Below are 72,089 nucleotides of genomic sequence, written 5' to 3'. Positions count from 1 at the left end.
TTAAGTGAACTAGCCACCTTCGTTACAGATCTAGACATACTTGAATAAAGTACTGTTATAACAGTACAAACTACTACTAAATTATCAATGCACTGCCTCTGTTACTCCTATGAAAGTATACTTATTTCAACGTGCTCGTACATAATGGGATGATATTTGATTATGTTTGTTTCCCTAAAGATTTCTATTGAAGGGAAGTAGTAGCAGAACAAATAAGAATGGAACCAAAGTCCTATTAATAGTAAAGTAAACTCCAATCACGCTAAAGAAAACGGTCGGAAGAACCTATGATGTACCGATCATCCATGGTGGCTTGCGGTACTGCAAAATGTTCGAAGAAAAGTAGTATTTATTGCTCTTTAACAAAAATGCGTAGATGAGTGCAACAACTTTAACAACAAGCATGATCTTTGAGAAGACCGAATCACTGAACAAGGAACAAGTGATTTCCAGAAACAGAAACTCTTTTGTGTCAGCTAACCAGTGTTACACACAAATATAGTTAAGCTGTGAAACAGTGTGAGAGACTAACTAATCCACTGTATTTATATATATGTACATCGTCGTGAGTAAACACATAGAATAAAAGCCTTTTGAAAGCATTTCAGATATGTGCAGGACTGTGTTATTAAAGATTGTCCACAAAGCTCTTAACAATTGTGTGTATGTTGTTAATTGTCATTAGTTCATCGAAATTTGGGCATCAATAATATTATAATTATTAATCTTACAAATAATAATCTTTTGAAGTGACAGTCCGTGAAATGTAAATTTTCGGATAGTTTTTACAGAGAAACTTATTTTCTGTAAGGCAGTGGCAGACACCCATTCAGGTGTCAATGGAGTGAAGACAATAAACTTACCATGTATAGTGTACACATATATAGTGTACATCTGTATTGGCTCTGAATCATCTGCTGTGGAACTAACACTCGTTCATAACTGAAGTGATGTTTTTTCAGTCAAACTTGAGATTATGATTGCTTTTCCCTTTCGTGCTGAATGAGGTCTACTTCCCACATTTTGCTATAGGTGTAGTATAAGCAGAGATTTAAACTTTTGGAAATAAACAGTGATATACCAATGATTCAGTACATGTAATAAGATTTTCAAGGTGTACATGTCTGTAAATTCAGACCAGAATGTCACATTGTTATAAATGTAAATAATCAAAGTAATCACTGTGGATTACAGTTCTTATTACTTGTGAAAGGTATGAATATTTTGAAAACATTTTGGTAATACTTTGTATCTTGAAAAATTGGGGCCCGTAGCGACAATACTGAAACGTCTCTTCACATTCAATGAAAAATGAAAGACACCACCACTACTAACTCCGTGTAGATGAGCCTGTGTCTAAATTTCACAAAGTCAGCAGTTAAAGACGCTCCACTGATCTATTAGTGATACTAGCAAATGTTGAAATTGACAGCAAGTCTAATTCATAGATTAAAAACAGGTTTCTCATTCACCATATTCAAGTTTGCAGAAATATTGGCAAACATCAGTGATCCAATGAGAGAACTCAACGCCAGACGAATCTGATCCACTGTTTTATGTAAGCATGCGCATGCAAGGTCACTGTGAGTGAACAGTAAATGGCCAGTGTACCTGCACTTGCTGTACCTGATTTACGAAGTGAAATACTGAGTTCATAACCATTACTGACCTAATATGTGAAGAGCAATTTTTTTTAAATTTAGCCCTACAAAGTCACTCATCAGCTGCATGTGGTGGACATTCACATTTTTAAGACTTTCCTTTGAAATATACTACAGGACATGAATAACAGACAGTAATCTGAATCAATATACAAAACATTTAGGGGTCAATGAACGATAATTAGACCTACAAGCCTAAAAGAAACGAATAACAGATCCCAAATAAAGCCATAAAATTTTTTACTGTATTCAAGTAATTAACAATTTGTTTATGTACATTCAGCATGTGATAATGAGACTTTTTATTTGAAAACAACATAATGGAACTTTTATGTTAAGCGTTATTAATACAAATACAACAATTTCATGTAAACTATATCTGATGAGCTGCCTTATGTCTCTTTGAAATGAAACCAATTATCCTGAGGCCTGTACCCACCTAAAACTACATTGGCCTGCCAGTCTGGATATCTGCATCCCACTGATGTTACATTATACTTTGTTCTTCAATGACTGTAATTGTTCTATCTACAGTGGGACCTGTCGCCAGCGATCTACCCATCTTTACTGTATGGGGTCCAGTTCATCTTATTTCAACACAGAAGACCATATTTCGACAGCGTCCTTTCCAATTATTCAAACTCGTCAAAACAATTTCTCCAACATACTACATGGTTTCTTTTTCCCCATACATTACCAAATGATACTTGTAGAACCTGAAATTATCTCTTCTACAAACAGTCTCTTTCCTTCTACATTATGGTTAGGCAAGCTGTTTTTGTAATGACTATGATGTTCTAGTGAAACCCATAGAAGTCAATTATTGGTTCTCAGACACAATTGAACGTTCATTGCTCATTGTCCAAATTTAAATGTTGATGGATGCTGTGTTGGCCGAAATCTAAACTGAAACTTTACCTAAAAGCCATACTTTCATATCAGTTTTCAAGAAGCTCAAATTCATTATCTCTTGTGTATAACATGAATCTCAAACTTTATGTGGCATCCACCTGGTGATCGTTACTACTTATAATCGTAAATGATGTTGAAGTCTGAAGGCCCTGTTCCTGTTTTCAGCTCTGGAGTCGCATAAAAAGAGGGGGCAATCATGTTAAATATGATCCTGAATATTTCTAAAGTAATCCAGACTTTAACAATACATAATCTTTATTTGCCTAGTGTAGACTTGACCAGATTTGTAGCTAATTAATGAGGTGAATACTGTGTCGTGAAAAGACTGTAATGATAATATGGGTACAGGAGTACAATCTTCACAAACTCAAGTTCCAGTGACAACAAACTTTGTTCACTTACGTAATTTCCTTTTCATGAACACTATGTAATCAACTGTAGTAGCTATGTAACTAATATTTACTATAGTTTCCCCAAAATTTGGTACCAGCTGAAGTGAACAACATGCAGTCAATTGGTAGAAGCCAAGTTACACTAATGAATTGTGCCTTTTCCATTCAAGGGGGCTGTATAACATATATTTTGAGAAAGATGAAAGAGTGAACACATGTGGCTAATTGAAAGACCTTCAAGGAACAAGAGAACAACAATATCAAGTAATAATCCAACTTGTGGATTGTTACATAACAAATACTAAAATTATTTCAACTGAAACGCTTGAGAAATTATGGCAGTTACATTGAAAGAACAATGAAAAACTACAAGTAATTCTTCTGGATATACTTGCACGTTTAGATTTTAAGTGTAGTTGATGTATCATTTTGACATTAATATCTGATCTGTTATATTTCTAATTTGTTTTCCATTTGAAAAAAGACAACCTCTAAGATACTCTGTTTCAATAATGTAATGCAAATTAATTTATGGCCCTTTGAATTTAGTTGAAAGTGACTTGTTTGGTCAAACAATGTTTGAGCGCCATAAGTGCTGTATTGTTAGTGCTTTATTGTTAGTTTATTATTTAAATGAAGGCCCAGCATCTTCATTAGAAGTGTGATTAACATTTCACAAAACACCTTCTGTGAACATTCGTCCGCAAGCACACCACTATTCAATAATGACTTTTGGCATGAAGCTCACTTTTATCCATTCTATTGAACTCAATGAATGCAATTTTATTTACAGTAAAAATGATCAGCATTTACAACAATTTCAGTAGCAAATGAAAAGCATTTCCTCTCTTTTATTGCTTTTCGAACCAATTCTTTTGTTCGAGAGTTTGCGATATTTACAACCAGGAAAATTAATCAATTTACACAAAAGAAACCACTTCAACGCACAGTACAGTTAGCCGAAGGCAGGGACTGCATCGATGGCTATTTTTGCAATAACAGTTATCACAGATAATTTTAAAATAGTTGTTTTTTCTTGTCTGTTATTGAAAGCTACCTATCTGTGTAGTGTTTGACTGATGTCAGACTGACTGACCAAGCATCATATTTAAACTTCTTATACAGAAGATGATGTGCTGTATTTGGCAGTTTGTTTGTACTGTAACTTGAAGAAAACAACGAACACAAACCAAAATTCTGATGACATTTCAGAACGCTATTAGAAGCATGTAGCTTTGTGTTTTATTTTTTTATACAACATTGTGAAATATGCAACATTGCATTATAAAAAAAACGTTACCTCAATATTTTTGCGCTTATTATTTGGTGGCTGTAGTTCCTATTAAATATCTGGAAACGTTTTATGGTTTATTGCAATCGTTGGATGCATAAATATACAGAAGGAAATTGTAAGTAACTAAATGGGATGTAAATACTCTCTGCAGAATCTGAACATAGAGAGAAAGTGATGGTTGAACGGGAGTCGGTGAAACACGTTAATGAGGGGAGAGATTTGAACGGACTCCATTACGTGCAGACTGCTCTGAAATAGCACTAATTTTGAGTAGAGAAAAGACAACCAGTTTGTTCTTATGTGGGTCAAGGGGAATTTGCGTCACTACGAGTAGCAGTTATCTTTGACGAAGATCGTAATTTTGTGAAGCTCAGAGTGTAGATGTTTGAAAGTTGGGTATCGAAAAGTTTATCAGTTACACAGTGAAATGAAAGGATGTGATTTTATATTACGAACGCTAACGTGGAACTAGAGGAGTCGGATTACAGTTTTCATAAGTCGTGATATTACTTGCGAACATGAAAACAAATATACATGCGTTTCGCTTCCTAGCTGCTGTGTGTTTCAGCGCCGAAAGTAACAACCCATTCTACAGCATATGAGTATGTATAGAGTGATTTTTTAGTGCTTCTGGAAAGTGACGATTTGCCTTATATTTCGACCTTATTCGACCTTAAATCGTATCACAGTTTTAAAAAAGAAATATCATCTTAATATTTGGCACATTAGAGCAAACTACTGCTGGAAGCAACGTGTCACCGGATAAGGTACAAGATTTATTGAAATATCGAAGCACCGAAAATTGCCACTCCTGCTCCACTATCGTGGAACAGCAAGAAAACAAATTGCACCAGCAAGAGAACCTGCTCACACTAAGAAGTGTACGTTGTCTCTTGAGGTGCCAGCAAGCGTATCTTGTTGACAACGGACGTGATATTTGCAGTGCGCCAATTCGAGAACGAAACAAGGACGAGGCCCTACGGTATTATCGTTGTTTCTATAGACTTATATACTTGATGCGCGTTACAGGTGGCATTAAGTCGCTAAACGAACAAAAGGGTAACAGAATCGCTAAACATTAAATTGTTACCACTAGTTAATATAAGAACTGATTCTGGGAAGAGAATGTTCCTGCTTGGAAACTCCTCTAACTCATCTCCAGATTTATCTTTGTCCTAGACCAAGAAATGAAAAAACATGGTCGGATATACTAAAATTGAAACGGTTCCGTAGGAAAAATTTCAATACGTCCTTTGTCTTTTTTACTGTCGAGTCAAACTGATGTACGTAATATGACTGATAATAGCTAATACACATAACTGAGATATTTATTTTTACGTTGAAGGTGGTATAATGTCTTTTTTTTAATATGCTTGTGTGATGTGAAGTGGTTCTTAATTTCATAATATTTGTGATTTTTTATCTACCTTTTTTGTAGCAAACAATAAAACCATTAAATTGTATACGTTAGTGAGTGCAATTAAAGTTTCAATACACATCTACCTTATACATAATTACAGATTCGATATTTTGTATGTCAGGGCAATATCTCCACTTATTGTAGATAACGTAATGTTAAAGCCATTGTTTCTGAAACTGTTCTCGCACATCAGTATTTTAATAGTTCCAGAATGAGATTTTCACTCTGCAGCAAAGTGTGCATTGATATGAAACTTCCTGGCATATTAAAAATGTGAGCCGGACCGAGACCAGAACTCGGGACCTTTGCATTTCGCGTGCAACTACTCTGGCAGGAAGTTTCATATCAGCGCACACTCCTCTGCAGAATGAAAATCTCACTCTGGAAACACCACCAGGGGGTGGTAACGCCATGTCTCAACAATATCCTTTCTTCCACAAGTGCTAGTTCTGCTAGTTTCGCAGGAGAGCTTCCGTGACGTTTGGAATGTGGGAGACGAGGTACTGGCGGAAGTAAATCTGTGAGGATGGGGCGTCGGTCCTGCTTGGGTAGCGCAGTTGGTAGAGCACTTGCCCGTCAAAAGGGAAAGGTTCCGAGTACGGGTCCCGGTCCGGTAAACAGTTTCAATCTGCCAGGAAGTTTCATTTTAATATTTGTTGGCAAGGGAATCTTCATTTTTTGAGATTTTCCCCACAGTTTATTTTGATATGAAGCGTACTTTTAACATCGCAAAGTGATATGATAAAGATCTCCGACAGTCTTCTGGTTGTTCACAGTTTTGCAGGAGTTCATCACTTCAGTCCTGTTAGGGTATGCCGGGAAACATTCATGTTCTGACCTTATTCTAATAACTGATGTCACGTACCTTCTTGGGAGAGTTTTGCGACACTACGACGATTTTGTTGGTATATTGCACTAAACTGAACGAAACGTAAAACTTTTTTCCTGCTGCGATAGTTTCCGCCATTGTTCCCACCTCTGTTCTTGAAGTATAGAGAATGTCCGAACATCGAACTGTGTAATTAGCGTGTCCCCCTTCTTTGCTGTTTTCTTTTGCAAGTCCATCTACTGCTACGTTTAACCGAATACCTTTGATTGCTCTTTTACCCGCATTAGATGATCGGATTTATTTCCATTGTCGGCTTTCAATATTAAATTTACGGCGTCGTAGATACAGCTTTTATCAGCTTTCCACTTTCGATGCACCAATTGCTCCAAAGCACTTTCAGAGTCAGTCAGAATTAACGTTTTGTTCCCTTTTTCAGTTTCGAACTTAATCGCTTTCTTAACTGCTGTTACCTCTGCAGTGTAAATACTACTTACTGGTGGTACTAAAAACTTTTTAGCTATTTGCAACCTAGGAAAATAATATGCGCAACCAACTCCCTCAAGAGCTTTTAGATCTATCAGTGTAGATATTCAAAACATCTGGCCATTCGTATTTCGGGTAATTTGCTACTTCCCTACTAGCTCTAAGCTCTTGACTCATTCTGTCTGACAGACGTTTCATACTCTTTGCTGAACAATGGTAACATTCGACCCTTCTGGGTCAACGGGAATGTAAATATAAGACATTAAAAGCCTGTTATTAACAGTGGTTCCCGTGTGTATTCTCCTGCGTACTCTAGTTGGCAAACCGTTAGCTTTAACAGTGATGGAATGATTAATTAACACGGATCATAGAAGCAGAATCTTTTTAGAAAGTAGTTCTCTAAGAAGGTCAAGAGCAATTGCTTTGGCTTCTGTTAAAAAGGCACTATTTGGTGACGACTTCACTGCTTCTAGGCACTGCCATATAGCAAAAATAGCAGCACATTTAGTTTTTCTAGTATATATTTCCAAACAGGAAACTTAGGTAGTCCACTGTAGAGTTTATTAGTCCATAGTTCAACATGTCTGGTTGGGCTCTCCACTACACATCACTTATGAGACATTCAAAGTATTTTCTGTTTCCGTAACAACACGATTAACATTAAAGTTAAAATCTTCTGGGCTGTTACGCCGCGTCATATTTCCACTAAAATAATCGACGTTTCGACCCCTCTGCTGGGATCTTTTTCAGGATCTTCCGGTGCCCACTATAGCCAGAATACTGTCAGAGACGAGTTTCACGTTCTCTTATAAAGGGAAGTTTTCCCACGTTTATGCTGGAGAAGTGGGAGTATTGGTTAAAATTCTCGTGGCTACCATTGGTGGGCCATCGTCGTAGGATAATATTCCCGTGCTGATGCAGAAGAAGGGACATTATTGGCTCAAGTCTTGTGGATGCTATTGGTGGTCCATCGTCATTAGACAGAAAAGCGTTATTCTAGTCTTACGCTGGAGAAAGGAAGGGTGAGAATCTCCGCAACTCATGTGCGTCACATCAGTACACTGCTGCAGCCAGTTGAATCAAATGTTGTCAAAAAAAATGGCTCTGAGCACTATGGGTCTTAACTACTGTGGTCATCAGCCCCCTAGAACTTAGAACTACTTAAACCTAACTAACCTAAGGACATCACACACATCCATGCCCGAGGCAGGATTCGAACCTGCGACCGTAGCAGTCGCGCGGTTCCGGACTGCGCGCCTAGAACCGCTAGACCACCGCGGCCGGCAAATGTTGTCAGACAGAAATAGATTCCCCGCAGCATCGAATATTGCCGTTTTTAAGACTGGCGGGTGTTTTAAAACAAAAATTGGTCATTTTTATATTTCCTTCGAGTATAGGATGCAACGGAATTTTAAAAGCGACTTTTCGAAGAAAAAAATGCGTCTTATAGTCCTTAAGATACGGTATAGATATCCCCATGTTCATGAGACTGCCACACACTCATGTGGAATAAATTCACTGGGATTCATAGGTCGCGATTGTCTTTTACATGTCGCAACATTTCTACACCTACCACCACATAACGATGATGCAGACAGTCATCAGAAGCTTGAAATTTCATTTGAGGCCTATATTCCTGACAGTTCAGGCCTATTAAAAGCAAGCAAACGTCTAGTTTTTGTTTCACTGTTAAGCAGATTAGAAACTGTAGAAAGAAGAATATTGATAACGGGTTACTTATATCGCACATGTTAGTTACAAGTAATCGATGTCATTGAATATCCAAAAAACTTTACATAAAAATTCTACTCCGTGAGTATGACTGGCTGATTCCTCTCAACAGCAAGGGATGGCTCTATATAGGCCGTCAAACTGCCGCGCTGTCGCAGAGTCATCTGTACATGTTAGCGGTAGAATCTAGGGGCTTTCTCATCTAAGCTTCGCTACAGTACATAATGATACAGATTTTTGGCCATTGCACTTTGCCGAGCGTTCTGTGCAGCATAAACGCTGATTCCGCTATGTAGGAGATACATTTGGTATTTGGAAATACGGAAAGCATGAACTTCTCAGACTTAAGCAGGGCTTTAAGGAACCGCTTTGCAACGTAACGTTCAAGACGAATTCCTGAAAGATCGGTATGATATCATTCATGCACTACAACCATTGGTTTTATTTTTAATCGATGATAAACTTTATCTGCAAGAAATGTTTGAGTTTAAGTGCAAATTTATGTGCGTGACGGGACGTCTTGTAAGCAAGAACCTAGAAGCCAAAGAACGTTCCATAGCGCTTAGACAGGCCGATAGAGACAGCTGTTCAAATATATCATTTGTGTAGCCAACTACTAATCATCTAGTGGAGCCTCATAGACCATGAGGAATTAGCAGAATGGTGTCACAATATGAACAAATACAATTACAGATCTTCCACATCCTAATTGACAGACCTCAAGCCAAGAGTAGGGGGAAATGGCCAATCGCTTGATGTACACTACGATCAAAAGCATCCGGACATCCTTATGTAACGCAGAAATGACCGCTAAATGTCACAAGAGGAGATCCACCAATATAAAAGGAGAAGGGAAATCTGTGATGTTGCGATGTCAGTAGAGAAGCAGTAACAGCAAAATGGACCGGTGAGGAGTGGTCAGTGACTTCGAACATAAGCAGTCATAGCTAGTCGCCCGAATAGCAAATCAAGCAGGGACATTTCAAAGCTGTCCAAGTCGACCGTTGGTTACGTGACTGTGAAGTCACCAAGATCAGGTTGACTTCATGTATTGACGGACAGGGACCGTCGAGTGGTAGTAAAAAATTACATGATTTCAGCAGGAGGAATCACTCCAGAGTTCCAAAGTGCTACCAGAAGACCAACTGGAACAACGACTGCACGTAGGAAGTTTAAAAAAATCGGGTACATCCGTCGAGCAGCTCCTGATTACGTATACTTTTCTACACGAGAAGACAAAAGTCATGGGATAGCGATATGCACGTATACGGATTGTGGTAGTATCGTGTACAAGAGGTATAAAAGAACAGTTGCACTGGTGGAGCTGTGTTTTGTGTTCAGCGATTCATGTGAAAAAGTTTCCTATGTGATTATGGCTGCACGACGGGAATTAAAATAGCAATACCAAGAAGAAATGCATATGATAAACGGGTATTCATTAGACAAATATATTACACTAGAACTGAGATGTGATTACATTTTCACGCAATTTGGGTGCATAGATCCTGAGAAATCAGTACCCAGAACAACCACCTCTGGCCGTAATAACGGCCTTGATACGCCTGGGCATTGAGTCAAACAGAGCTTGGATGGCGTGTACAGGTACAGCTGCCCATGCAGCTTCAACACCATACCACAGTTCATCTAGAGTAGTGACGAGCCAGTTGCTCGGCCACCATTGATCAGGCGTTTTCAGTTGGTGAGAGATCTGGAGAATGTGCTGGCCAGGGCAGCAGTCGAACATTTTCTGTATCGAGAAAGGCCCGTACAGGACCTGCAACATGCGGTCGTGCATTATCCTGCTGAAATGTAGGGTTTCGCAGGATCGAATGAAGGGTAGAGCCACGGGTCGTAACACATCTGAAATGTACCGTGCACTGTTCACAGTGCCGTCAATGCAAACAAGAGGTGACCGAGACGTGTAACCAATGGCACCTCATACCATCACGCCGGGTGATACGCCAGTGTGGCGATGACGAATACACGCTGCCAATTTGCGTTCATCGCGACGTCACCAAACACGGATGCGACCATCATGATGCTGTAAACAGAACCTGAATTCATTCGAAAAAATGACGTTTTGCCATTCGTGCATCCAGGTTCGTCGTTGAGTACACCATCGCAGGTGCTCCTGTCAGTGATGCAGCGTCAAGGGTAACCGCAGCCACGGTCTCCGAGCTGAAAGTCCATGTTGCTGCAAACGTCGTCGAACTGTTCGTGCAGATGGTTATTGTCTTGCAAACATCCCCATCTGTTGACTCAGGGACCGAGACATGGCTGCCCGATCCGTTGCAGCCATGCGGATAAGATGCCTGTCATCTCGACTGCTAGTGATACGAGGCCCGGGATCCAGCACGGTGTTCCATATTACCCTTCTGAATCCACCAATTCCATATTCTGCTAATAGTCATTGGATCTCGACTAACGCGAGCAGCAAAGTCACGATACGATAAACCGCAATCGCGATAGGCTACAATCCGACCTTTATCAAAGTCGGAAACGTGATGGTATGCATTTCTCCTCCTTACACGAGGCATCACAATAACGTTTCACTGGGCAACGTCGGTCATCTGCTGTTTGTGTATGAGAAATCGGTTGGAAACTTTCCTCATGTCAGCACGTTGTAGGTGTCGCCACCGGCACCAACCTTGTGTGAACGCTCTGAAAAGATAATCATTTGCATATCACAGCATCTTCTTCCTGTCGGTTAAATTTCGTGTCCGTAGCACGTCATCTTCGTGGTGTAGCAATTTTACTGGCCAGTAGTGTAACAGAGGTTGAACGCGGGTTGGTAGATCGAGCTAGACGCCTGGGACATTCCATTTCGGAAATCGTTAGGGAATTCAATATTATGGAATCGATAGCGTCAAGAGATTGTCGAGAATACCACATTCCAGGCACTACCTTTCCCTACAGACAACGCAGTAACCTTCACTTAACAACGTAGAGCAGCGGCGTTTGGGTAGAGTTGTCAGTTTTAAAGTACAAACAACACTGAGTGAAATAACCGTAGAAATCAACGTGGGACGTACGACGAATGTATCCGTTAGACAGTGTGCCGAAATCTGGCGTTAACGGAATATGGAAGTACACGATCGACGCGAGAGCCATTGCTACCAACACGACATCCCTACACCGTCTCTCCAGGGTTAGTGACCATATTGTTTGGACAAAAGACGACTGGTAAACTGTAGCCAGGGCAGATGAATCCCGATTTCAGTTGGTAAGAGCTGACTGTAGGGTTTGAGTATACCACAGACCCGACATCTCATGGAACCTAGTTGTTAACAATGCATTGTGAAAGCTGATGCTTCAAAATGGTGTGTGTTGTGTTCATATGGAATAGACTGCGTCCTCTGGGTGTTCGTATACTTTAAGACCATTTGCAGCCATTCATGAATGTCATATTCGTTCCCAAACAACGACGCAAGTATTGAGGCTGACGATGTATGTCACCAAGACCAGTTTTCTGCGATTGGTTTGAAGAACATTCTGCGATATTCGTGCTAGTGGTCTACTAAGTGCTAAGCTAAGCTTGAGGCTGTATAAATAGTGGCGCCACTGGACAGCGGATGACAACAAAAGAGTGATTTCAACTCCTGTTACCCCGCTACGGTCCGATAGACGGGCGTGGTGGTGACTAATGCCAGGAGAACGTTACTGGCGTTCTAGCGTAGTACCAACAGTGATGTAATGAGGAGTCGGTGTACGATATGAGGGTGTTTACCTTGGTTCGAATGTGGTCCCCTGATTCCACTTAGGAAAAACCTAAATGCGAAACTATATTGTAACGAGGATTGTCTCCATTGTATAATTAGTGCATCATCTCTTGGCCATAATTTAAAATTATAATGCAATTCCAAATGTAGTGTTTGTATTAAATTTTTTTTAGTAATCAAATACAATGGTAAATGTACCCCTTTTCTACGTCAAGTAAGAAAAAATCGCTTGTGCAACTTTATTGAGACGGAAGAGATAGTCGGTAGGGGAAAGTTTGACAGGCAGGAAATGATGATAATTAGTGGAAAAATAAGTTTTCATTTTTGGAAAACGAGTTGCTTCCTTTGTGGAAGTGGTTGTATAGAAGGGGGTCGAAGTATAGAGACAGAGGCAGCATTTCTCGAAGTTAGCGATGAGTAGAATGAAGAAGTTGCCAGATATGAGTTATAATATCATTGAGGTAATCATTCATTAAATTTTATGAGAAACATTGAGATTTTGAAGTTTTCGACCGAAGAAAGGGCGTGAAGAGGGAGGAGACGGAAGAGGAAGGGAGAATAGAAGGCAGGCACTTTATCGACAGAGAGTCGACGTAGACGATCATCATCAGGCACGAAGGATTCAAGATATGAGGTGAACAAGAACTGTCTGATTTTCGTCAAAGATGCATGAATGTACGGAACGAGAGCAGTGACCGTGTGAGGAAGTAAATAGAGAATTGTTTTGACGAAGAGAACGAGTCAGCTATACCGACAGCGGAAGGAAAGTGACTGTTTAACGGTCTTTTGTATTCTAGGAAGACTATTTTGGTGCTGTGTAATTAATTATCAGATTCATTTATTGTGAGGGCCAAACATTGACTTAGTTTAGAAGTGGAAGTTTATATAAATTACTGCCACCTCACACAAATTAATTAATACATAGCAATTTCAACGTCCTTTTTAACGGAGTTTTAACAGCAGGACAGGGTGGCAAAGCAACAGTTTGAGTCATTAGCTTTTTCCACTAATTTATTTGTTTATGAAATTGATCATCGCCCTATTGGTAGGTTCCCGCATCAAGAAAATCATCTGCCGAGCCAGAAGGCAGTGATTTTCAGCCATCACCACCACTGTACTCACAGACGATGGAGAAAATCAAACTGTGTATCTGTTGCGAAGCCAGTTACATACCAAAGAGTTGAATCACAATCTTGAACATGGGTATTAACAGCAATTGTAAGAGTCTATTAGTAAAGCAAACAGCTGCAGGAAGTTAATTTATTTAAACATGACCTAAGCTTCGGTTGTACTAAGACTGTCACCTTCAGAAGCACAAGATGTTACCTAACTCTTTGTACTTATAAAAAAGATACTCTTTGTAGTATAGAAACGTAGTTCAAGATAAAATACACAAACTTCCGACAACTGATTACCTTACTAACCGAAAGAGACAAGTGTTTAGTTACGTGAATTTGATAAAATAGCGTTGACAGTAGTCTGATAGAGTTAACACCCAAGTTTCAACTTAGTACAGTGTCTTCACTCTTTGTTGGGTACTTTTCATTATTGTATATCTCTACTAGGAGAATCATGATAAGAAACCACTCGACATACGTGATAACGTACACAGCAACGGAAACCTTGTTATAGCTATTTCACATTACAGTTACAGTTCAGCTGCAGGTAATTGCGCTCAGAGTCTTTAACTGTGTTTCCATAAATTCACAAAACACTCATATAACATCGTGCAGAGAAAAATTGGAACTAGCAGCATTAACACTCAGGATCTTTGCTTTTGTACTACTAAAGTACTGAAAACTATTTAAATCTTATAATTCTTTCTTTCTACATATGAGCGGATTGTGTGTGTGTGTGTGTGTGTGTGTGTGTGTGTGTGTGTGTGTGTGGTTGGTAACTTAGATTTGTGTGACGCTGCCACTTATCAGTTCAGTCTTGGCACTTGAACAATTCTGATTTATTTCGATGGAACGGTAGTGAATGCGAATATGATCGTTATAGTTGATAGTTAGACCGTCATATCCACATACAAGTATAATAGGCTATTTTAACCATTGTAATATGAACATATTTCACAGTATTGTGTACTCTGTGCAATAAATGAACTGTTCCGAGACGATGACTGTATTAGCATGTCAATGGACCCTGTTATAAAAAAGCATCTGTGGGGCAATGGTTTGAGCAAATAAGTTCCAGAAGTATACAAGGAAACAGTCTCAATTGTAAAGATATTTTTACTACAGATAATGCGTTTCGTCTGGTTAAGGCTTCGTGGGATTTTATCCAAAAGGAAAAGGAAAGCAAGAGTATAGTCGTACAGGAGGATAGAACTACGGAATGATTCTAAGATGTGCTGAAAGCCTATTTAATTATTATTTTTTTTCAAAAACCAGAGAACAAATAAAGTCACGAAAAGCTGTCAGCAGCAGTTCATATCACTGGCTGGAAAGGCGGTTGGTCAGAACTGAGGGTGAAGAAGTCATCTGAAAGATATTTCTGTCAGACTATTTCCACTGAAACATCATCACACGTAAGGTGGCAATAGGAATAAACCGGGGACAAATGTGTGAAAGTGGAAGAAATCTCTTTACAAAACAATTTAGGCACGGAGCATTACCTTGGAACGCGAAGCGCATCATAGAGCTAAGAGTACGCCATATAAACCTGAAAACCAGGTAAGTAAACCGTTTACAACGAGGCCACTTTAGAACTATAGTGCGAAGTAAACTTACGTGGGTTGCGATAGCAGAGCAGAACAGCCACAGATGGTGCAGGTGTCGAAAAACCTTCGACTATGCTAGGCGTAAAACTACAGAATAAAGTGACTAAAAGTAAGGAGTAACATTCATTAAAAATGTAATAACATAATTCCTGAACTGATGTGACCAAACCAGAGTCCAGGCCTGAACCCAAAGGACCACCTTTGTGGTGATTTGGAACGTCGACTTCGCTCGAGTCTCAAGCATACAAACCTCTCTGGTTTGGGCTCTTGAGGAAGAACGGGCTGTCGTTCCTCCGTAGATATAAAGTGACTTAATTTAATGAGCACCCAGCAGAGTTGAAGCCTATGAATGGTGGGCTCCATGTGGTTCCCAAGTCGTGCAGCGACCGTAAACCATAAAATTACCAAATGTACAGCAACCAGTCGACTGGTTGCTGCATATTTGGTAATTTTAGAGTTGAAGCCGTCATAAAGGCGAAGAGTGGACACACACACACACACACACACACACACACACACATACACACACACACAACATTTGTGTTCTCTATTAGGTACCTGACTACTTACAATCGAGTAGTGTATGCGTTCTCGTCTGTAATTCTCGACGTGCTCGACGCTCATATATCGCTACAGTTTTAGAATACCAGGATATTTTAAAACTTTTTCAAGTTCTTATTCTCCTATCTTTCTGAAACCTTTTCGCGGTCGCACTGATATCTATTGAGTTTCGGAATGAGTTATAGCACGTGTCTCCACCTCTTCAAAATGAGACTTGGTTTACTTGGATCGGATAATTAGTCTCTGAGATACAACCGCCTCGACTGGAACATTTTAAAGCAAATCTGTTGAGTTCACTTCATGTGTGACATTTTCCAACAGATATAGATGTAGGAATTATTGTGGCACGAATATTTTCTTCCTCTTTAAATCTAGTTCCACCTGGCAGGGCTAATTACATTTAAGCCTAGTTATTGCACGTAATTGTGTTAAATGAAACGTTTGCTGTTTCCCTCGCCACATTCTTCTAGAATTCTAAGGTCATTTTCATGTAAGACATAATAGAATTGTTAGCACATTTTTGCGCTGGATCATGGTTAATACAACAACCTCTAATAGTAGTAATTTGTGCTGCATGGACTTTCATAAGGCATCATTTATTTATAACAATTGAATTTTACAATGTAAACAGTAGTTCTGTAGCTGCTGAATAACAGTCTAATAGAGCTCAGAGGACACGGCACACACTTTATTAGGCCTCCACAGGAGCCACGAAGAGGCTCTTATTGGCCATATTATGTCGTAGGGAGGAAGCCTCCCCCAATTGCCATCTCCTGCCGGGCTTCCTCGGGCTCGCAAGGCATTGGCATCCATTCAATAACTAATTCGCGAGAATTGCTTTTTTCCTCCCCTCACTCAATAGGCGCTCCATTGATGGCTCTGGTTCAGGCCGGATATTTATTACTTCATAACTATTCATTGCTTCCCAGCCTATCTGCCGCAACCGTGCGTGCTTTTTATGAATATTTTAATCGGAGGTCGATTTCGCAGCGAAGCTGCTCTCTTCCTTTTATACTCTGCTGCACCCTTTTCCGGATTGCTTTTCGGATGAGAGTCAGCGCTTTTAATTAACGTCCGGCCGCGGTCTGCAAGAACGCCATAGGTGCTGTCATAAAACTGAACAAAGCAACGTTACTCTTTATCCGAAAAACCGGATTGGCCATTCGTTAAATGAGCAGTCAACCGAAAGAGAAGCGTAACGCTTACTAGCTGCGAAAGAATTTCCGGGCCTCCTTTATTTTGACCTCCGTTGTGCCGCTGTTCCTGCATGGAAATTGACTGGCGGCAGGCCTACGCAGAACCCAAAAGGAAGCGGAGAGAGCGAGGTATATCAGAGAATCCTGAGCAAGTGGCAACAGATAATGCTGTGAGGTACAGTTAGAATAATGGACAAAAGTGAATAAATAATGCATCGTTTAACATTAGAGTAGCTGTACCAGAGCACTGTTACAGACTCATATACACAGTGCAATAGAAAATACACACATCAAAAAAGTTTCTCCGAGAGTTCCGGAACCTGTACGAAATACTGGAATAGAGATAGGTGCATAGAAGAAGAGGCGCTTAATGTCTCGATAAGTAAACCATTTAAAGTGTGTATGAGAGAGGAATGGAAGAAATGAATGATGGATAAAACCCAACATGAATTCATGAGTTCTAAATCGGCCTACAATCAAACAACTGTGTCAGTGGACAAGACATTCTTCGTCTAGAGAAAGAGAAGACATTATTCTTAAATATTTCAAGAAGTGCGGCATAAATAACGCTCTTGATACTAGAGAAGAGGAAAATCATGACGTGAAGAGAAAGAAGAAAAAGAAGAAGAGAAAGAAGCAGAAGAAGAAGAAAGTTTAGATGACAGTTTTCAGGGATTTTAAAGCCCAATTCGGTTTTATAAACTAAGAATTTTAGGTCTGGTTTTGGAATCTAATAATAAAAGTGGTAAAGACATTTTTCAAGAAATGCTTAAAAATGAAGGTGCGTCTTATAGTCCGTAAAATTTGGTAAGTTAAACACTGATAAAAAGTTTGGAGGGGCAAACAGGACACGAAGCAAGTAAAATTTTTGAACTAATCATCAGATAGAGTGCAACGCTACATATGCTTGGATGGATGAACATCATGTTGTACCACCATACAGAAACACTTCAGAGCTGGTGGTCCAGACCACCCTCTAATACCCAGTAGCACGCCCTCTTGCACTGATGCATGCAGGTATTCAACGTGGCATACTATCTACAAGTTAATTAAGGCCCTGTTGGTCCAGATTGTCCCACTCCTCAAGGGCGATTCGGTGTAGATCCCTCAGAGTGATTGGTGGGTCACGTCGTCCATAAACAGCCCTTTTCAATTTAACCGCGGCGTGTACAATAGGGATCATGTCTGGACAACATGCTGGCCACTCTAGTCGAGCGATGTCATTATCCTGAAGGAATTCATTCACATGGGGGCACGAATTGTCGTCCATAAAGACGAATGCCTCGCCTGTATGTTGCCGATATGGTTGCACTATGGGTCGGAGGATGGCATTCACGTATCGTACAGCCGTTACGGCGCCTTCCATGATCACCAGCGGCGTACATCGGTCCACGTAGTGTGACTCCAAAACATCACGGAACCTCCACCATGCTGCACTCGCTGGATAGACGCCTTAGGTGTCAGCCTGACCGGGTGGCCTCCAAACACGTCTCTGACGATTGTCTGGGTGAAGGCATATGCGACAGTCATCGGTGAAGAGAACGTGATGCCAATCCTGAGAGGTGCATTTGGCATTTTTTTGGGTTCATCTGTAACGCACTGCATGGTGTCGTGGTTGCAAATATGGACATCGCCATCGACGTTAGGAGTGACGTTTGGCATCATGCACCCTATTGAGCAGAGTATGAGTCGTAACACGACGTCCTTGGCTGCACAAAAAGCATTATTCAACATGGTGGCGTTGCTGTCAGGGTTCCTCCGATCCATAATCCGTAGTTAGCGGTCATCCACCGCAGTAGTAGCTCTTGGGTGTCCTGAGCGAGGCATGTCATAGACAGTTCCTGTCTCTCTGTATCTCCTCCATGTCCGAACAACATCGCTTTGGTTCACTCCGAGACGCCTGGACGCTTCCCTTGTCGAGAGCCCTTCCTGGCACAAAGTAACAATGCGATCGAACTGTAGTATTGGCCGTCTAGGCATGGTTGAACTACAGACAACACGAGCCGTGTACTTCCTTCCTGGTGGAATGACTGAAACTCATCGGCTGTCGGACTCCTCCGTCTAATAGGCGCTGCTCATGCATGGTTGTTTACATCTTTGGGCAGGTTTAGTAACACCTCTGAACAGTCACAGGGACTGTGTCTGTGATACAATATCCACGTCTATCTACAGGAGTTCTGGGAACTTATTTTGATGTGTGTATAAAGGTGGACACTGACACGTACAGGGAGAATGGGAAAGGAAGAGTGGAGAGCTGGTGTTTGCGACTTAGGACGTTCAGGTTTGACACAAATATTTATTGTGAAATTTCTTTTTTCCTTGCATTTTATTTCTTTCCTTTCTTCCTAAAGCACTTCAATATTTCGTGGTACGCAGTGTCCATCCAGACGTCCCATGTCACTTCATTGGCCCAGGTGCTGAAAGTAAGGACCTGTACCATCAGTACTGATGCAGCATGGGTGACAACGTCAAGAATCCCATCAGTTGCGAAGGAACAAGACGCAGAGAAAGCGGAACTGCCTTGCTCTGTAACAGGAAATGAAGTTACTAGGTCACTCTGCAAGGCACAACGCCATTGTTCGACGATATTTAAAAAGAACAAACACAAAGAGCAAAATATTACTTAAATGTTGTCATTAAATTGAATGAGAAAACCTCAACAGGAAATAACGACAATCTTTCGAGTACCGAAAAAAGCTAAAGATATACCTGGCTCAACCAAAGACCAACCGTGGTTGCAGACGCCGTGCATTTACAGTATTGAGTGCGAATGTGTGATGGAATATATCAGGCAGACACAGCGATGTACCTCCCAGCGCTGTACTGAACACATCAGGAACGTACGACTAGGACAGACAAAGAAGTCCGCAGTAGCAGAACATAGCATTATCGAGGGAAACACCGTCGAATTCGAAAAAACGAAGAAGCTGTGCAGCGCCAGCGGTGTCTGTGACTGGATCTTCAAACATGCAGTGGAGATACATCTGCACAACAATTTAGTAAACTGGGATAGTGGTTTTCAGCTGAATGCAGCGTGGAATCCCGCAACTGACAAACTACGTCAGGAACGCTCCGATCTGAAGGCAGCGGCGTTCGCAGACAGACTGGATAGCCACCGGGTCTCGACATCGCACCGCGCCGCGGCCACCCACCACCACCGAAGCGGTACCCCCTTCCGCAAGAACGTTATTGGCCGGCCTACAGAAGAGGACGACGGCCAAGCAGCTATATAGATATGCAGAACACAGCATCCCGACACTTCGCCAGAAGATGATGGGTACGAAACTCATCGAAACGTTGCTACAAGACGACACCACCACTCGGCTGCTAGTCCGAGAAGAATTCATCAATCATCTTCATATCACGCAACGGTTATAATGTACATCGATACTGGATTTTGGTTATACAATTTTCATTGAGTACACAGCTATTTTCTTTTGGTATTTAATTAGATTCATTTTCCTAGTTTCATTTTTTGAATTTCATGAACTTTAAAGTTTTATTTCAGGATGATGTTCACATGTGCAATAAAGAGCCAACAAACAATCAGTTTTGCTCAGCAACTGGAAACGATACCAAATGTACACGTTATATAACAGAAATGATTTTTTAATCAATATACACTACTGGCCATTAACATTGCTAGACCACGAAGATAAGTGCTACAAACGCGAAATTAAACCGACAGGAAGAGGATGTTGTGATATGCAAATGATTAGCTTTTCAGAGCATTCACACAAGGTTGATGCCGGTGGCGACACCTACAACGTGCTGACATGAGGAAAGTTTCGAACCGATTTCTCATACACAAACAGCAGTAGACCGGCGTTGCCCGGTGAAACGTTGTTGTGATGACTCGGGTAAGGAGGAGAAATGAGTGCTATCACGTTTCCGACTTTGATAAAGGTCGGATTGTAGCCTATCGCGATTGCGGTTTATCTTAACGTGACATTGCTGCTCGCGTTGGTCGAGATGCAATGACTGTTAGCACGATATGGATTCGGTGGGTTCAGGAGGGCAATACGGAACGCCGTGCTGGATCCCAACGGCCTCGTATCGCTAGCACTCGAAATGACTGGCATCTTATCCGCATGGCTGTAACGGATCGTGCAGCCACGTCTCAATCCCTGAGTCAACCGGTGGGGACGTTTGCAGGACAACAACCATCTGCACGAACAGTTCGACGACGTTTGCTGCAGCATGGACTATCAGCTCGGAAAGCGTGGCTGCGGTTACCCTTGACGCTGCATCACAGACATGAGCGCCTGCGATGGTGTACTCAACGACGAACCTGGGTGTACAAATTGCAAAACGTATTTTCGGATGAATCCAGGTTCTGTTTAGAGCATCATGGTGGTCGCATCCGTGATTGGTGACATCGCGGTGAGCGCACATTGGAAGCGTGTATTCGTCATCGCCACACTGGCGTATCACCCGGCGTGATGGTATGAGGTGCCACTGGTTACACGTTTCGGTCACCTCTTGTTCGCATTGACGGCACTGTGAACAGTGGACGTTACATTTCAGATGTGTTACGACCCGTAGCTCTACCCTCTATTCGATCCCTGCGAAACCGTACATTTCAGCAGGATAATTCACGACCGCACGTTGCGGCCTTTCTGGATACGCAAAATGTTCGACTGTTGCCCTGGCCAGCACATTCTCCAGATCTCTCAGCAATTGAAAACGCCTGATCAATGGTGGCCGAGCAACTGTCTCGTCACAATATGCCAGTCACTATTCTTGATGAACTATGGTATCGTGTAGAAGCTGCATGGGCAGCTGTACCTGTACACGCCATCCAAGCTCTGTTTGACTCAATGCCCAGGCGTATCAAGGCCGTTATTACGGCCAGTGTTGGTTGTTCTGGGTACTGATTTCTCAGGATCTATGGACCCGAATTGCGTGAAAATGTAATCACATGTCAGTTCTAGTATAATATATTTGTCCAATGAATACCCGTTTGTGATCCGCATTTCTTCTTGGTGTAGCAATTTTAATGGCCGGTAGTGTACGAGTATACAGTTTTCTCATATTGAGACAACTCTTTATAGAATACTTACAATACCAATAAAGATCTGTTCATTAATAAATAAGACCGTATTCCAGAGCAAGTGCGATCGCGATGAATGACTACAGATCGTCGTTAAGTATTATTTAAAAATTATTTATGCCTGCTTGTGAGAAGCGAATTTTAGCTCTCGTTCAGAAAGGTCGTGTCACTTAACACACGTGATTGACTACTTCTTAAACTACCATGATCTTGTGCGATCAGCTGTAAGTAATATTCAAGTAAAATTACTGAAAATATAGTAAACTGTTAGTTATATAAACGCACAAGTATGACAATATGGGAGGTACTCATGCTGTATCCATTTGCTGGGTAATTGTTAAGAATAGAATTTTCTCACAAATATTTGCATAATGAAAAGATATAAAAAGCGTAATAAGTCAAGAAATAAAGTATATACAGATACGTAGCTTTCAGAGATGATAGCTATGGTGCAATGTTATCATGTGAGATATCGCATTTTGAAAAGGCCTGAAGCGTTTAAAAGTTGTTAATCCAGAGTTTAACTGTCAAAATGTTTATTTGCTGTGAAATATTAACTTAAGCGCTTTTAAAGATACTGAAATACAATTATACAATCGGATGTGCTTCATTTTTCTGAGATCTCAGATGTATTCAGATTCACCTTAATTTTTGACAGAATTATTATAGATTCTTGAAGAAGCCATCTTTCAGCTTGTCTGTCACTCCACCGTTTTCATTGCGTCTCCTGCCCAAAGACCATTCGAATGATAGCCGTTCGAATTTCCAGCTTTGGGATTTACCCGCTTCCGGCGTTGCTGCTCGTCTTTGTGTCTGTACTCACCAGTATCGCGCATAGCCCGACCTGCTTGGGTGCGCCCTGTGCACTGGGCTGCCTAGCATTCAGTCGTTCAACAGCTTCACCTCCTCTCTCAGCACCTTCAGGAGGCCAAATCGCACGCCTACATACGCGTAACGTTACAACACGTCTATTGTTATAGTACAATTTGAGGTCAACTACGGAGTTCCCCACACAAAAACAACACTGACAAGGGTAAGCCGGCCGGAGTGGCCCAGCGGTTATAGGCGATACAATCTGAAAGCGCGCGGCTGCTATGGTCGCCGGTTCGAATCCTGCCTCGGGCATGGATGTGTGTGATGTCCTTAGGTTAGTTAGGTTTAAGTAGTTCTAAGTTCTAGGGGACTGATGACCTCAGAAGTTATGTCCCATAGTGCTCAGAGCCATTTGTACCATTTTTGACGAGCGTAAAACAGGTTCATTCGACGAGCCACAAGGCCTTCCTGACTTCCCCTTCCCCCAACGCGATACCTGATGGACTCTTGCTCCCACACAACACACCTCAATATTACTGGGGGGTGGGAGGAACATGTGCGGTTTCCCACAGAGACAACGAAGCCTGCAGAATTTGCTCCTAGAGCGCGTGTTCGTATTCTCTGTTACCGAATTACAGGTTGTTGGCGGCGTACAGACTCTTATCTCATGATTGGCAGACATGACTGGGCGTGAAAATGTAGCTCGCATTCCATGCAGTTTTTGGAAACACAGCGGTGGCTCTTTCTTCCCATCTGCCTCTAGGAAAAAAATGTGGGATTTTGTGCAATTCTCACGGGAAATCCCATGGCTCGCACTGGTTTGAAAAGGCCTTTGAAGTACACTGGCTAAGGAAATATCCCAAGTGGCTTACCTACATGCCCACTGCCTGTTGGACTTCCGGGTGGGAAACCTCGATTTCCACTGTTGCCGACCACCCAGAGCTCGCAGTTGGGCGTTCTTGCCACATTCTAACGCCGCATAATTGTAGACTTCGCTCTTACATTCGAAGATCAACACGAATACAACATGAAATAGTTACACGAATTGCCCAATAGCAACACGTGACAAGCCAGTGTCGTCACACTCTTCCATGCCACATTGAGACTTGTCAAGGCTCGGGGGGTGTTACCCCGTATTAGCGTGACGCCATGCCGGTGACCGATTTATAGTGCGATGTGGGTTTCTTCTTGTCTTTCTGTTTTGTTGTCAACCACAGTAAAAGAAACGTATTCCCTATTGTCACTTGTAAGTACTTACCGGCTGTTCCTGAATCTTATGCAACATGCCCCTTTTCTGTTCTGTCTTATCTATGAATCTCCTATGTCACGCACTGTTCTTGAAAATCTCCTGTTTTAGTAGTCTGGTCCTGTTAGTATTTTCCTGTCTGACGACCAACTACCTTGTTTTCCGTTCGGCGTAGAATCTTCTGTCTTCACACGGCACTAATTATTCAGCCGCGTGGTAGATTTTTCACAAGTAGTCTCTCGTAACATATGTTAATTTCTCGCGCGACATTAACGTCTACGGCAAAAACAAAGAGTCCGCGGGCGGCGGACCCGTGCTGCCGTGCCGCTCCGTTAGCCCCGCTGCTCTCCTTGGCGGCAGAGACGCGGGGCACCATCTGCTCGCTAACGACCTACTTGCCCGCCGCAACCTCCCGCATTACGCGTGGGATCGTTGCCTGCCGGAGTGGTGATGAGGGCGCGCACGAGGAAGCCGTATTAGCCCGGCGCCGTGCACGCATTGTTGCCCGACAATGGCCGGCGCTTAACAATGGGAGCGTTGCCACTGGAGGTTCTGCCGAGGGCACACACGCGATACACGCGCGGACCCAGGCGCAGGTCGTTGTAATCACAATGCGCGCCCACACACAGCCAGCTGACGCGGGGATGAGGCGTATCGGCTAGTCGGAGCCCCAGGCGGCGCCAGCGTATCGCTTCCACAGTCTCTCTCGACACCGCACCCGACCGCTCTCGTGTGAAACATTAACACACAATTACGCATAGGAGCGTATACGCAAACCTGCCCACTTTCCTCGTTCACTTATGAAAAATGGACGAAACTCTACAGGGATGAGGGTGGGGCGTTATCGTAGCACTTCGTCATATAAAGAAACTGGGCAACCAGGTGGAATACGAAACAAATTGATTGATTTAGCGATTGGTTTCATAATTACTTTTTCTTGCAGAAATTCTTTCAAGAATTACGTCCATGCTGATAAAAATAGATTCAATGGATATTTAACGTTGTCAGAAGCGAAATAGTATGTTGTTTCTGCTACGGTCTCCTAGATATTGTGCATCTCTACAGAAATTACTACTTCAACCTTTTAAATAAAAAACAGTGTTACAACAGACATGAATAACGTTAAACAATATACACTGAAGCGCCAAATCTGGTAAAGGCATACGTATTCAAATACAGAGATATGTAATCAGGCAGAATACGGCGCTGCGGTCGCAACGCCTATGTAACGCAAATGTCTGGCGCAGTTATTAGAAGGGTTACTGCTGCTACAATGGCAGCTTATATCGATTTAAGTGAGTTTGAACGTGGTCGGCGCACGAGCGATGGGACACAGCATATCCGAGGTACCAATGAAGTGGGGATTTTCCCGTACGACCATTTCACGAGGGTAGCGTGAATGTCATGAACCCGGTAAAAAAATCAAAACTCCGACATCGCTGCGGCCGGATAAAGATCAGGCAAGAACGGGATCAACGGCGACTGAAGAGAATCGTTCAACGTGACAGAAGTGCCACCCGTCCACAAATTGCTGCTGATTTCAGTGCTGGGCTATCAACAAATGTCAGCGTGCGAACCATTCAACGAAACATCATCGATATGGGCTTCCGGAGCCGAAGGCCCACTCGTTTACCCTTGACGACTGCTCGACACAAAGGTTTACGGCTCGCCCAGGCCCTTCAACGCCGATATTGGACTGATAACAACTGGAAACATGTTGCCAGGTCGGATGAGTCTCGCTTCAAATTGTGTCGGGCGGATGGACGTATACGGGTATGGAGACAACCTTATGAATACATGGACCCTGCATGACAGCAGGGGACTGTCGAAGCTGGTGGAGGCTTTGTAATGGTATAGGACGCGTGCAGGGGCCCCTGATACGTTTAGATACGACTCTGACAGGTGACACGTACGAAAGCGTCCTGTCTGATCACCTGCATCCATACATGTGCACTGTGCATTCCAACGAACTAGGGCGATTCCAGAAGGACATTGAACTCCCCACACGTCCAGAATTGTTACAGAGTGGCTCCAGAAACACTCTTCTGTGTTTAAACAATTCCGCTGGCCGCCAAACTTCCCAGACGTGAACATTATTGAGCATATCTGGGATTCCATGCAACGTGTTGTTTAGAGGCCATCTTCACCTCATCGTACCCTTAGGGATTCACGGACATGTCAGTTCCTTCCACCACTACTTCTGACATTAGTCGAGTTACAACACCAATATCGATTCTAGGTAAGCCAGCCCGTGTGGCCGAGCGGTTCTAGGCGCTTCAGTCTGGAACCGCGCGACCACTACGGTCTCAGGTTCGAATCCTGCCTCGGGCATGGATGTGTGTGATGTCCTTAGGTTAGTTAGGTTTAAGTAGTTCCAAGTTCTAGGTGACTGATGATCTCAGATATTAAGTCCCATAGTCCTCAGAGCCATTTGAACCATTTGATTGTAGGTAGTTTATGCAGTGCAATTATGTGTATTTGACTATGAAGCGGTTGTCCTTTACTAGTTAAGATCTTCGAATTGTCAGAGGGAAGTAGTAACGTACTTACTGCACAAAAAATTAAAAAACCTTAATATTGTTTAAAAGTAATAAAACTTTATAAATTATGAAAGTTAAGAAAGAGAAATGTATATGTAAAAACTGGTTAATGCTTAGGGATCTTGTACAGTAAAAAAGTTGTAGGGAAACCCCTCCGCTTCGGAAGTGCACTGGCGCGCGCTAAAAGATGGATTTGGCGGTCGATCTGGGCGGCTACTGGGCGACCACGCTACGCAGTCAGAGGCTAGCCGTTGTACGGTTAATATCGAGGGTGCCTAATGAGGCATTTGAAAGTCAGTTTATATTGAAATTGCCTCGGACGTGGTTCCGGTTGTCGTATGGTGCTCTTGTTATTATGGAATGGCTCCAAAACGACGATAATTCGTCACCAAGAAGAATTTATAAAGAGCATTCAACAACAAGAGTGTGAGACCAGATAGCTGCCATGTGCTTGCCACCACTATTGCGTCACTGCTCCGTCTGCTTTCAGAACTCAAATATGTATCATAGCATGGACCAGTACGTATGTGTGAGTGGTTTTCAATAATAATTCCAGTGATATAAACATGTGTGTGGACCTTAAAATTGTTCTGATCACGAAACCAATGAAGAGTCTCATCCTAAACGTACAGAAGACCGATTATCCTGTTTCTGAATAATTATTGATTTGTTTCTGCATTACATGTGCCAGAGTTCAGTGCCAAAGTTTGTTAGTTACTAGTTAAATTACCTGATTCACAGGTAGTGAGAAAGGCACACAAATTGAATTTATATGAAAGTAATTTTGCTTTGAGTATTAGTATGAACTATATTATGAAGTTAACAGAAATTAATATTTGAATTACTTGCTTTAAAGTATGAACATATTCAGACGTGGCGTTTTGCTGGCGCGCCAGCGTATTTGCAAGTACCTCGCCTTCGCGCTCTTATCTTTGCTTGTGGCGCGTACTGAATCTTGGCTGTCTTATCTTTGCCGGAGGAATTAATGCAGGCTCTCACCAAGGACTTGGACAGTTGGCGTTCAATGTTACCTGAGGCCGGAGAGCGCTTGTAGTGGAGCGTGAACCGACCACGTGTATGGGGCAGCTTTGGTGAAGAGCCTTTCCTATCGCCTGTGTTGAGGCTTGTTGTTGCCTTGGGTTGTGTACTGCTAGTTCCTGACTCGGCTGTCTACGGTCGTCCGCTGCTTTACTGCCGCCTGCTGCACCCGACGCAAGTCATATCGGACGTACAGCGAAAAGTGAAATTGTACTTAGGGCATGTGTGTGAAGGTGTTGAGGGCTGCTGCCTCACTTCTGGTAACTGTAAGCGCATGGGTGTTACCATGGAAGTAAAGGCGTGCCTATGAAGAGCTCATGGTGTTTAAGACAGGTGTTAAATATTAATTTAATGCACGAGCGTGCCTCTCCCAGCTCGTGGGAAATTGTTGTTTGATGTAATACTTAATGAGCTGCAAGGCCGTAATCTGTTTATCAAATATACTGCAGTCGAGAGTTTGGTAACCTTAGCGCAGTGAGCCACAGTAAAGTTTATAGTGAAATTTTTAGAATTGTGCTCGTTACGGTTTTCATAGAACAGTGGGGCAAAAGATTTCACGTAATTTAATCGTGACTAAGATTGGAGTGCTCGCTGGCCTTCCTAGTAATTGTAAGCTATTTTTTATAAATAGCAAGCAATTCTCCTCAAGGTTATTGATAAGATTTGCGCTGCTGGTTGTACTTTGATTGTGTAGTTCATTCGTAGTGGGGCTAAGGCTATGCGCCGTTTTATTAGTGAATAATTTAATCTGTTATTTAATATCTTTTGGTGGTCGTTTACATTGTTCCTGCGGACCTGTTCTGTGCGCTTGTTAAATGTTACAGGTGGCTGGCTGGTGTTTGGAGTAAGCGCTGCCTCTCCACCTGTGGGTACTGGGGCTGTGAAATCAAGGGTAATGGGAGTTTACTCCGGGTCGAAGCTCGAGAAGTGGGTCTTGTACGAACTGCCGCCTTCCGGCTTGGCTTCTCCAAGTTAAGTTTTCCTTCTGCCTTCGAGCGACCTGGCGTCACTCCTCGCTAATTAATTCTGGCGCTTATTATATTTATTTGGGTATTTATTACATTTATTAAACCTTGCCTCAAGAGCAACATACAATTGTGAAAGGTTGTTGCTGTGCTACTCTTAGTAAGACTTTGCGCTGACTAATTGTGTTACTGGGCCTTGGAGCCGAAGTTTCAAAACTTAGTAAGCCTTAGTGATATTGATTGACTCTTGAGTGCGAAACAAGTGCCTTTGTATTAACTTCATCCTGATATTTATTGGGCGTATCTTGGCAGCTTGATATTTAGGTAATTTTTTTGAGAACATCAGTTTTCAGTGTTCGAAGACTGGTCAGAAATAATGTGTGTCTTAATTTAAGCCGTCAGGCGCATAATTGTCGGTGGTTCTAAAATTTTCTTATATATGAGATACAGTTTGTTTCATAAAAAGCCAATGGTAGCAGATTCAATAAATTCGTGTGACTTACTATTCTTATTATCTAAAGTAATCAGGATTAAGATATTGTTGTTTTAAAGGGATTTGTTGATTTGATTGTTAAATAAAACGAGCGATAACAAAAGGGGTCCAGTCCTTCCTATTGTTTCCCTATTCCGTAGCAGAAGAACGTTTCACATATAAATTATTTCAAGTGGGGTTAGAAACCAATACTGACAAATTACAATTTATTTCTCAAATAGTCACAGAATTTGTCTGTAAAGACAGTTTCAGTTTATGAGTCCCCAATACATTCTCTTCTATTATAAGAAAGGTAAACGGAATATTGCACTTGCTAAGGAAATCTGACACATTTCAGTGAAAGTGAGAGTATATCAAGTGTTAATGTAGTGTTTTTTAACTTCATAGGTGGTGTTTGAATATTAGTTAAATCAGACCTCTTGTCATGCCCAATTTTAGTCTCGTGATGTCTTGAGTAACATCTTAGTGCTGAATTGGTCAATGGTTGAGACAGAAACTGCTATTACTATAAGTGAAATATCATTTAACTTCCTATGATTACTGATTTGTGTAAATGGTAACTACAGCTACCCACTACTCAGTTCGTCCGGTATTCGTGTGTACTCATGGCACCATTCAAAAGGAATACTAATAAGTAACTATAGCAACTCGCATTCATTTTTCGTCAAACTTAATGTCTCAAATTATTATGCCTAACTAGGCTGGTGACCGTTTGTTGTTTCATTCACATGAATTTCACTACTTTCATTACTTCCAAACTTAAGCCTTTTAGTTTTCTATTAATTGGCATAGATACGAAATTAATGTTCGATACCATCTATTCACTAGGCAAACACACGGTCAAACAACTATATATCCTCAGAGAATAACGCTAGCTAGCTATATAGTGTTATACGTGGCTTTTACGTATCAGAGCTTACCCTCCACGCTGCCCTCCAATACTAAATTGGTGATCCCTTGATGCCTCAACAAATGTCCTACCAACCGATCCCTTCTAGTCAAGTTGTGCCAAAAACTCTTCTTCTCCCCAATTCTATTCAATACCTCCTCGTTAGTTATGTGATGTACCCAATTAATTTTTAGCATTCTTCTGTAGCACCACATTTCGAAAGCTTCTATTCTCTTCTTGTCCAAACTATTTATCGTCCATGTTTCACTTCATTACATGGCTACACTCCATACAAATACTTTCAGAAACGACTTCCTCACACTTAAATCTATACCCGATGTTAACAAATTTCTCTTCTTCAGAAACGCTTTCCTTGCCATTGCCAGTCTACATTTTATATCCTCTCTACTTCGACCATCATCAGTTATTTTGCTCCCCAAACAGCAAAACTCCTTTACTACTTTAAGTGTCTCAATTCCTAATCTAATTTCCTCAGCATCACCCGACTTAATTCGACTACATTCCATTCTTTGGTTATTAAGCGTATTAGAGTGGAAGCTTTGGTACCCATTGTCAACGACAGATGTGACATGGCTCTTCAACATACTAAAATACTCTACGTTTCGATTCTTCAACTGCGAGCGTTGGCAGGACTATTCACGCGTCCCCAGACGTATTCGGCCACCAGAGAAGAGTACCTCCAAGCATATTCCACCTGGGGGATCGAAACGTCGAATGTTTTATAATTTTTAAGAGTAATATTAAGTTCCATGTCGACTATGACGATTTTGCCATCAGTATAAACTTTTAGTAAAGCTTTCGTATCAGGTGTGTTTGTGACAATTAACACGGTCATTTATACTATCGGAAAGAGTCTTTGGAGAATATTCTTTACACTTCGGTACGTCTGAAGGAAGAGCATAACGTTTTATCTTATCCTGAGTACAGCGGCTTGGATCTGTGCGTTACTGAAAGCAGAGAGGCATTCATTTATTCAGGTTGCATTAAATGTGACTCCTTCTGTAGAACTGATATATTTTCACATATTCATTTCAAACAACATTTTAACAGTATACGGAGGTGATACTGACAATAATCACTCGATGTTGTCGTCGTCGTGGACCATTGGTGCTCTTGTGATAGTGACCCACATTGCCGACTTGCTATGTCCGTGGAACACCGATGAATGGCCTGCCAGCATCATTCAGTCATTATCGTGTATAAAATTTGTGGGACTATTGGGATCAGCGGGTGAAACGCGTTAATCAATCTTCACGCAATCTGGTAGTTCTACATTATCTAACACTCAATGAGTGGCTTCAGCTGGACATGGCGTACCCGACGATACTTTAAGACACTCTTCCTATCCGAACTCTGTCAATTTCAGAGTGGCAAGAAAACAGCGCTTACAACAAAATGTCACGGTCATGTACTTCACAGTGTCTGCATAAAGTAGTACTAATTTTATGTAGACACTGAACTACATTTTGCTGTATGACACGAATGATACGACAGACATAACTTTCTGAAGAAGGGCAGTAAGTTCCCGAAATCGGTAAAGAAATTAAAATTCCTTTAAGATTCTAGTGGCTTGTCATTTCGTTATACACGACTACAGTTGTTGAAGATGTGTAAAATAGTAAATAACAACATTGCCCGCAACTGCCATCAGATGTGCCAGTCGGTACCTTAACTGCTAGCTTCCAGCCATAGCTGCGCGAAATTTACAAGAATTCCCCAAATCGACACCTGTACGTATGAATGGCGCAGCATTAGTAAAAATGGGCCTGAAATTGCATACCCCTAGGAGCTATGATCACTTATTCAGTACAACAGAAGTTTTACATTGAGAAGATGAACAAGAGCTCATATATCCAGTAGTATGTGCTTTAACCTTAAAGTATGCGTTTGTAAGCACACGTTTACTAGACTTCTTTTCTTACAATGGCCGCTCTTGTCGTATCCCTGAATATTGACCATCCTATCCGGAATATCCTATATATTTTGTGATAATGAGAACAGTGAAAATTAAAACTTCGCCGTCTTCTCTTTCTCAAGCAAATTAGTCCCCTGACAACTTCCTGTTTGTGGGCATTCGTTTTCATATGAGATAAAGATGTTGGGTTACGGAACGCAAAATTACTGTTGGAAGGATCTGAAGATTTCAAGCAAATGATCTAATCATCCAGATGGAAGCCATTTCCTTTGAATGTAATCAGTGTTAATCAAGAAATGGAGAAGACTGTTAGAGTCAAAGTACGCTGAAAAACACACCTTCAAAAATTCAGCTTATGAAGATTATATTAAGATAATACCTTCTGAATCCAGGTACCGTCATATACTGAAATCAAGTGACTTATCATGTAAGAATGGAGACAGGCATCGTAAAGACACAATGGTGATGGACTGCCCTGACCTGCTTATAATGGTACGTTTAACTCCAGAATTTCGTAATTGCCTAGAGCACAATAGCTTTACAGTTAACTTCTGTTAAATGCCTAACTAACCTAGGGACATCACACACATCCATGCCCGAGGCAGGATTCGAACCTGCGACCGTAGCGGTCGCACGGTTCCAGACTGTAGCGCCTAGAACCGCTCGGCCACCACGGCCGGCCTTCAATGAATCACCTAATTTCCTCTCTCAATCAACAAAGTTAGTAATCGACGACTTTAACTGCCACAGTATATTATGGGGCTACAAGGAAACTGACGAAAATGGAGAAGATCTGGAAGACTGGAGTGAACTAATGGGACTGATGTTAATCTATGACCGGAAGCTACCACCATCGTTCAATAGTGGCAAGTGGCATAGAGGTTATAACCCAGATAACATCTTCGCCAGTGAACATATTGCCCAGCAAGCGAAGAAGTACGTTACAGACGTAATCCCACGCACACAACATAGACCTATTGTTTGTTCTGTTGAAGCAGCTGTGAAACCAGAGAGCGTCCAGCTCAAAAGATAATTTAACTTCAAGAAAGCAAAATGGGATAGTTTCACACAAGAACTTGATATGGAAGTCCTAAATCTCGACGCATCACCAGGGAGGTATGATGATTTTGTCAAAACAGTCCAAGCCATTTTACATAAATACATCCCGAGAGGATGTAGAATGAAGTACATCCCAGGACTCGATGAAGACTCCAAATCTCTGCTGGAGAGATATGAACAACTATTTGAAATAGATCCATTCTCCGATGAAACAATAAAAGCAGGTGAAGACATATTAAGTTCCATATCAGTTTCCAGAAGCAGAAAATGGTGTGATTTGGTATCAAACCTAGTTATGAAACAGAATAGCCGAAAAGCGTGGAAATTATTAAAGACGCTCATCAATAACCCAACCATTACTCCCACTGACCAATCAAAGGTAACCCCTGGCCAAATTACTCATCAATTACTACTCAATGGCAAGTCTAAAGGAAGATCAGAAAAATCTAAATTCATTAGAGAGGCAGATGAAAAGGAGGATCTCAACACCCCTTTTACATTAAAAGAACTGGAAACAGTTTGCACAACTATAAAGAGTAATAAAGCTGCTGGCCTAGACGAAATACGGACGGAACAAATCAAAAAGTTTGGACCTACCACAAAACAGTGGATATTAAACCTTATGAGAACCTGCATTTCAAATTCCAAATTCCCAAGATCTGGCGTAAAGCCAAGGTAATAGCACTTTTAAAGCCTGGGAAAGAACCAACAGACCCAAAAAGTTTCCGTCCGGTTTCACTTCTTTGTCATTTGTACAAGGTATTGGAAAGGCTGATCCTAAATCTAATATCAGAGTATATTGATAAAATACTCATAAAAGAGCAGTCCAGCTTCTGACCAGGAAGGTCTTGCTGTGGACAGACCCTTAATTTGACTCAGCATCTTGAGGATGGGTATGAGAGAGTGGAAATAACAGGTGTGGCTCTCATCGACCTCACGGCGGCTTATGATACTGTTAACCACAAAAAGCTGCTTAGAAAAGTATATTTAGCTACAAAGGATTACCTACTAACTCAGATCCTTCAGTGTATACGCAGAACAGGAGATACTTCGTCTCTCTCCAAGACAAGAAGATTAGATGGAGAATGCAGGAAAATGGTGTCCCTCAGGGAAGTGTGCTGTCTCCGCTTTTATATAATATCTACAAAAATGACCAGCCAATTAACTCTTCAACTAAGGCATTCATATTCGCTGATGATACAGCACTCGCTGCCCAAGGTGAGACCTTTGAGGAAGTAGAGGTGAAACTGATAACAGCTCTTGAAAATTTCGGCCAACTATTACGATGAAAACCAACTGAAACCGAACCCTGGAAAGATCCAAGTCTGTGCATTCCATCTTAGAAATGTGGGAGCCAAAAGTAAACTGAACATCATTTGGAGAGGAGAACAACTACTCCACTGCGAAACTCCTAAATACGTTGGGGTGAAGATGGACCGTTCCCTCACATTCAAAGCCCACTGTGATTGAACGAGCCTCAAAGTAAAAGCGCGGAACATCATCCGCAAACTTATAGGAACCACCTGTGGTGTTCAGCCAAAAGTGCTTAGAACATCCGCCTTGGCGCTTCGTTTCTCCGCCGCAGAATACGCATCACCCGTCTGGCAAAACTCTGCACGTGCTAAACATATAGCTACAGCCCTGAATGAGACAGGACGCATTGTTACAGGCTACTTACGACCTACTCCTGTCAATAACCTGTACTAAATTATGAGTATAGCACCGCCATGCATTCGAAGGCAAGCTGTAAGAGAAGTGGAGAAGAAAAAAGAAGAAATCGACCCTAGACATCCTTTGTTCGGAGGTGACCCTCAACACTAAGACCGAGGTCAAGAAAAAGCTTCCTACAGAAAGCTATGGCAATTCGTTCATCTCCCAGAGCTCGCAGAAGGAGCTTTATCGAGACTCCCTAGCTGAAGACAATCACATAACGATGAAGGAGGAAATAGCCGAAGGTTCACACCTATCATACATGACCTGTAAGACTTGGAACAGACTGCGAGTTGGGGTGTAAGGTGCAAAGCCAACCTCAGGACGTGGGGCTTCAGTAATGAGGAGGAAACTTATCAGTGTAGTGACGTACTGGACGAACATCTGCTAGTCTGCAGGAACCTACCGGCTGCATGCCAAATCTGTGATCTTGCTGCAGCCAGCGAAACTGCTGTGATGACCGCTGAATACCGGGCCCGTCAAAAATCATCTTGATGCTTGTTTATCTGCTGCTTGTTTCTATATATTATTGAATATGCGTCATAAGTACTACTGTACATATTTAATTTTGGAAATTTGTTATATGAATCAATACTTATTAATTTTTGTAATTATTTTATGGTTCAAATGGCTCTGAGCACTATGGGACTTAACTACTGAGGTCATCAGTCCCCTAGAACTTAGAACTACTTAAACCTAACTAACCTAAGGACATCACACACATCCATGCCCGAGGCAGGATTCGAACCTGCGACCGTAGCGGTCATGCGATTCCAAACTGACGCGCTCAGAACCGCACGGCCACACCGGCCGGCTAATTATTTTATGTCCTGGACTCGAAAAAGAATCAAAAGTAGAATATTTACTAAACATATGTAACTCTTTCATGATCATCTATATGGGTTTCTTCTGGTAATGGCGAGAAATTAATGAGGGTTGATGGATTGCTGGAGAGTACTGGGCGTGAATCTGTGTTGTGGGTGTGTGTAAGCCATTCATTACTACGTAATTGTCCCTAAAGTAATGTTTCAGAGAAACTTCTGTACTTAGCTAAGAAAACAGGTAGTTAATCTGTATCCGAGGCATGGCCACGGGTCCGGCTTCCTGTTAGTGTCGAAAATCCCAAGTAGTTGATCCAGACTCGAAGTGCTCAGAATAGTTTCTGCGAGGGGGATTGATGTTACGGAATTGCTTTTAATATGTTTAGTCACTTTATGTTTTGCTCTTCCGTTATTGTGCTCTTGATTACTTTGGAGAATGAGTTTCAATGAAGAGGTGAAGTGAAGGCACTGGTATGCATTAATAATACATCAATCATGTAACTTGTATATGAATGACTTACATTGTGCTTTTTTATATACAGATATAATTCCTTGTAAACTGATCATTGTAAGGCTCTCATTTGTTCAATTTCAGCAGAGTTTCTTGTCTTTTTTATTAATTCTGGTGAATTTGTAATGTTGTTCTACAACGGTTATTGTATTTTCAAGAAGGAAAACTTAGTTTTTTTTAAAAAAAAAAAAAAAGGTAAATGGTTGGAAACTTCGTTGTTAGTCTATTCTTTTCCGTAAACAGTCATTGTCAATGGGTCTGGTCTCCTTATGTAGTGTGTTTTATTCTTATTAGTTGATAGTTCCACCATAAAATGGGAAATAGCAGCTCTGTCTCTATTTCAGATTCTCACTAATGGCAAATTTGTCGGAATGTGCGCATGTAAACATTGGTAACTGTCAAATGCAAGGATGATGAGGATAATTATGACTCAGATAAAGACCCTAAATATTTTCCTGAAAGCAAACGCGCTTCACCACTTGTGAATGATTCTCCAAGCAAGTAAACGATATTAACGTGTTTGAGTGAATTTACGTGACAGTGTGAAGGAAGAAATGTTACGGAACATCCTTAAGGTCATAGATTATTTTTGAGGTTGTTGCACTTCACTATTTATTTTAATTAATATCTTAGTAGCATTAACTGAAACAAATCGGACGTTTTAAATTTGAAGGATGTAGAATAATAACCGCTACCAGTCACAATAAAAGACGATGTTATTTAATGCCTGACCTGTTTCGGTCTTGCGCCCATCTTCAGGTGGTTTTACATTCTGTTACATGTTGACTGCTCAGTATTGGAAATCAATACGGCTGAAGTATTGTCCAACACTGAGCACTGAAACATGTAATTGACCGTAAAACCACCTAAAGCTGGCCACAAGTCCGAAACTGGTCGTGCTTTGAATAAAATCACCGTCTCCTATGACTGGTAGAGGCTATTATTGTGCACACTAATAGGAGCAGTCACGGAGTTCAACTGCATCCATTGTTTTTAAATTTTGTATTTTTGAGAGGAGCACGCACTAATATTTCTTTCATTCGCCTAAAAAGTAAACCGTGGTAAGTCAACGGTACGTCATGTAAAGTACACTGAGTTTGCATATAAAACATGTTAAGCACCCATTGTACTTTTAAGAACAAAATTTCGAACAGCGTTTACGATTTTACAAATTTGCCGTTACTCTAAAAACAATTGAAAACAACGACTTTTCTTACAAACAAAATCACAAGTGATGTATTTGAAGTATGTTAATCATAATATTTGATGGATACTGTACTTTGTAAATCCTCAAAACCATCAGCATTGCTTGCAGCCAAGAACATATATTCCGTAGATATGAAATGGGAGACTAATTTTAAAACAAAATACGCCTGATAAATGTTGTCTCCTTCATCGTCGATTTTATATAACACTTTGGTTATATCTGTACAAGACAATATTTAGTTTTACTTTGCAAAGTTTAAAAATGTTAAGTTTATTGTCACAATATTAACTACATATTCTTGTACATTATTACGAAGCTGAGCATCTCCATTTCAGGGAGAAAGTAAGAGAATGGTCACATACTTAAGTGACGTCACAAGGGATATTGGCCAAATATTACATCTGGCATTTACGTAGGACTGTGGAGGATCACGTGTGGCGGTAAAGCGTTCCGCGGCTGGAGTTCTTCGGCGACTAATAAGGCCCGCCGCCCTTATGAATTAATTATGCACGGCTGGGGTCGGGCCAAGTTCTCCCAGGAGGCATCACGCGAGAAAGAAACCGCCACCAGCCAGCGAGCCAGCCACCCCTGGGGCCCAAGTTGGGGCCGTTAGGGGCAGCTGGCCGCCCCCGCCAGCCCCCCGCCGCGCCGCTCATTACCTGCGGCAGGTGCGCCCCGTGCGGATCGGGCAAGTTTCTTCATAAGACGGCGACAATATCATAGCTGTCGCGCGCTTATATTTTTACCTCGAGGTGTACCTCATCATAAAGGACGCTACGCCACGAAAACATGTCCTCTTCCTGTCTACACTTCCTGTCTACAGCTGTAGCTCACTTGCTGGTCGTATAATTTTTTTCCCAGTATCGATGCAACTGAAACACTGACAGTTGTGTAAACAGATGATTCCATCAGAAGCAGCCGTCAATCCTAATTATTTTTCTGCTTCATATCTCCCTTTGACTGCTTTAAAAGTAATTGAATATTCAAACAACGTAAGAGATGTGCTAGCTGCAAGGAACGGTAGCGTACCTGTGTTGCGCAAATTGTGGTGATTTACAGATCATCTACTTGGAAATCTTAAAGTTTAATGATTGTTACCAGATAGAAGAGCATCAAAGATTTGTGAGTATACAGTACTTACGAAAATTCCACGATCACTGAAACTGTGTTAAAATACGATAAAGTATTTTTCACTTATTTATAAATTGTGCTTCTTTAGAACGCTTTTTATAGGTATATTAATTTTCAGAGGTTTTCTTCAAACAGGAATGGTCACTTGTTCACATCTGCGGTGATGATCATATAAGGCCTTGTTGGCAGTGTTATCTGTGTCAAAAACACCAAGAAGATTACATCGCTCTAACGTTCACAGTAGAAGTATTTATTACCTCAAGTAAGGAGCTCTATTTTTCTACTTGTCACCAATTGTGAATAGCCGTTCACCTGTCGTATCTAATTTTGATTGGTTAGTTTGTACATTTAGTTTACTAGTTCGCACAATCGATTTCATCAAACAAATGAACTACAAATTGAATGGGTACACTCAGCGTGGAGCTTAAGGCCGCCATTCACAGCCACACAGGAATCGTTAGCGCTAGGATTTCACCCGGAACAAGTCCCGCCCACTCACCCCTGGTTTTTCCGGTTTTTGTTCGGCGCCTGGGCATCGTTTCAGTTGACCCACGTGGTTTACCGCGTTCAGCTGCACTTGGAGTGAATGTTTAATTAATATCTTGCTAGGTCTTAAATTTTGTCACATAGTTAAAAGACACATTACAAAAAACCTGCACAATTGGCCTAAGCTGTGCCAGGTACTTTCACAGCAAACATAAGAGAAAACAATTTAGCACTGAATTCTTTAAATACGAGAACTCAGTATTCAGATGAACAGCCTATGAAGAAACATGCTTCTATGTGAGAAAACTCACCCCTCAAAGAATAATTTGCTTGGAGAAAGAGGAACCACAGTAAAGTTTCAGAACTCAGGCAGTATATGTGAGACAAGCACCAATGTTCACTATTCTTTCAAAGGGCATCAAAATTACATTGTTCTTGCTAGATCGATCCAAGCTGTTTTTGCGTGTTATTCACTGAATAGTTTTGCTGAAAAGTTGTAGGGGTGGAAGAAGAACTGGTGCAGCATGAAGGACGTTTCACAGCCGTGAAACACTGCAGCATGTATTTCCTCCATAACTGCTCTGTGACAAACATACACATCATCATTATTATTTTCAAAAAATGATTTGAATGACATTTACGAAATTAATAAATCTTTTGGTTAAAAACAGACAGGTCAAAGAATAACGACAGATTATTTTCCTGGGTCGTTTGCAACAGCACATGGGACTCTAATCACACAAAACAGTCACAATTCCTTATAACCTCGTTTAGAATGCGCAGGAATGGCATTGGAAGAATTTACAAGTTAAAATTCACCCATTACACACGCAATTACTAACGATATATGTCATACAATCAAATATCTTACTGCCTTCATTAGGCATTTCTACTTTATGTCATTCTTATATTCTTTAATTTTCGTGAGCTACTATAAGGACATACATAAACAAAACGACTTTGACCTGTTTCTATATAACGTTGATTTTAGATAAGAGTTATTCGACTGCATCCGTGGCTTTACTACCGAAATGACAGATTCAAGACCATTGTTTTCTCATTGTATGTTTCCTCTTCTGTTTCCCTCAAACGTATTATAATAAGTGAATTACATAAGGAAGATTTGTCCTTATTGCCCTTAAATAACATCACGTTATTTTTTGTTTTCTATTTTTGGCGGTGCTTTCAATTTTGTATAAATATTTTTATATCTTTAATAATGCACATTCATATTATATTACTACACAGAAAAACTTACATTTCTTATCATCAGTGAATTTCATCACAGTGTTACATATGTTTTTATTTATTTATTTATTTATTTAACCTGGCAAGATTAGGGCCATCAGGCCATCTCTTACATCTAACCAGGCATTCTACTTATTTTACATTCATATGTTTTAGTGGGCATGTTAAACTACATCTAGTACAAAAAGTGAGATAAACAATTTGAAAGGTACACCTGGAAAAATACATACATATAGAGTTTATATTCTTAGGTCACAAGCACTGTTATAATTAGACATTATTGCAGAGACAGATTTTACATAGAAGTGCTGGCAGCAGGGAGTATGAGGGAGACTCATGGTGAAGGGAGGAGAAGAATAGGGACATGATCAAACATAATTAAGGAAATATAAAGGAAAAGAAGATTGCGTGGCTAGTAGAGATAGATGAAGAGGAAGGCATCTCAGGAGCAAGATAGGGGACGCTAGCTTTGCTATTTGACAGATGAGGGGATTGTCCTTGTACATTAATTTTGTGGAGATCTTTATGAGGATGATAGTAGGAAATGCTTCAACTTCTTCTTAAAAGCAGCAGGAGATCGAATTTTGCGCAAGGTAAGGGGCAGTTTGTTCCAGAGGCGGACAGCGGCAACTGAGAAGGAGTTTGCAAAAGTTTTTGTTTTGTGAATGGGCACAGTTAGGATACGAAATAAGAGTGACCTCGTGTTTCGATTATGATGACATGACAGGTTTTTAATCTCTGAAGCAAGGTAGTGGGGTGCTTGCACGACGAGGACTCTGTGGAGTAGACATAGAGTGTGGTAGTCACGCCATCCTAGCTCGGAGTATGAAGCACTAACATGATCATATCGGCGAATGTTGCAGGTGTAACGCACACAGGCATTCATGGTTAGCTCTAGCCGTCTTTTGTTTTCACTACTCATGCCTTGTTGAATCACATCACAATAGTGGAGGTTCGGTAGAACGAGTGCTTGCACGAGCTGGCGTTTCAAGTCCTGTGGAAATATGTTCCGAAACTTTTTGAGAGCATAGAGACAAGCAGACGTCTTTCGGCACACTGCGACTGTATTCTCCGCCCAGTTGAGATGCTCATCCAAAGTTACACCCATGTTCTTCACCGTTTTTTGATATGGTATTGGAGTACCGTCGAGCAGAATAGGAGGTAGCCGTTCGCGGAAATCTGAACTTATTAATTTCTGATGGGCTATTAAGATTACTTGCGTCTTTTTTGCACTTAGTTTAAGCCCCAGGTTTTTCGCCCATGTCACTACTGAAGACAGATCATCATTCATCTGAGCGATTGCAGTGTTTACATCTTCAGGTCTGACGCTTAGGTAGAGCTGGAGGTCGTCGGCATAGAAATGATATTTACAGGAGGACAGAACCGACGAAATATCGTTGACACATAAAGAGAACAAAAGTGGTCCTAAGACTGATCCTTGTGGCACTCCCGAGGAAACATGTTTCCAGGAAGATTTTTCATTTACGCAGACAGCGCATTGCTGTCTGTCTTTTAAGTAGCTTTTAAACCATCTCATTGCACTATCAGAGACATTAAGCTGTTGCATTTTTCCGAGCAATATGTCAAAGTTAACAGTGTCAAAAGCTTTGCTGAAGTCCAGTAGCGTCAATATTGTTGCCTTTCGATTGTTGATGGCATATTTCAGGTCATCAGTTACTTTAATTAGAGCAGTGTTTGTGCTGTGATGTTTACGGAAACCGGATTGAAATTTGTCATATAGGCTGAATTCATGCAAGTGTTCAGTGATTTGGTCATGAACAATATATTCAAGTGCTTTTGAAACAGCAGGCAGTATGCTAATTGGTCGGTAATCACTAGGCAGTTGCGGGTTTTCGATCTTAGGGATGGGTCGAATTAGGCTTCTTTTCCATGCAGTGGGATATATTCCGTTCACGAGGGAAAAATTAAATATGTCAGTTAAGACAGGTACTAAGATATCGGCAACATTCTTAATCATGGTTATACCGATACTGTCGTTGCCTATTGCATCAGAAGAGATTCTCATTACTGCTTTTCTTGCCGTATTTGTTGTTACATGTTTTAGATGGAAGTTATCGTTGTTAGTTATCCTGTTTGGGGATTCTTGTGGACGGTAATTATCAGCTGTGCTGGTATTCAGAGGTGCAGAGAAGAATTCATTTAATTCGTTAGCTGACACATGAAAAGTAGTTTCCGATTTTGCCTTTCCGACCCCCAAGCTACGGAGATTCTTCCATAGAGTCGTGGGCGTCAGATCGCTGCATACGAGGGAGCGAGCGTGCCTGATTTTAGCATTGCGAATGCATTGTTTCACTCTGTTCCGTAGCTTTCTATATTCTTCGAAACGCTCGGGTTTTGGATATGCCTTGAAACGCCTGTGGGCAGCATCCCTATTAGTCATCATTTGACGTAATTCAGCTGTCAGCCATGGAGCAGGAGATTTTCTTACACGGATTGTGCGCACAGGTGCATGTTTGTCATAGAGGGCAGTGAGTTTATCACCAAGTTCATTAATTTTGCCGTCGATTGTGGGTTTTCTGATTATTTGATGCCATGAGATTTCTGAGCAGTCGGCTGTTAGAGCGTCAAGGTCAATACGTTTCATGTTCCTACAAGTTATGTAAGGCGATTTGATCCTTGGGGGCTGCACAGAGTAGGCCAGGAATATTACATCATGTGCTGAGAGGCCAGGGGCCGATGTTTGGCCAACATCTCTTACTTTGTCAGTCTGTTTCGTTGCGATTATGTCTTCGTTGCGATTACGTCTATAAGAGTATGACTGTGCGCCGTATGGTGTGTAGGTTGTAATGGAAGAATGTTCATGCTATTGCAACTAAACAGTCATCTTAGGTTTATTGCGGAGGGAGTGTCTCTTAGCAGGTCTATGTTCAAGTCACCCATTATGATGACATGTTTGTATTGTCACTGAAGTGAATGTAATTCCGACTGGAAGGAACTCATTGAGCTTATTTTTGCCGGCTTGTACACAACGCCAGTCAAGAAATTTCAATGAACATGAATTCAGCCTCTTTTTCTTCAGCAGGATTTGACGTACATAAGACTTTTGCTTTGAGCTCTGTTCGTATATACGCGCCGACCCCGCCACCTTGCTTTTTTGATCTGTCTGCCCTAAGAAATGTGTACCCTGGGAGATGAAAAGATGCAGAGGATATGTGTGGTTTCAACCACGTTTTGGATAAGAGGATTACGTAATAGTTTAGTTGGTTGAAGAGGAGGCTAAGTTCTTCGTAATGCGCAGGTAAAGACTGGATGTTGCAGTGAGCTGCTAAAAGCTCTGACGCGTTCCATTGAGCAGCCTGGAGTAGGGTGGCAGACTGGTTTGTCCCTTTGTTAGGCACTACCTGCCGCGAGGGGCACTGGCCGCTGCTTCCGCCAAGTGACATAACACAGGGGTGTCCGAGATTTTGCGTGCCCTGTTTGTGACACCGCGAGTGCCGAAAGAAAGGCGACTGCTAAAGATTTCCTGAGGTTGCGGGAGTATAGAAAATGGATTATTGGTATTCGGTGCAAGGAGAATATGACCAAAATAGTGACGGCTGTGTGTCACTGTGTATCCTCTGTCGAAAGAGGAGAAATGTAATTAGCGTATTTGATACAGCTTAGGGTGGAAATAAGGGAGAAGGGAGTGATTTAACAGGCCGATGCTGCCAGCAGAGAGAAGTAAGCTTAATAATTAATAGATTATCGTAAGAAGCTAAAATTAAATTGAAATTTACTTAAGTGATACTGGTAGTGATTATCGTAGGAAGCTACAATTAGATTGAAATTTGCTAAAGTGATACTGATAGTGATTTTTGTTATGAACAATTCAAACTGAAGAGATGGGTGATTAATGAACTAAAGGAGAGACTAATAATTGCAATAGAACTATTTCAGAACGGAACAGAATAAACTGAGAAAATTAAAAAAGTATTAGCAGAAACTAAAATTAAGTAATGGTTGGAGCTACAGACACAAAAAAATAGTGAAAAGTTAATACAGTTACAAAAACAGTTAGTTGAAGGTACAAATATGGGTATAATTAAAAAATTAATAAAATTACAAGACTATATCTGAGTATTGGGGCTGTTACAATTGCAAATGGTGTTAAGTTTGCACTTTTGGCACGAGTAGCTTCACTTAATACTATTCAGTTCTGACATGTTTGTGACTGTCTTCTTTCGAGCTGCTGTCTTAATGATTACTCTGCCATCCTGAGCCCACACATTCTGAAGACCGAAATGGGATATGGCACTGTTTAAAATCTTTAGCCTGTGACGATAACAAATTTGTTGTAGCTTCCAGTTTGCGGAACTGGAGGCTGTTTAAGGGAGGGCCTCACACTATGGATAGGCGTGGAGGGGGGTGAATGGGCGGGACTTGTTCCGGGTGAAATCCTAGCGCTAAGGGCACGTCAGCCACAATGCTATGCCCACTCTCTTGCTGACACGCTCGTGGACGGGGTGGGCCCTACCTACCTGCACTGACAAAGTGTGGGCTGGTATGTAGAGGTAGGGGCAACATGTAGTGGACCGTTGGGTAACCAAGGCACCTGGACCCATATTGAAGTCCCCCCCCCCCCCCCCCCCGCCGCCACACACACAGATGGATGAATCAGCAGATTCCACTGTCCCCCATGACTGTGGAATCCGTCTGCTGCAAACCGTTCGCATGCATGGACGATATGTTTGTGGTTAGGTCCGTGATCTAAGTGCATCATTTAGCTGTCGGACGTCTATCTGCTACCAGTCAAAACACACTGTCACTGCAGGAAGGTAGGATGTGCCAATTCGTGCTGTCATACACAACAAGTGACTCACTGTAGATCGTGCCATTCAGCAGTATTTCCCACTGCTTGTTCACACTCGACTCTGCCAATGATTCTACCACCAATACACTAATGTATGATGTATCATCTATCAGATAGGCACAACGAACAGCTGCGATTACAATCTTGTGTGACCCTTCACCGAGAGGGCTTCCTCAACAAATGAGAAGTCACAAACGCTAATAAAATAAAAATAAATCGACGCTCCACAAAGGGTTATTCGACTGGGACGCAATTTGGTTGATGTGATGAACATCTACAGACAAACAAATGATTAAATGGCAGAAAAACTCGTTGTTCTATTAAAGAGATGTTCTGTTGAATCTCAAAGTTGTAATTTATACTGAAGTTTGATATAATAACAGTCTATTAACTGTGAAATTTTCAGATTTTTATCTGGTCCCCCAACAAAGATATTGCATGCCACAAAATGGAAAAATTAAAAAATCCATATTTAAAATAGCGTATTTTTTTAAGTGTAAGCTGCTCACCATTGATACTCTATAAAAAGTATCTATAGTATACAGTGTAATAGGAGAAAAAAAATTAAACCTGAGAAATTAATCTTTCTTCGGAAAACTACTGTTCAAAAATTGAGTATTTGTTATTTATGGCTGATAACTTTGAACTATTAAAAATATGCTAAAGAATAGAATCAGCTAAGTGATAATGATAATTTGTAGCCCAGAGTGTGTTGAACTAAATGCATTTTATCTGAAAGGCTTAGGACAATCCATTACTGAATAATTCTAAAAAATGAGATGTTTGCAAATACAAAAAGCACATGTGGCCTAGAACAAATATGGTCGCCATTTCAAAATAATAAATAATAATTTTTTAAAAAAGTATTTTTGTGATTACTAAACATTGAGTAATTCACCCAGCAAATATAAAATTTTTATGAGATGGTCAAGCAACCAATTAGTTTTTTCTTGGACCACTTGGTATGGATTAACCCGCCTGTAATACATACGTGCACCCCCTTCACGTGTTTATGCTAACTATTACGCACATTTATGCCATCGGGAATGTCCAGTAGCAGCCAGGCTACATGCCTCAATCATGCGGCAGCAAGGGGTATTGACGAGAACATCATAAGAGGCAATGTTGTGCAACCTTAGTAGGGACAAGATCCGACTATTCTGGAGTAGGATCCTACAATCTGATAACGTGTTCCGAGACAAACTTCCGTCACACTGAGCGCAAACGTGACGTCAGATCCGCCTGACAACAGCGATCTGAACGCCCATTGGCTGAGAGTTATGATACATATACACATGCATAGGAGACGAGTTGACTGTCCCTATTGGCTGAGGGAGAAAGGTGGGGTCTCTTTTGAGCGTCGGTAAGACAGAGCGAGTTAGTAGCGAGGCGCCACTCAAAACGCACGGTCGAGAGTAATCGGAGGCGGCTCCAAAAGAACGGTCACGAGTAAATATAGCAGTGATAAACAAGATATAAAGCTAAAGTGAGGGTATTAAATATCAGCTAATGCCGCGGGTCGTGGGCAGTATCTATGAGTATGGATGGTAATCAATGTGTTGTAAAGGGTTGTGTATAACGGCGTAGCCAAGAGCCGCCATACTGGAAAGTTTGTGACGTGTGTTTCAAAGTAATTAAAACTAGTATATTACAAAACGTTGTTAACATTTAACAACCAGCATCCCGACATATCCCACTGCAGCAGGATTACAAACCTACATTGAACCTTGCACCTGAGCGCTACTAATGTGCGACCGCTACGATCGCAGGTTCGAATCCTGCCTCGGGCATGGATGTTTGTGATGTCCTTAGGTTAGTTAGGTTTAACTAGTTCTAAGTTCTAGGGACTAATGACCTCAGCAGTTGAGTCCCATAGTGCTCAGAGCCATTTGAACCATTTCATTTTTTAATGTGCGACGAGGAACAACCGAAGTAGCAAGGCACCAGGTTAGTAATACAGAAACCAGAGAAGTAAGGCAGAGTCGCTTCCTTCTCGCTACAGTGCCACAGAGGGCATTGTAAGCCCCCATATAGTTGTCATCCGAGGCACTCTAACAGTACAGCGGTACGTCGACGATATTCTACGTCCCGTTCTGTTACACTTCATGACAACCCATCCTGGGCTTACACTTCAAAAAGATAATGCTCGCCTGCAGAGGTCGACCGTTTCTATTGCTTGTCTTCGTGCTTGTCAAACCCTACCTTGGCCACCAAAATCACTGACCTCTCTCCAGTTGAGAATGTTTGGAGCTTTACGAGCGGGACCCTCCAACGACCTTGGTATTTTTTATATCTAACGCGCCAATAGGATAGAATTTGGCATAATATCCCTCAGCAGAACATCTCTTGAATAAAGAGTCTATGACAGTGTATTGAAGGAAACGTATCATACTCGTCAGAAGATTAAAGGCACTTCATCTTTTCATTGTTTTGTACCCCATTCACACAACTTCCAGAAGTGTAAGATCACATCAAATTCACCTGATAGTGAACTTCATCAGTGTGGAGAACCTGTACAACTGGTTCCTGAAAATGAAGACATAGTGGCTTGTGTTTACGATGAACAGTGGTGGATTGGCGAAGTTGCTAATATTTACTGTCAAAACCAAGATGTACATGTTGTATTTTATCACCCCCGAGGACCAAGGACATCTTTTAAAAAAATTAAGAAGCATCAGGTTTGGATGCCACTTAAAAATGTACTAAGGAAGCTGTCTCCCATGGATTTTACGACTGTGACTGGGCGAACACCCAAACTGAGTGAAAAAATTTCTCAGATGTTCAATGAGCGATGTATTATAACCAGATATCAAGAGAACAATATAATCTAATTAGTAGGCTTAGTTTCAGTAAAAAAGTAAGTGGTCATAGATATGATTAAATTAGATATTGTAACTGATATACTTTATTCCATAAGCCCAGATGTCGCAGATGTTAAAACATGTATTTTTGACTCGTGTTGGTAATCTTTTTTCCATAGCTTCCAACTGAATCTCAAAGTTGAAATTTATACTGAAATTTGATATCATAAAGGTGTATTAAGTGTGAAATTTTCAGATTTTTATCTGGTCCCCCAACAAAGATATTGCAGGCCACAAAATCGAAAAATTAAAAAAAATTCATTTTTTAAAATAGTGTATTTTTAAGTGTAAGTTGCTCACGTTGGATACTCTATAAAAAGTAACTATACTATACAGCGTAATAGCAGAAAAATATTAAAGGTGAAAAATTAATCTTTGTTTTGAAAACTACTGATCAAAAATTGAGTTTTTTTTTAATTTGTGGCTGATAACTCCGAATTATTAAAAAATATGAAGGAATACATTCAGCTAAGTGATGATGATGTTAATTTGTTGCCCAGAGTGTGTTGAAATTAATGCATTTTATCTGAAAGGCTTAGGACAATCCAATACTGAATAATTGCAAAAACTGTAGATGCTTGCAAATACGAAAAAGAACATGCCACCTGGATGAAATATGGCCTCCATTTCAAAATAATAAACAACAAATTTCAAAAAAATATTTTTGTGACTTCTAAACAACGGGTAATTCACCCAGCAAATATAAAATTTTTCTGAGATGATCAAGTAACCGGTGCTGGACCACTTGGTATGGACGCAGGCTGGTACGAAAAGAAATTGCCATTGTTCCTGGTTGTCTGGCCGCAAAGCGGGTAGCAATCAGGTTGGTATCGTGTTCTTAAATGAATAGACTTGGGGCACATTCAATACATTTCAACAGCAGCCTAGCACGTTTCAGTACGAACGCCGCCCCACGCCGAGAAAGGGGAAAAGCAGCGGCTCCAGATGAAACCAAGCGTGAACACGCACGCCATCCCACAGAGAGAAACAATTTTCAGCGCCGCCATTAACGTGATACTAAACTACAATGGCACAGTCTGTAAGAGGGACGTTGTGCTTCACGGAGAGGTTCACATTCACATTCCGAACGGATACGTTGGAGAAGAGTTGAGCAACATATTACCTCTCAAGTGCGTCTCGCAAAATGACCGCGACAAGTAAATCGGAGATATTAGAGCTGATATTGAGGTTTATTAACATTCGTTTCTCCCCAAAGAATTAATTTCAGAAAATAAAGAATCATCTGCTATAAACTGAAATAACCGGTACCTGACTTGTCCTTTATCTAAAACTATTACAAGAAAAATAATCAGAGGCTTATTTCAAAGCAGAATAAGATCTTGAATATATCTTTTCGTAACAAAATAAATCCTAAGATAAATCTAAAGGCAAATAAAGTAAAATACTGGAATATTAGTAAATGCAAAGTTCAGAGAAATTAAAGAGGAGGTATAATACTTTTCAGTGAATGACGTGCGATGAAAAGAAGGATAATTAATCTTTATTTGGACAGGGGAAACAAGTTAATGTATTACTGGAAAGCGGAAAATTATATACGAAAAGTTATTCCATTTAATTCTGATTGGTTGAGATTGACGAAATAGTTCATTACGATAAAATTTCAATACAGTCAAGGATTTGTTCTAGCAAAGCGCTGCTTATAGAGATAATCGTTAACTGACAACGAGAGATAAACATTATGAAATTATATCTTCGCCTTGTGAACGTATTCTCCACTTTTCGTAAAAATTTATAACGTTCTCACTGATTGCTTGTATACATGATTATTCGCTGAAGCTTTAGGAGAGGAGCAACTACAAGAGGCAACGGACCTATATGATGTGTTCATCCATTACATACGAAAGCTATTGTTTCTGGTACCTAAGTTGGTGAGAAAGTGTTTGACTGCGTTTTCAGAGTAGACAGAGTAAGCATCACTATAGGCTGCTGTTATTGGTAAAGTAAATACACCATTCTTAGTCTCCGTAGATTCTCGCATTTAGTATTTTTCTGGTGATTGATAATAGCTTTGGGGGTAGTTAATCTTTCAAACCTAGTGAACCCTGATGGTCCCATGCGTTGTTCTAATTAATATGGAGATAGCTACCACTGACCCCATTCTGTCCATCCTTCTGCACGTAGTGATGTCGTAGGCTCGATGCACACGGGCGAGAAACAGCCGCGAGTGCTCGCAACGAGATCGCGGCGTCAACAATTCCAGTGCACACTCGGCGGCACCGCAGCTATAATTGCGCAACGGGGAGTGAAATTTCGAGTAATCCAATTTGCGCTAAAAAATTGCTTTATGTAGACGAAGCAAATCTACACCCATGTCTGTGTTTAGTTTCTCAATAAAACTTTTACTTTTCGTGCAAAAAAGTAAAGATCACTGTTTTAGAATTGCGAATGTTCTCTCTATACAGTCTTTCTCACTCGATTTTGAGAAAACTATTATGTAAAACGAAATGATTTTTTCGTATGCTATAGCCAGAAACCTCAGCTTGACAATGAACTGTTTTTTTTTTCATTATTTCTCGTAGTTATTGCGATACTTCAAAGCAAAGTAGAACACCGCGCATATTTTGAAAAGTTTGCAGTGAAAAATGTAGTCGCTGGCCAGTTTGCGTTTGTTTCATTTTACGGCATATCATGCTGCGTAAGAAATGTAGCTTACATATCCAAATTGTTTGTGAGGCTGGAAGGGAAGCCGTACCTGTTTCCAGTCTCGAGTTTTGTGGCCGCGACGAATTACGACGCGCCATACCCGACGCTATGACTGCGCTCTGCATTACTCCGCGGCAGTACTAGATTGGGAGCCAACCAGTATGGACGTACGCAGAAGAAAGCAGGCAGTGGGCATATTTCGTTTACAGATAGATCAAGCAACGCAGCCGGAGGTTTTGGGTTCACCCACTCGTTAGTGCACGACTGCTGAAAGGAGCGTTCGTGACTCTGTTTACAGATTTACGAGAAGATGAAAGTAAATTCTTTAACTATTTTCTAAAGACTGTCTAACATTCTGCGTGGTGTCTGTTTGTTCTATATCGTGTCTCCCTAACACTTTCGCGCTCTGACTAGTTTGAATCTGGGACCTGTTGCTGGTAAGGAGACGTCAGACCACACATGATATGTAGAGTTCAGAAGAGTTCAGTGAGACTAGCGATGATATAACCTAATACTTAATGACTTCAGCGTCAGCTCCACTGCACTCCCTGTAAAAGATTCTTAATATTAACTAAATTTAGTGGAAGGGGTTCAAGGCTTTCCTATTTTTAGTTAGCTGGTAAAATAACGTCGGAAAAGCAGTTAAGTTTACCATTGGAAATTTTATTCTACTCACAAAACATTGTTTATAAATTGCACTATTGATAAAAGGAAATGTTTTAATACAGGATGGTAAAAACCAACTGCGTTCAACAAAAATGTGAACGAATATTCCCTGAATGGGTTTCCAAGTTCTACAATGGATCGAAGGATGACCTACGCCATATCATATCTATAATCTAGGTTTAAATTAAGTTTCACAAAAGAGAAAACTATCAAAATGGTCTACAGTGACCCTCAATTATCTTTAGTTACTTATCTAATTTGTCGTAAATTACAGTGGCTGATGTGGCTTCTCAATAACTATATAACAGAAAATTATCGCGTTTCAGATTTTAACTTCAAGTGGCAAATGTGAACACCATGAGCTTTAATTGACGATCGACACTAGTATTACGCAAAAAGGGGGTGTAACAGATGTGACTTCTGCAGTTCTGAGTCAAGCTTTATGCGCTGTTATGCCTCATCGCATGCGTTCATTACCTTGTCGGTGTTCGTCAGGGGGCGGCGGGCAGCACAGCTCCGCTCACCTCGCCGTCTCGGAAGCAACTTCTCTCCTAACTTCTCCTTACTACAATTTACCGAAGTTGGTTTAAAAAAAACCTATCTGTCTGTGTTTTCTTCAGACCAATCATGGTCTCAATGTTAACCTTAAGCTCCGCCTACCAAAATTCTGTGTATCCAATGAGAAACGTTATATAGTTTTCATGGTGGGGCAATGTTTTTAAAGTTTGCAGTGTAACAGAGACGCAAAAAAGTCTCACGCTAAAACTTGCAGCTGGTGTGGTCCTTTTAATGTTATCGTAAGAGCTATACTGTTCTTCTGGAGGGCTCTAACTTTTAACATGGGCTGGGGGTGGGGGGTGGTCCTGACGTAACAGAGACATGAAAAACTCTCATGCTAAAACTTGTGGGTGGTGTAGACCTTTTTGTGTTATCGTAAGATCAATACTGTTCTACTGAAGGGCTCTAGCTTTTAACATTGGCTGGGGGGTGGTCCTGACGAAACAGAGATGCGAAAAAGTCTCACGCTAAAACTTACGGGTGGTGTGGTCCTAGCGGTTACCTGGCGATGTGGGTGTCCGTTCGTCCCTTATCGTAGGGCATTCCAGCTTAACACAGTTCTGCTCTCGGCTTCTGTTCTCGTTTCTCCCATCGGAACTGCGTCTGTCTCACGGGGGGAAGGTATGACATGCATTTAGGCATTCTTGTGTTAGTCTGTGGTATTCCATTTGCTCACCCGTTACTTGTAGTACTTTGGTTAATTTAATGTCACGATTTATTTGGAGCTATGTGACATACTACTGGATTTGCTTATCATGTCAGGGTTTTCATGGAAGATGTTGGATTTGCCTGACGCCTTACATATCACCACCCTTTGAACTTAATTTTTGTACTGAAGTTAGGCAATGATTGAATCGTTGTCTAAGATAATCAAAAATTATTCTGTTATCTAAATTTTGTTGCTTACTGTTCAGCCACGCTATTCTGGTTCTATGCTAGTTTGTATTACTAATTTATATTTTTATATTCTTCCACATTATTCTCAAAAATGACAAGAGAAGAATATTTTTATGCTATTATTAATTTTTAATTATATTCTTCCTTTATTTAAGTGAGAAGTTTGTTTTTTAAGAAGTTTCTTTTCGAAAGTGTGGGGTCTTTCACATCGATTTTCTTAGAAATACATATATATATATATATATATATATATATATATATATATATATATATATATTACTTATTTATTTATATTTATAAATGTAGTAATTAAGTAAAATCTATTCCCAACACATTTTCTAAATATCATGTACAAGTAAAATGTTTTTGTTTCTAGACACTCATTTCAAATTTGTTACACTAACAAATAAGAATTATTTCCAAGAATTGCTTTGACAAAGAAATATACACACACGAGTATTGAGATATTATCCTAACAAATGGTACAAATGTTAAAAAAAACGGGATAACATCCAACAAGATAATTTTTTATCCTTTTTTTTTATAAGAAGAAAATAAGTAAAATATAGTTATTCTTTTATTTTTATGAGGAGAATATAAGTGGCATATTGTTTTAGTTATTTTTAAGCCATACTTTTGTTCTTTATATACCGTCCATTTCAGAACTAATGACTTACTTTTATCGATAGTCTATTTTTTACTTAAGTCCATAGTCAATGACTGTTATTTTGTAGTTCATTAGCTGTCTGGTGTGCTTAACTTATTTAGTTTTTGACACATTTCTTTTGCACAATTCCTACATCACATAATTTGATTTTACACATTCACACAATCCTATGAATGTTTAAGCATGAGGTTGGCGAATGTTTTTGCATGAAGGTGATGGACTTGAGTGAGATGGATGTGGGCAAGTATTTGATGTACAGCTTCATTCGTCATTCCTTGTTGGCTTTGCATGTGTGTGTTGCTGTTGTGGAGGTCCCATAATGGAATGGAGCTGTGAGTGCAGAATCTCGTGGTTTACTGGCTTTGTGTGCGTGAAAGTCATCGTTATATGTCGCTGAAAGTGGTCGTTTTTCGTTGTAATACTTCGCAGACGACTAGTTTACAATAGGATACGGATTTGGGAAGGTATGTCGTCTATTCTTCACCCATCTTCTTTCTTGGTCTCAATCTTGCGAATCTTCAACTTCTGTTCTTCCTGCTTTTTCTCTGCTTCTTACTTGCTTCTTGGTTCTTCTCCGGGTAGGATATGGAAATATTTATTGATAACTAGTCGCTTTGAAGATCTCCTCTTAGTAACAGTTTGATAAATGGTTTGGACATGTCATTTCTACTTTGTGGACGTGTTCTTCAGTTTAGTGCATCTGCCTGCTGTTTAATAGCGGTAGTGCGACTTTTACACATTTTTTTTTTTTTGCCAGTGGTGGCTTGCCCAAGCGGTCTTCTTGTCAGGCCGTTTTTTGCTCGCTCCATTCATTCGGGGCGCTCGGAGACCCTTGCGGCATGCGACGTCCCGTCACGTCTCTGCAGAGCTCTGCCACTGTGCAGCTCCGTGTTCCGTCCCAGCAGGGTTGGGCCTAGCTGGCAAATTTGTTGCCCACATTCAATACCTTCTGTTGGTCTCACTGTCCTTTCCTTTCTCTCGACGCTTCTGCCTTGTAGGAATCGTGTCTTACTAATTATGTCCATTTCTTTCTTGATACTTCTCTCGTTGCAACCAGTGGGTCATTGCATCTTGTCCTTGCTGGAGTTTTTACAATGGTTCTTACAAAAGTTTTACTTATAATCATCTAACATATGTCTAGTACCTACATTGTTTTTCGCCTTCTTAAAAATCTTTACAAATTTTGGCGCCCTTTTCATGTTACAATTCTAAGGTATTCTGAGTCTTAACTTCTACAAAAATCGTCAAATTCGTTTTTTTTTATTTTTTGTGTAGTTTCATGGTGTATAGCATTTTAGTATTTCATGCTGTTAGACTATCTACGTTTTATCCCTTCACTTTAATTTATGGTACTATTGGTGTTGTTGTTTTTGTTTTTATTGTAACTACTTTCTTTTTCCCTCCTTCCTCTCTCTTCATTCTTCTTTCTCCTGACGATCTTATCTGTAACATAATCTTGAAATATTGTGCTTGTTATTTACCAGTAATAAAATTAATCTTCAAACTTGTACTGAAAGTGTTTAATACTGCCAGTCTTAGGTAAAAATACCTCTGATTTATCTCATAAAATACCCTCTAATTCTCTTTTACTGTGTTCCGAAATACCTTGAACTTCTTGCAATTTTTCGTCGATTTATTTATGAACTTCTAACATGAGTTGAGGCGATTCCCCCTTTTGTGCATACCATTCTAATTATTCATCCTCTTTATCTCGCATCAGTCTTAATTGTTTGTTTATAACTGGTATTTCTTCTAATTTTTGCTTTAGCTCAAAGAGAAGTGTGACATTCCCGAATGTTAGGCTACCTTTCCCCATATCTATTATCGCTTGTCTCTCATTTAAAAAATCTGCACCTATAATAGGTATAATCACGAAGTTGGCTTCGATCTTTTGACCTTGGCACGAAAGAGTTAACCTTGTTTGTCTTGTAACTTCCGCAGCATTGTTTCTAATAGGACCGCTTACTTTAATCTTACGTGTTTTCAGAACCGGCAATTCCTCATTGGCATTACACTGCATGAATAAATTTTCTGAGATCGCAGTCAGTTCACTTCCGCTATCAATTACAGTATTGAATGGGATATGCTTTACCATGGCCTTCACAATTGGTTGAGTTTGAAAGGGTTTGTTCTGTTCTTCTTCTTCTTGCATCAACGAATCCTCCATTGAATCAAACATGAGTCTTTTTAGGAATTTCCATTGTGAATTCGAACTTTCTGTAGGATAAGCTTCGACTGCTACTTCTCTCTCTTTTATTTCCTCTTCTCTATTTCTTCCTTCATTTACGCTTTCTTCAACATCCTCTACTTTTTCCTCATCCTCGTCTATCTTCTCCTTCTTCGTCGCTACTTCCACATAATCGCATCTAAATGCTCTAATTATCGCTTCGTAACTTCCTTCATTATATACGTTGGGTTGTGTGCCCTCTCGTAACTTATTTTCAACTTCTGCCGACTGCACATTATCCTCATTGAATTCGCTTTCCCTGGTTTCCATCTCAAATAGCTCTGCAATACTCATTATGTCGTCCTTTCCTCCTACATTCGTTGTGCATGCCTCTGGTAATTCATCTTCCTCATCAGTATTCTCCCAATTAATTTCGTCCCAACACGATATTGTTATTTTCTTGTCTTCGTTTTCATCTGGTCCCTGCGGATTTGTTTCTTCCTTCTTCTCTACTCGTGATAGGATTTTTACTTCTCTGTTCAAGGTGCTGCAATTGTCCTGGGTCTGTGCGACATTCTCTTTGGCATGGGCGCTTAGCTCTCAATTCGAACGTTTATCGGGGTTTGGTGGTCTTACCTCCACCTCTTCTATCTGTATTCTCTTTTCTTGTTCAGCTTGTTGATAGTTGTTTCTTTGTTGATAATTTGTTGGTCTAATGGTTTTCCAGTACCCGTCCCGGTTGCCGTTATTCCCTCTGTAATAGTTGTGGCCGTTCCTGGGTGAATTACAGTTATTGCCATATTCTCTTCTAAATCGATAACCGGTTCTTTGTTGAAATCTATTGTCGTTTCTTGGTGGGAAGTTATCACATGGTTCGTAATTATTGTTTCTTCGTACTGTGTCTTGTGGATTCCACTGCTTTTTGCTTTCGTTTTCACGTGCGCTTCGTCTTTTTCTTGCGTCATCTTCCGAAAATATGAACTCTAGTTCCCTTAGAATACCTTTATATGCTTCGACGTCATTGCCTCCGCGACCTACTAATGATTGCTGGTATTTCAATGGTAGCTTCATCGCGCATAATTTAATCAACTCTACGGCACTGTATGGTACATCTAAGCATTGATTTTTCTTTGCCATTAATTCGAAACATTTCACGAGACTCTTCTCTCCTGAATTTTCAAAATATGGGTTGTGTAATAATTCGTACATCACTCTGTTCTGTGCTTTGCTGGACCAATATCGTGAGAGAAACTTCTCTCTAAAATCTTCGTACGATCGGCATGTCGCTGCAACATTTTGCATGGTTTCTGCGACTGTTCCTGAGATGTGTGCACATATTAAAGTCTAATTTGTGTGCTAGCGTCCAGTGTTCTGGTAATTCTACTCGGAATTGATCAATAAAAGTTCGTGGATGTAATGAGTTTCCTTCTCGAAAGTGTTGAAATTTGCTGGCTGTGAGGAAATGATCGTCGTCGTACTTCGTCATAGTTCCATATGAAATTCGCGGTTCTTCGCCACTTCTGTTTCTGATCATTTCTCCCGTCGTTCTTTCCGGTTGTGGTAGATCCATTGGATATTGTCCACTGTAACTTTCGCCTATCCTTGCGTAGTATCTTTGGAGTGGTACGCAATAATTTTCTTCCATCGGTTGTGAACGTGTAGCTGAATGCATTGCACTGTACTCTTTGGGACCTAGCTTTCCATTGTCAGGTATTGGTTCGGTATCTTGTCTGGCTAACCTTGCTGCTTCATTGCACGATCCAAACTGTCTTGAAACATACATTTGTGGTTCCGCATGTGTTTGTGATGACGTTTGTTCATCAAGAATTTCGAAACGTGTTTGTTGCTGTGCAGGCTGTCTGATTTCACGTATGCTACTTTCCGCCTGTGATTGGAATCGCAAATGCGTAATATCTTCGTTGATTGCTTGTTTTTCCGGTGCTGTTACAAATACGGATGTGGTTGCAGGCTCTGTGCTTGTTCGATCCTGTTCACTACGCTCTTGAATGGTTTACAACAACTCTGTTCGCAATTTCTGAAATTGTCGCTTCGTTTGCGCTTCTATTTTGACTATGCGGTTATCACATCTTTTCAGCGGTGCTTTTGTGATACGTTTTTGTAACACACTGTTTTCAACAATTTCACGCGCTGTACCTGCTGCTTGTCTAGTAATTACGTTTATCTGTTTCTCTAGTTTCGTGACTTCACCGTGGGTGTTGTTACATAATGTTTTGATCTCGTCCAGAATGTCATTACGCTATGTTTGTACGTCCGCTTGTACCTTGTCAATGTCTGTTCTCAACTGATTGTGACCTGTTATTAAGTTTCCTATCACTTCACGAGATTCTTTTGCCTCGTCTTCAGTATGACATAGGTGTAACAGAATTTTTTTGTTTTGTTCTTTAATCTCACGCATTTGTCTCGTGATTTCTGCAATTTGGTTCGTCGTTTCTGCATTCTGAATTTTAATTTGGTTCGCAATTTCTTTATTTTGACTTGTCATGGTTTTCGTCATTAACTGTAATAATTCTGCCAGATTGGTGGGTCCTATTCCGTTTTCTTCCGACGTCCTACGCTCTGTGTTTTCGGCCAAGTGTTGGTTCGCAACCGATTGCATTGAACTGTACTGTGACACGTTTCTGCTCGCATTCCTTGTACTCTGTGGTGAGGGAGCTCTGATTACTTGTACTATGGGTTCTACGTCTCCAAGACGCAAGTCAGAATCCTCAGCGACTGTCTCTCTACTTTCCTGCTCCTCTGTCGTATGCTGACTTATGTTTTCTATGCCTTGACGTACATTATCCTCGTTATGGTGCGTTATATGTCTTATTTTTCGCGATACTGCATCGTCTGTTATACTGTCCTCTATTCTCTGTCCATTTTCATGCTGGGTCTCTACCTCAATTCGGTCAAGGTCTCGATCTGCCATTGATAATCTCTCCGAATCCCTTATCTTCTGTTTTACAAGCAATTCACGCTCCCTACTTCGCGTCAACATGCGCTCATACGATCTCACGCGTTTCATAAACTTTTTGCACACACGACTTGACAATCCATTCACTAACTTGTTGGGTCAGAACCAACTTGTCAACGATGTATCCGCCACCTGTGCGCTTGCATTGAGGAGAAAACTTAATTCTAACAATATTAAAATTCATAACTTAATTATGCTATTGTCGCTGCCAGACTCACTTTCTATTGAATACTTTTACTATCTATCGCTGCAGCTACTGATTTCGACTATGTATAACTTTAGAAAAAAAATTTTACTACGAAAATTTTTCAACAGGATATTTTTCTGACCTAGTTAGGCATGTGGCCGACCTTCAATCATGGTATTTTAGAATCCTGGCAGAGTCGCCATTTTCTAAACATTCTGCGTGGTGTCTGTTTGTTCTACAGTATATCGTGTCTCCCTAGCACTTTCGCGCAACGACGCTCTGAGCGTGTTTTTTACGGAATTGACTAGTTTGAACCTGGGACCTGTTGCTGGTAAGGAGACGTCAGACCACACATGATATGTAGAGTTCAGAAGAGTTCAGTGAGACTAGCGATGATATAACCTAATACTTAATGATTTCAGCGTCAGCTCCACTGCACTCCCTGTAAAAGATTCTTAATACTAACTAAATTTAGGGGAAGGGGTTCAAGGCTTTCCTATTTTTAGTTAGCTGGTAAAATAACGTCGAAAAAGCAGTTAAGTTTACCATTGGAAATTTTATTCTACTCACAAAACATTGTTTATAAATTGCACTATTGATAAAAGGAAATGTTTTAATACAGGATGGTAAAAACCAACTGCGTTCAACAAAAATGTGAACGAATATACCCTGAATGGGTTTACAAGTTCTACAATGGATCGAAGGATGACCTATGCCATATCACATCTATATTCTAGGTTTAAATTAAGTTTCACAACAGTGAAAACTATCAAAATGGTCTACAGTGACCCTCAATTATCTTTAATTACTTATCTAACTTGTCGTAGATAACAGTGGCTGAAGTGCTTTCTCAATAACTATATAACAGAAAAATCATCGCGTTTCAGATTTTAGCTTCAAGTAGTAAATGTGAACACCATGAGCTTTAATTGACGATCGACACTCGTATTACACAAAAAGGGGGTGTAGCAGATGAGACTTCTGCAGTTCTGATTGAAGCTTTACACGTTGTTATGCAGCATCGCGTGCATTCATTACCTTGTCAGTGTTCGTCAGGGGGCGGCGGGCAGCACAGCTCCGCTCACCTCGCCGTCTCGGAAGCAACTTCTCTCCTAACTTCTCCTTACTACAATTTACCGAAGTTGGTTTAAAAAATACTATCTGTCTGTGTTTTCATCTGACCAATCAGGGTCTCAATGTTAACCTTAAGCTCCGCCTACAAAAATTCTGTGTATCCAATGAGAAACGTTATAGTTTTCGTGGTGGGGCAATGTTTTTAAAGTTTGCAATGTAACAGAGACGTGAAAAAGTCTCACGCTAAGACTTGCAGCTGGTGTGGTCCTTTTAATGTTATCGTAAGATCTATACTGTTCTTCTGGAGGGCTCTATCTTTTAACATGGGCTGAGGGGTGGTCTTGCCGCAACAGAGATGCGAAAAAGTCTCACGCTAAACCTTGCGGGTGGTGTAGCCCTTTTTGTGTTATCGTAAGATCTATACTGTTCTTCTCGAGGGCTCTAGCTTTTAACATTGGCTGGGGGCTGGTCCTGACGTAACAGAGGCGCGAAAAAGTCTCATGCTAAAACTTGCGGGTGGTGTGGTCCTAGCGGTTAGCTGGCGACGTGGGTGTCCGTCCGTCCCTTATCGTAGGGCCTTCCAGCTTAACACGGTTCTGCTCTCGGCTTCTGTTCTCGTTTCTCCCCTCGGAACTGCGTCTGTCTCATGGTGGGAAGGTATGACATGCATTTAGGCATTCTTGTGTTAGTCTGTGGTATTCCATTTGCTCACTCGTTACTCGTATTACTTCGTTTAATTTAATGTCACGATTTATTCGGAGCTATGTGACATACTACTGGATTTGCTTATCATGTCAGGGTTTTCATGGAAGGTGTTGGATTTGCCTGACACCTTACAACTGTACAGTCGTTTGATTAATTAACAGCAAAACTGCAGTCATTCATGAAAAGCATAGACTCTGCGATGTGGCTTTCAGTTTCACCTCAAGAATTTTTGACTATGACTTTAAGGTAAGCAGAGAGTATTTAAGTATTCACACCATGTTAATTATTTCAATCAAAAGCTAAAATATAGTGAACTGGATTATAACTATAAATGGTATTCTTATATCATCGATATTCTGTTTTCCTATTACTGAATATGGGATTTTATTAAAGTATTTTGATATAAAGCATCATAACTAACACCAGTAGATTAGGAGTAGTCAAAATATTTTGCATAAATAGTTGTAAAGTAATTAAACAACGTTGTGCAGAAATTTCAATGTAATACAAGAATATGTAAAGGGCAGTCTAACTACATACACACATCTCAAATCAAAATATTTATTCGAAAATTAATCACGAACACACTTTTCTATATTTGTTGAGTATGTGTTGTCACACATATACTGCTGTAGGACGAAGGGCTAGCATTGATGTTGCTGGGAACTGGCACGTGCGAGAGTCTGGGTAGGCGAATCCCGAGACAACACACTCGCTTGTTTGTACCAGTGTGCAGAACGATCGATAGACTGCCTTTTTTGAGGACATTGCGGAGCACTACGTTTGAGTCTCATGTTCTGAACTTTAGCAATAATTTCATCACCTCGCATCTAAACTCGAATTTAACAGCCAAAGGCAACGTTTTAACTGCAGGAACCAGTGACTAAAAAAATAATTTGTCATCATCCGGTGCTTCGGGTGTAGCTGACGGTACTGGAGTGAAGTATCCATGAATTTTAATAAAGAATCTTCAATCCTGCGCCGTAGGCAAGCAGGTGCATTCTTCAAAATTTTTCAAAGGCTCACTCAGTGCAGATTCTGCTGTCAGTTCACCCTCAGTTTTACTACCAGCCACTCCAACATCATCGACACTGCTTTGTGTGGCACCTGGATTTTTGTGTTCGCAAGGAACGACAGTTGACGGGCGTATATATACCCTCCAGACGAAGTCGCTCCTTGACCTGATTTTGTGCGTTTCCTTTCACATTTAATGAAGGAATCTTTAATACCCTTTCAATTTTTCATGAATTTTGAACCTGTAACAAAACCCAATCTTTTGTGTAACGGGGTGATACCAAGAACACATTATTATTATTATTATTAAGTTAATATTGCTCTTTTTAGATACCAGGGTAGTGGCTGCAATCTAATTGACTTACATTATCAATACGGAATCGGTCACACAACACTGTGTAAAATAGTAAGGATAGTTTGCAAAGCTGTGTGGGAAGTCTTGCGTGAAGAGTGTATACCAAAATTTACAGAAGGAGGTGGCTGAAAAATGCCAAGTGATTTGAAAAGCATGCTGACTTCCCGAACTGCTTAGGTGCCTTAGATGGCAAGCACGTGAGAATAGTTAAACCAGAGTTCAGTAGCTCTCAGTTCTACAACTATAAGAAATTCCGTTCTTTAGTTCTGTTCATAGTTGCAGATGGAAACTGTTTGTTCAGCTGTGTTGAAGTTGGATCTCGTGGTAGAGAATCGGATAGCACTATCTTCGAAAACCCTAAGCTGTATAAACTACTAGAAAGTGGCCAAGCAAGCCTAACAAAAGGACAACCTCTACCAGGACCTACAGAACCTTCTGTGCCCTTTGCGTTATTGGGGGATGAAGTGTTTTGTCTGTCTAGTTTCGTCAGGAGACCGTACTTCGGAACTTTTCTCTCCTACAAGAAACGCATGAAACTACCTGGCAGATTAAAACTGTGTGCCGGAACGAGGCTCGAACTCGGGACCTTCACCTTTCGCGAGCAAGTGTCCTACCAGCTGAGCTAACCAAGCACGAGTCACGCTCGGTCCTCACAGCTTCACTTCTGCACTACCTTGTCTCCAACCTTCCAAACTTTACAGAAGCTGTCCTGCGAAACGTAGCTTTAACGGCCGTTTAAGTCGTGCTTTGAGATATGTGGAGTGCGCATTTGGTATTCTGACGAATAAATGACGAATATTTCACAGACCTATCAATGTTACGCTGAACGTCACTGTTAGCATCATCAAATGTTGCTGAGTCCTTCACAACTACTGTCGCTCCAGAGATGGCCTCAACTTTGAAGACACTTTAAGTATACAGGGACTATGCGATCTTGGCAATGAAGTTCCAGCAACCCAAGGAGGAAGTTCACTTAATTCTACAAGAAATGGTTTCGCTGATTACTTCATAAACGATGCTGGAAATGTACCATGGCAAGATAAATGTATTTAAATCTGGTCGTTACGAATCATAGTGAACAGTGAAGAAAAGTACTGTCGAATGTGAAAGATGATTTAATTTATGTCACTATTGAAATGTGTGTAATTATGTAGTTTGTGGCTGCAATACAATAAAGCTGAAGTAACATTTTTTTTTAAACTTTCATTATCACCTGGATATTTGTTCATTGAGATCGGGAGCACAAAATATTTGTTGTTTAACGCTATTTCAAGTTTTGAATGCCCACATTCGAGCAAAAGCGTCACCTCTAGAACACAAACACAAAATAGTTTAACGATGATGCTTACCTATATCATTTTTCTCCTGATCCGATTTCGCAGCAAAACCCTCACACAACTCTTCACACACTTGAAACAAAGCGGCTCTCTTCTTAACTGGATCGTGATACTCCTTGCGAGAAGTATCCAATATTTCTGGGTATTTTTTCACCTCTTCAATAAACAATTCGGCGTCGAAACCTGCTGCATCCATGGCAGGCTGACTGCAGCTGTCGGTGTGATTGCGAACACGTGTGTGCTGCCCCACTCACATGCAACAACTGCTGCTCCGCGGCGATCGGCGAGATCGCTGCGACGCAGCAGTGGCTAGCGAGCGTAATTCCCTCGCGGCGATCTCGCTGCTATTTCGCATCGCTACCGCCGTAGTGTGCGCCGCTCCATTGTGTCTCATGCACTGCTGAAACGCGCGAGAAACTGACGCTGCGATCGCGCGATAATAAATCGCTCGTGTTTATCGAGCCGTAGTGTGATTCATCGTGTGAGAATCTGAATATCAAATCGTACGTGACGTCGCCGTGTTCATACAGACGATTATTTCAAATCACACAAATTACGTCATTGAGTGTAGGCAAGGTCTTGTCAGTACAACTTATTGAAGTATTACGAGAGTAAGCTACGTTATCCGACATCTCCTTTCGTCTACTGACGGGAGTGCTGTTAAGGCCTGTTCATACCGTATATCTATTGTAACGGGTGGCACAGTACAACTTCTCGGTAACAATGTAAGTGTCGTGTGACTAGGTCCTCCCGCCGGGTAGACCATACGCCGAGTGCAAGTCTTCCGCTTTGACGCACTTCAGTGACCTGCGCATCGATGGGGATGAAATGATGATGATTAGGACAACGCAACACCCAGTCCCTGAGCGGAGGAAATCTCCAACCCATCCGGGAATCGAACCCGGGCCCTTAAAACTAAAATTCTGGTACGCTAACCACTCAGCTACCGGGGGCGGACGACTTCCCGCCTAAAAGTAATAAGAAGTCTTTCTTTCTTTTTGGATATTCACTCGCTAAGGGGGTTAAATATAGGATGAAATCTCTTATGAAAATATTTCATTATTAAAGCATTTATGAAGCTAAATCTATGAAAATTAGAACTTGGTTTCTCAGCTAGAAATAGGAAAAAAATTTGTGTTCCAATGCTTTTGTAAAATCCAACCCCTAAGGGAGTGAAGTAAGGGATGAAAATTTAAGGAAATATTTACTTATATTAAAATTATTGTAAAGTTCAATCTATGAAATTGTTATTTCACTTCTCTGTTAAATATAAAGGAATGTGCGTTACGGGATGAAAGTTTCGATGGAAATACCTTCACAAGAACGCAAAAAGCATGATGAACAAAAACCTTGAACTTCAGCTACCAGAATCGCTTTTTGGTCAGAAATCCGTTCGAAAAAGACCGTGCTTCTAGGCCTTAGAGTGCAAGGTTTCCGGCGGGGCTTGTTGCTCTCTCACTATCGTTTAAAACAATCTGTCCAACTACCTGGAATGGCTTCAGGTTGTTTGCCCATCCTGTCTGCTATGGTAGATACTAGTTTAGCCAACTCAAGTATCGTTAACGAAAATTCGGTTTAAAACCTACCACACAAAGGGGTGGCATCTCAAATGTAGTTAAACTATCGAGTGTTCGGAATTCTTGCGTGGTTCGTTTGAAAAAAAAATGTAAAAAAATTCCTTTTATTTGGTTTATTGCCTTCGAAACAAGGAAAGTGGCTATGAAGTCCGTATTTAATATCCCGACCTCAATTATGCAACGTTATTTACTGTCTCCGTTGTAAGTTCACACTCGAAAAGCAACCAGAAGATACCTAGTCCGACTCGACTTCTCAAACGCCCTAAACAGTCACTGACCAATGACTACTTGCGAGTTAACTCATGTAGTCGTTCAGTAGTCTCCTTGTGAAGTAGTGCTCACCATAATGTCTCGTAATTTGCACGATAACACGCAACGCGGAGTTTATGTACGATTTGAAATGTTCACAAGCGAAATCTCGAAAAGTAAATATTACAAAGTTCAAAATTGCAAGAAAATACTCAACACTGTAGTCGCTTTTAATCAATTACAAGAAAACCGATCAAACGCGCGAATTTCTTCATTTTAGTACAAATTTGATCAGCGCGGTTTAACGTAGATATTTATCAGAATACATCTTCCGAGTGACTATCTCGACTCATAGATCTGAGACACAAAGCCCTCTTCAAACTAGAGCGGGAAATGCTGCATTCGTACTGGCTAGTATGCTAAGCAGCCAATTAGAACAGCCGGCCGGAGTGGCCGTGCGGTTCTATGCGCTTAAGTCTGGAACCGCGTGACCGCTGAGTTGCAGGTTCGAATCCGGCCTCGGGCATGGATGTGTGTGATGTCCTTAGGTTAGTTAGGTTTAAGTAGTTCTAAGTTCTAGGGGACTGTTGACCACAGATGTTAAGTCCCATAGTGCTCAGAGCCATTTGAACCATTTTGAACCAATTAGAACATCTCGAGCTCATCTACACTCGCGATATTTCTAATGCCAGGCAATCAGATAACCCTAAGTAATTTAGACTAGAAACCTCGTAATTCCGAAACTAAATAAAATTTAATAAAAAAAAATACGATTCCATTCCACAAAATAAATTAGTGATAAATTTAGTACTCTACGGCCCTTCAGGCTGCTTTGTACAAAATCAAGCTCACTCAGACATACGTCAAAAATTCCCCTATTGCACAACAACTTTCTCACGCTTATATTTACTTAGTTTTAATAAATTATAACATTCTCATTTTACGAATGTCCTCCATTCCCTCCCTCAGTCTTCCCAAAACTCTCCCACAACCAAAACACGGCGAAATAATAATTTTCCAAACTACTTTTAATTACGTCAGAAATCTGTGGTAATGAAACTAAAGACAATTCCAGAAAATTATATTGTATGAACCTATCCTAGTTTCAATTGATAGTACAGATAAATGAATTGCTGTTCCTGATTTAGTTTCTCAATGTTAGTAGGGTTATTATGTGTTTTAGGTAAACATTTATATCTCCTAAAATACCACAGTTACTAATTTGAAATTTTAACAGTATGGATGTGTTACCCATGGAATTTGGTGTACCAAGTACGAAAAAGATCGGTTAATATTTAATAATGCTTCTTCAGATTAATAGAGAGTAAGTGTAAGGCATTGGACGCAGCGTTGAGCAAGTACCCAGTTGCCTGCGTCAGCTATGCCAGCGTGAGAACAGACATCTGCTCTCATCCCGGCTCCACGGCAACGCAAGGTGACAACTCGTAGTAATTTGCTACAAGTTCACAAGGTGTTGCAATTTGTGAACAACATAAATATACGATTTAAGACAAACAAAAAATGTCTGCGGGACATACAGTCCATGCGAGCAAAGCAGCGGGTGCTAAGGTAGTGTCTAATAAACGCCACCTCCGCTACAAGAGTACACATTCGTTGTTACGACTGGTTTCGTTCGTTGAACATCTGTGGGTTGCCGAATCGCGCTAATGTCATTATGTCACGACTTTCAAAGGTGCATGCACAGCTTATATTTACCTCCAGCTAAAACCCAAGATATTCTCTTCATTCTTGAGGATTATAGCATGGTGAAAGTTGTATTTCTAGTAAAATGTATCTGAGTGACACACATAGGTCCATTTGCAGTATTGAGTTGTATAGTTTGGTCGTAGAATCAGAACAGGGAAGGAAGAAAGGGGGCCGATGTTGGCACGTAGCTTACTCCTCTCCCATTGCACCCACGCGTCCACTGAGTTTCAAGAAACTGTCCGTCTATAAATTTGGCATCAAATGTCGCAACAGTTCCACGAGACAATATGCGCCGTTTGAAATGTAAATAAAGACATTTATGAAAAGTGTGATTATCAATAAGTTTATGCAATCTCTACTCGCCTTTTCGGAGACATACAGGTGATGAAAATTCCTTTCACGTACAGTAATTGGAATGAATACCTTCCAGTTCGCGAGTCATTACCGAAGAGTATGTTATCGACCTCGCCGATGGAAGCTAGTTAACAGCTGCTAGCTCTCGACTATTTGCTTACAGCACCTGCTATAGCACTGAAACGTAAACTCCCGACGAATTTCTGAATAATAGTCATGTTCCACGTGGAATGCAATATACATTCAGGTCCAAATAATTTGAAATTCTGTGTTTTGTTATTAGTTCACATTATATACATCTATAAGCGTAACTAAAATGTGACTAGGATTTTAACATTAAAACTTGATTCGACGGAGAAGATGTTATAGAACGTCTATTACGCGAAAAAAATGGTTCAAATGGCTCTGAGCACTATGGGACTTAACTTCTGAGGTCATCAGTCCCCTAAAACTTAGAACTACTTAAACCTAACCAACCTAAGGATATCACACACAACCATGCCCGAGACAGGATTCGAACCTGCGACCGTAGCGGTCCGCGGTTCCAGACTGCAGCGCCTAGAACCGCTCGGCCACCCCGGTCGGCAATTACGCAAAAGTTGCCAACAGTTGCTTCTCTACTTTTTTAAAGATACAATTTTCTATTCATTTGTTTGAAATAAAGAATAGTGCCACTTATCCTGACATATTTCAGTACATATATTTATTAGCATGTATTTACAAAGAAAAATAATTTTAAGGAAAGGGAATTGAGTGGGTGATGGGGTTAATCAATTTCTATGTACCACCTTTCCTAGAAGAGCCCTTCAGGCAAAACTTGGCACTAGCAAATTTCCCGCGCTTGCTACGGTACGGTGTGGGGAGAATGTCAACGTTTCAGCTACAGAATGTGAGAATCACAAAATTAGAGCAGATCTCAGAGACAGGTACTAACATGCTAATCTAGCGGTTAGTTAGATAATAGCTGCACAAGGGTAAAGTCTTCAACCACCTAGTGACAAAGACTCTGATTCGATTAGCGAGGAAGACGGATTCAGTGACATGGTATCAATGAAAATTTATGAAAGAACCGTTAAGAAAGGCAGGAAATTATTTACGCTTTGTGCAGACGCGGTTTACAGTTTGTGTCTTGACTAGTAATCAAAACGTCCTCGGTTCGCAGTTAGAATTTCGCCAATGCTTAAATTTTGAATAAAGATCATAAGCAATAGCGATCGAAGATTTCCAGCACAAAAAGTCACTCTCATTTTGTCAACGGCCTTGTCAAAGAGGTTGGAAGAACGGACAGAAGTTCAGGGAGCTGTCTTGCTCTTCGGGTCGTAAATTGTCCATAAAATGCGGAAGAATCACCAAAATCGAAGACATGAAACCAATAAAAACCATTGAATTAAAGACACACAATGCGTATCCACAGGATGTGTGTTTGGAAAAAATGATGATGATATTTTCTCCATAGTCAAAGATTTCGAACTAGTCCCCCATTCTGATTTCTAAAAGGGGACTGCCAAAGGAGGTATGACGATGAGGAAAAAAAGTCGAATAATCAACGAAAGAGGACGTTCTACAAGACGGGGCATGGAATGTCAGTATGTTTTAGGTAGTAGGGAAGCTCGAGGATCTGAAAAGATTAATTCTCTGATTCAATCTAGATGAAGTGTGGGTCAGTGAAGTGAAATGGGAAAAAGAAAATAATTCCTGTGAATGTATGCTTTCCCGGCGTATCCAGCTGGCGAAGAGTTCTCGGGCTTCCAGCCGGGTGGCGGTGTCTTAAAACTGCGACGTTTCGACGAGTGACATACTCATCATCTTCTGGCGAAGTGCCGAGACTTTGCGGATGCCGGTCCCTTTATACCTGCGGTGTGCCCCCCACCACTTGGCCGCGGGAGGCTGGGTCCAGAGGAGCCGGCGGGCGGGGTGGAGGGGGAAGCGGGTGCGCCGTTCGTGTCTCCGTCAGAGCATCCTGATCGCGTCTCGTGAGCTGGACGGTTCTTGTTGCGTTCCTAGCGTATTGTGGCTAATGCTGGATTCCAGGCCGCGCTCAGTTGATAGCCTTCGTCCCTGTTCACAAGATTCTCGTGGACCCGTATTTCTATTGATTCTTTAATGACGCTATCCCAATAGCTCCCGGCTCGGCACAGCACCCTGGTGTTTTCGAAATCAAAGGGGTGGTTTTCTTTGATGCTATGTTCAGCTATAGCAGATTTCTCTATCTGTCCAAGTCGAACATGCCTGATGTGTTCCTCGCACCTTTTAGAGATGCAGCGCTGCGTTTGACCGATGTACTGAACACCACATTCGCAGGCAATGTTGTATATACCAGGTGTGTTTAGTTTGAGTGGGTCTTTAGCTGAGCCCATCAGCTCTTTCGTCTTCGGCGGTGGTCGGAAGACGGTTTTTATGCTTGCTTTTCTTAATAGCCTCCCGATTTTGGCTGATGTGGGCCCCAAATATGGAAGAAAGGCGAGTCTCTTGTTAACTTCCTCTTCCTCTTCCTGAAATTTGTCAGCCTGTCTCCTCTTCAAAGCCCTGCCAATCTGTGTTTCACTGTACCCGTTTCTCCGAAATACCTCTCTTAGGTGGTGTAATTCGTCTGAGAGGCTTTCTTTGTCACAAATGACGTGCGCCCTATGTACCAAGGTGGTCAATACTGACTGGTGTTGCGCCGGATGGTGGCAGCTGGTTGCATGGAGGTACAGGTCTGTGTGCGTCTTTTTTCTATATACTGAATGGCCCAGCGTGCCATCCGCTTTCTTCCTGATCAGTATGTCCAGGAATGGAATACAGCCATTCTCTTCTACTTCCATCGTGAAGGTGATATTCATATGTATGCCGTTTAGGTGGTCCATAAACTCCTCCAGTGCCTGCCTGCCATGCTGCCAAATCACGAAAGTGTCGTCCACATAGCGAAAGAAGTGCCTGGGTTTACGGTGAGCAGTTTGTAGTGCCACCTCCTCAAAGTGTTCCATATAAAGATTCGCGATCCCTGGAGCAAGGGGAGATCCCATGGCCACTCCATCCACTTGTTCATAATGCTCTCCATTGCACTTGAAGTAGGTGGTCGTAAGTGCATATTCAAAGAGCTTCACTGTTTCACGCTCGAAGTGCTGATTAAGGAGAGCCAAGGCGTCTTGTAGCAGTACTTTCGTGAACAAGGAGGTGACGTCGAAGCTCACGAGTAGGTCATAACTCTGTATTCTGATGTCCTTCAGTATTCTAACGAAATCCGCGGAGTTTTTCACGTGATGACTGCAGTGTCCCACCAGTGGTTTCAATAGTGTCGCCAGGTATTTGGCCAGTCCATAACTGTGCGAGTTGATAGTGTCCAGAATCGGCCGTAGAGGCACCCCATCTTTGTGAATCTTGGGCAACCCACACAGGCGCGGTGTCGTTGGCGCTCTGGGATACAGCCGTTTCTGCACTGCCTCTGGTAGACCTGAGTCCTTCAGTAGTGCCCCGGTTTTCCTGATCATCGTCGATGTAGGGTCCTTGTTGAGCTTCCTGTAGGCTGCGTCTTGCAGCAGAGAGCAGATTTTCTGTTGGTAGTCGACTGTGCGAATCAGCACCGTCGCATTTCCCTTGTCTGCTGGGAGGACCATGATGTCAGCATCATCCCTCAGTGCGCGGATAGCCTCTCGCTCCGGCGCAGTAATGTTAGCTTTAGGGAGTCGTGACCTGTCGATGATCCTGCAGGTCTCCCTTCGGATCTGCTCAGCTTCCTCCTTGGGTAGGCCCCGGATTGCTTCCTCTACGCTGCTGATGATGTCCCGTTTCCGTATGGTCCTTGGTACAGGTGCAAAGTTCAACCCTTTCGTGAGGACAGAAGTTGTGGCTGCATCTAGCACCTTATCTGTCAAATTTACAATAGCTCTGGTGCTATTTGTCACCTTCTGGGTCGACTGAGCTCCAAAGAGTCTGCCGAATTTGTTGATCTGTTTTGCGGCAACATGTCGTTTCTGCACCTCACTGTCGGCGTGAGAGCTGCAGTCAACCCACTCCCAAGTGTGTGCCGGTAATGCTTCTGCCATTTTCAGGTGACAAGCGATCAGGATGCGTGCATTCTTGTCCAGTTCTTGCTGTGTGTAGTGAATGCGTTCCCTGACAATGGCCATCCCTGCTCGCCGTAAAATACGTTCGGTTTTCTTCGTTTTCACTGGATGTCTTAATTCCGCAAATAGTGGCAAGACGTTCTTGTCTCGACAACGTTGGAGGAAAGCCAGTGAGCTGAGCAATTTGGCTTTCCTGTTGCGTTCTTTCTGCAGCAGCTTGAAGCTACAGAGCCTCTCCTCCCCGTAGAGGTGTCGTAAATGTGAATGTATGCTTTCCCGGCGTATACAGCTGGCGAAGAGTTCTCGGGCTTCCAGCCGGGTGGCGGTGTCTTCAAACTGCGACGTTTCGACGAGTGACATACTCATCATCTTCTGGCGAAGTGCCGAGACTGACGGGTGATTACATTTCCACGCAATTTGGGTGCATAGATCCTGAGAAATCAGTACCCAGAACAACCACCTCTGGCCGTAATAACGGCCTTGATAGGCCTCGGCATTGAGTCAAACAGAGCCTGGAAGGCGTGTACAGGTACAGCTGTCCATGCAGCTTCAACACGTACCACAGTTCATCAAGAGTAGTGACTGGCGTATCGTGACGAGCCAGTAGGTGGGCCACCATTGACCAGACGTTTTCAGTTGGTGATAGATCTGGAGAATGTGCTGGCCAGGGCAGCAGTCGAACATTTTCTGTATCCAGAAAGGCCCGTACAGGACCTGCAACATGCGGTCGTGCATTATGCTGCTGAAATGTAAGGTTTCGCAGGGATCGAATGGAGGGTAGAGCCACGGGTTGTAACACATCTGAAATGTAACGTCCACTGTTCAAAGTGCCATCATTGCGAACAAGAGGTGACCGAGACGTGTAGCCAATGGGCACCCCATACCATGCCGCGTGATACGCCAGTAAGGCGATGACAAATACGCGCTTCCAATGTGCGTTCACCGCGATGTCGCCAAACACGGATGCGACCATCATGATGCTGTAAACAGAACCTGGATTCATCCGAAAAAATGACGTTTTGCCTTTCGTGCATCCCGGTTCGTCGTTGAGTAGACCATCTCAGCGTTCCTGTCTATGGTGCAACGTCAAGGATTACCGCAGCCGTGGTCTCCGAGCTGATAGTGCATGCTGCTGCAAACGTCGTCGAAATTTC

Source organism: Schistocerca serialis, chromosome 6, assembly GCF_023864345.2.
Source record: "Schistocerca serialis cubense isolate TAMUIC-IGC-003099 chromosome 6, iqSchSeri2.2, whole genome shotgun sequence".
NCBI classification, from domain to species: Eukaryota; Metazoa; Arthropoda; class Insecta; order Orthoptera; family Acrididae; genus Schistocerca; species Schistocerca serialis.
This window is presented reverse-complemented; position numbering follows the sequence as displayed.